This window comes from Diadema antillarum, unplaced genomic scaffold (genome assembly GCF_040938485.1).
Source record: "Diadema antillarum isolate AM-2024a unplaced genomic scaffold, OU_Dant_1.0 scf00000069, whole genome shotgun sequence".
NCBI classification, from domain to species: domain Eukaryota; kingdom Metazoa; phylum Echinodermata; class Echinoidea; order Diadematoida; family Diadematidae; genus Diadema; species Diadema antillarum.
This window is the reverse complement of record NW_027270958.1, coordinates 2,940,051-3,012,139: the sequence shown is the minus strand read 5'-3', so window position 1 is coordinate 3,012,139 and position 72,089 is coordinate 2,940,051. Positions and strand designations below refer to the sequence as shown.

The window sequence follows — 72,089 nt, the reverse complement described above, 5'->3', positions numbered from 1 at the left end:
AGCCAGGGAGGTGGAAGATTTCCACTTCCCTGGTACATCCACCCAAAAGGCTGCGTTCACATAGAAGTATACTATTCGGGTATTCGGGCTCGTTTTTCGAGGGCACGCGAATAGCTTGAATCGAACGATAGGATTTCCTCACACCGATTCACATAAGAGGGCACTATTCGAAGTACCGAATAGCTGCGAATACTGTAGTATAGCAAAGTGGGAATCGAGCTTGTTCGATTTTCTTGCAGCGTATACCGTCTCTCGTTATTATGAAATAATGACAATTTTGGTCTGGATTTGCCCTTTAGCAAAAATAAGCATGTAGACTGACATTCTGATGCAGTTTAGAAATTGTTCATAAGATTTGCTGGGATGTAGGAGGAAGAAATCCTCACTGCATGGGATGGTGAGTTGACGGTGCGGGTGATGGTGTACTCGGTGCCCGAATAGCGAATAGCGAATACCAAATACCGAATAGCGAATACTAGTACCGGGCCCATTCTCAGTAAAAGCGTTCAAATACGGAATTTTGGTGTCGCCGACATTCCATGACAGTTTGCGGTTCCCTGAAACCTATTAGATACTATTTAAATGTTTATAATATATCACGAGGACTTTATTTGTTAAAAATAAACACGATCAAATGCGGTTGTCTGCCTTTTTGTATAAAATTTTGCTGTTAAATTTCGTTAAGACCCTCAAAACGCAGTGTCGCCGGCTATTTCAGAATTATGTTTTATTGCTCCTCTCCGTCCACAAACATACTTTCCAAATATCATTTTCATGGACGATGAGCATATCATATGTGCTAATCACAATACTCAAAAAGTTCCAAAACTTTTATTGACTTCTTTTTTTATAGCCTTTTGAAACCTGTCGCCAAATTCACCGCCAGATACGTTACCAGTTTCTTTAGTGTTACAGCATTGCGAAAATAACAAGACTATGCAATGACCCTGTGTATATGAAACCCTGAGGATATACTTCATACACTGCAAGTACTTAGATTTTTTGTGCAACAGCTCTTTATTGAGAATACGGTACAATGTTTGAAATATCGGTTTTCTACACTTTTATTTGGACAGATACGTTACATACTTCTCACGCCACCCACGGCGACAGATATTGCAATATCAAACAAATTGTATATTATACATTACTCCTCGGAATGACGCATCGATTCAACATTAAAGTTTAGTACAAGTGAGAAATATTTGGTAGATATCGCTCTCATAATAATATGATCGACCATATACGTTACCACAGATACGTTACCCCAGATACGTGACCGAATTTTGCTCATTGGTCTTGTGCTTTCTGGGGATCAAATCTGGTCAAAATTCATCCCTACACATTACATGCTTCGTTTTGTTGGACCTCAGGATTATATTCTTACACGAAAAGGACAGAGAGGTGAAAAAGAGCAACACTTCCACATGATTTTTCTTTGTGCGTCAGTGTCTCACAACTTAATGCCAAGTTTTCCGACAGATACGTTACCACATAATCAAAATGCTGAAAAGAAATTGTAAATAGTTTTACAAACAAATCGTTGTGTGCTCATAAACTCCAAAGTTCTATTCTATAAAACCCAGCCACTTTCATATTCTATGCAACAACTTTGAACGTTTATTTTACAAGACGAAGCTAAGATTCAGCATATCAGTTTTTTGCTTTTCAGAATTAGCAGATACGTTACGTATAATTCAGGGCACCCACGGTGACAAATAATGTTATGTAAAACAAAGTGTTTATAAAATAATTCTGCATAGAATGACGCTTCCATAAAAAATTAAAGTTATGTTCAAATGAAGAATATTCAGTAGATATTGCTCTGTAACTTCACCGACAGATTCATTTACGGTACGCCAGATACGTTACCAAACTTTGAAAGAGTAAAAAGTAGTTTATGAAACGCTTCCGAGAAAAGTTCCAGTGTTCTGTTGCATATTTATTCTAGTGTTTTTCAACATATGAAGAACTACTCAAGATTCATTGATAAGTTGAACAATTATTTATTCATTTTCATTAAAAGGAATGAGCCAAATACGTTACCATAGGTCAAACAACTGTTTAGCACATCGAGTTCATAGAGACTGTACCTACTTCCTTCTAAGTGCCTGCAAAAATATATATTTTAAACCTTGTTTGCATTATCCATCAAAACTTAATGAATATTTATAGTCAGATGGATAAATACATTCAGACGTAAGATGAGAATATTCTGTGAATGAAGAACTCAGCTTTCACATTTAGGGCTCTTTTCCACTACATTTCATAGTTTAAATATTACGTACAATGTTTAAAATGGTTAATTTGGGCTTACATTATTCATTTTTACATCAATTCATGAGGTAAATAATTAAACAGGTGATATTTATTAATTCATACACAACTAAAATTATTACTTATATCTTACCAGATACGTTACCAAAGGTGATTCGATGTTTTTCAATAGTTATTTCCCCGGGAAAGCAATTCATATTTGTTTCCTGTGGAAATTCCAGATCGGATCGTTCCCTTTGCATGATTTGTGGGATTCGAAACTTTATTTGTTAGCGAAATTTGCAAAAAATACAAAGTGAATCTTAAGGTTATATTTCATTTCAGCAAAAAGCATATTTCAACCTACCACACAGAAATAATTTCTACCAATTAGCAAGGGATGACAACATCTTTACCTCTTGAAAAATCCCAATATCTTTAGGGGGGACAGATGTCTTTTCCTGAACAGAAATTGGATCAAAACAATAAATTTAATTCAGAGTTAGGAGTCCATTACAACATGTAAATTTGCGGTAACGTATCTGATTGGTGATCAAAAATCATATATGATGCTCTATTTCAATTCATTTTTACTCAATGAATGGCCATCATTTAGAATGTTCCACTTTTTGTTTCGTATTTGACCGGTTTTGAAGTTTCCGAAAACACATCTTTGAATGTATTACTTTGTGGTTGATTTTTCGGTTTTACTCACATGGAATTGAACACTTAATCTGAGAATGGCCCACTCGAATTGATCAGGGAAGCTGAATTTAAAAGTATAATAAAATAGAAAGTATCTTTCTGCAATTTCATGTGAATTATATGTATGTGCATGAGCGTTTTTGTGACACGTGTTCGTGTGATTGAATGTGTGTGTGTGCGTGTGTGTGTGTGTGTGTGCTTGTGTTGCATCTGTCCTATGTAAATAATTATGTTACTATTATACTTCTTGTTAATATGTTTAAAACTTTAGTATGTTTTGCTTTGTTTTATATGTTTATCCGGGACCCCTTTTTTACAAGCTCTGCTTCTTTTGGGGTTCCAAACCATTCATTATTCTTAATGCTGTATCCTTTTGTAAAATGTCAAATGTTTAATGAATTGGTTAAATAAACTTGAACTTGAACTTGAACTTGAATACTTCTATGTGAACGCAGCCTTAAGGAACCTCTTTATTGTCCCACACTGGCGCCCTACTGCAGCTGTGATGTGTAATGTGATAAGGGGGGGGGGGGGGGGGGAGTATATTCAGCGGTTGTGCTTCAGCGAGCTTGTTATGTATACGTTCTATCAAATCGTATACTACCACTTGCATTGCGCTATTCTGAAACGGTGTGTTCCGAAAGGGTGGAACGATGGACCACATACGTGATGCGATGATTGTAAGACAGTCTCTTGTAAGGAAGGCTGGACCGGTACGTTCAAGCCAGAACTGTAAGTACGGTAGTAACTCACTTTTTAAACGAAGTTACTGTAAAATTCTTTGTGTCATCAGCACTACCAGGAAATGGTTGTTCGTGCACGTAAACCAAACCGAGCCCAAAGATCAATTGATCGTCTCATTGAGCGGAGCGACTCAAATGTTTATCGGGGCGGTTCAGGCACCAAGACCCAATGCGTCTGCCCTGCGCTGCTGGTGCTCACACTCACAGCGGTCAACAGCAGGCAGTGCATGCAGTGCAGCATGCAGTGCCAATGCCAATGGACCCTCGAACCTCTGCCGCATCTTTGTAGACGTGCACCTCACCTGTCTCTCTTGATTTACACTTGAATGCAGTCTGTTCTCAATATCTTTGTCTCCTCCACTGTAAATTACTAGTAGAATTATGTCCACCACTGCACTGGCCATGCCCATGGTAGATTTTCTATTGTTGGATTCCTCGTCAACTAGGCTGGGGATCAATTCATGTTCTCTGTGACGATGTGTGTTTTGATTTTGATTGTGCTTTATTTATGTAGGCTAGCAATTTCCTGATTCCAGCTATGAACTTACATGAATTTGTGGCTTGTACAAGTACATGATAGTATTGATACTAAAAATGATGTAGCTTTAATATACTAAATTACTATCAGGTCTTACAGAATACTATCTTAGGCCTTTTTAAACTGTTGTCGAGTGTCGAACATCAGCAGAAACTGGGTACAAATATGTTGTGGTTAGTTTTATGACTTACTAAGCATAGATCTATGACAAAATATATACATGACATTTGTAAGATTATATCTCTGTTCATACTTATCACAGTACCTCCGGCCGCCAAGGAAGGAGGAGGTTAAGTAATCATCGGCGTTGCTGCCGTTGGTTTGTCTGTTTGCAAAATAACTCAAAAAGTTGTGTACGGATTATAATGAAACTTACCGTACATTATATGTCAATATTGACACAAGGAATACCTCCTCATATTTTGGTAGTGATCTGGGAATTTTTATGGATTTTTGAAGGATTTTTCACCTTTTGGCATATAAGGTCAACGAACTTGGGGTTCAAGCTGTGCATACTGGAGATTTACATACGCGCACTAAAGCACATGCTCTGCTCGGCAAGGTGCTGTGCAATGATGTAAACAAAATGTTTCTATTTTGGGAAATTGCATGCGTATACACTGTGTAAGGGTGGAAATTAGTTGCTGGCTTGGCGGAAGTCTGTGCTCTCCGAGTGCTTTTCTAGATCATCTTATATTTGTCCATGCTGAATGCAACACTGTACATGTACAGTTGTACTGACTGTACTGCAAAATGCTTTGTCCATGACATACAACTTACACTTCCACATTACCTACATTGTAAATAATCAAGATAGGGCTTTTATGTAACAATGACATACTACATATGGGCAATGTATTTCATTGAGAATCTCATTTTAGTAGGATAATGTTACATCGTACAAGTCCTATTTTTCATTATTCTCTCCTGAGTCAATTCCACAGCCAGCTTAGGCATTACATACAAGCAAAAAAATTCTTCATGGATGCAAATAGCTCAACCATACACCATGCAAAGCGACATTTTGTGACAGTGCTAGTGTATACATACCCAGTACATGAAGCTCTTACTGCCTTAATGATTTCTACAAATTCTAGATTGTTGTTTCTCTGAGATTGTGGTCCTGGAACAATTTAAAAGTTTAAAAAAAATATGATAGCATCTTGAAATATAAAAGGAGTTTCTTTTTTGCACCTGTGTAATATAGGATATAAACTACATGTATAAAAAAATCTGCTAAATTTTGGCTGTCAAACACCTTTAGATATTTCTGAAATCAAAGCTTTTCACAGGAAGATCATTCAACTTGTGTGTTTTGTAGCATGGTGTGCAATATTGAACAGGCAAGCATTCTGTAAGAAGCTCAGATTCCATCTTCATATGATGTGTATATCTATCATTGTCACAACATGAAAGATGTAATTACAAAGATTTTTTTCTTCAGCAAAAGATACTTTTATTGGCTGTATTGACAATTGTACAATGTCTGTACTAATCAAACACTGCAGGACAAGGAATTGCCCTATTATATGATCATATTTGATAATGCTGCATATAGGTCCTATGTACATGTAATACACGTGCATTATATGTTTGTTTTGATTGTGAACTGTCTTCCTACTGGTAATTTTGTTAAATAACAAGTTTTCCTTCATATGCATGTGAATTGAGAGATTTGCAGCGATATACATGTAAATAGAACACATCTGTGGCAGTTTTAAGAGGAGAATCGCACAATCCATTCAAAAGTTATGGATTTTTGAAGTTTCAGTGCCGACATCAACTGGATGAGAAGACTGCTATAGCTTGTAATGTCACAAGTGTAGAAAAAAATAAATATCCTTTAACATGTAAGCAATTGGAAACCGACCAAAATATAATCAATAATGAACTTCTTTGCTCATTTTTAAAGTATTTTGTTGTGAAAGTATTACCAAGATTTCAGCAATATTACTGGTAGATTTTTGGCAAGTTGTGCCATTACAGGCTCACACACATATTGAATGTCAGCAGAATGAAGCTACAATAGCTCTCTCTGTATAAGATGAGCACCTTTTTTTTTTTCATGGCAACTGTATTCCTACATGTATGATATGAGTGACAATCCTGGATATTTTTTATATGATGGAAGTTTACTTCAAAGATTCCTCTTAGCATGCAGCCGTTAAATCTCTCTGTGAGTTAGAACTTTTGCTGCCTTGGAATTCAAGTGTGGTAAGAAAAAATTAGTACACTGTAATAATGAAACAAAAATCAGCAGCAAGGGAAAATAAACATTTTACACTATATTATGTGAACCCATGCAGTATAGAAAATGCAAATTTTACTGTACATGTTCATGTAAGTTAAAGGACTTCGTTAAATATGAAAATCAAACAAACAAAAGTGGGAATGTTTCATTGACATCAGATATGAATTTCACTGTGCCCTCAGAGAGTGATGAGTTACAGGACGTGTTTCAGACACAGTGAATTGTGAGGTGGAGGGGAACAGTAAGAACACACAAACCCATTGTGGCATGTGGGCCATGCCTAAATATATTCAACAACAGACGGAAAGCATGCAAGCTCGTTGATCAGACAGAACTCTAACTGTTCGAAATCTTATACTTCTTCAGAAATTTCAGTGATACTGTAATCTGTAATTTAAAAATGATCATTGGACCAGTGTTAATTGTGCAGTCATCAGATTACACCGGAAGAGTGAAACAGGAATCAGTTCATGAAAGCAAGCCAGCTCAGAGGTGAATTTGACAGGTTAATGATTTGTGGGCAATCCATGTCACACTGGGATCCTGACATAACATCACATGACTATTAGTCTTGGTACAAGGCTCTTACATTAGGTAGAAGGTCATTTTAGTGTCAACCACTCTCTTTTCATTTAATTTGTACAGAGTATCCACAGGTTTGACTGTTTGTTGTTGTTGTTGTGTGTTTCTTTTTTTTTTTGGGGGGGGGGTAGAACATTTTGCATGAGTGTTTTTTTTTTTTTTCTTGTTTCAATCATAGTAATGTTTTCACTTGGATATCAGTGAGCAAATGAAAACCTTGCATCTAGCTCAGGTGATGACTAGCTTCAGGAACCAAAACTTTTGTAGCATTCTCTCTCTCTCTCTTTCAGAAGGTTAAAGCTAAGTTATGGTATTAACCAGAAGAGGGTTCATCATCTTTTCAAGAAAGATGTGACATGATACAGAAGATGTGTTATTTTTTATGTGTGTACATAACATGTACATGGTGAATTTAGTGAGTCAACTGATAAATGTGCAAAATTAATTCACAAAAATATGCATCCCAACATATGTAACTGCACTGTGCATTTTAATCCCAGAAAAGAGATGACTTATTTGTTATGACATCATTTCTTGGTTGAGAATTTGATTATTATTAGCAAAATTGTCTTAAAGTCCCTATTTTGTAAAATATTATACTCTCAAATTGTATCAGGTATACAATACTTCATATTTTTCCGAAGTTTTACTTGGAGGATTTGCACTGTTCTTTCAATCAATGAAGAATTTGACCTTGGTGTATTATCATGATGGCTTTGTTATGCCACAAGCAGTTTAAAGGACTAAAAGTGAATTCATAGACTGCAATCTCACTCACAGACTCTCACTCTTAGGCGATACAACTCATCATTAGAGTTCTGATCTGTTGCAAACACCAAACCAACAGACATTTTTCACATGCAAACTTCTCTAGACACCAAGAGAAAGTGAATCTGCAGGTTGTGATAGATTATGATGAATTAGAGTTTGTTCAACATGGTGTGTCATGTTTGATGAGACAGTTCAAAACTACAAGTGCCTTTATCCAGGAAGAGGGAGTAGCACAAATTACTGTCCTTGGACATGACTGGCATACGTGTACACATTATTCATATTTTCTTTGGGTAAATTTATCATCAAGTGTAGAGGAAGAAAAGTAAAAGTAGTGTTTGGATTATGATTCCCAGCTACATTGTCCTGGGTCATTATCAACACAATTTTCTCCTTATCTTGCCACGTGTTACAGCCTGTAAGTGGTTGTATTGGGATATTATTTATTCAAAACAAACAGACAAACTAACTAACTAACTATAACTAACTAACTTTGATTTAACTAATTGACTAACTAAATAGCAAGACAAAACAACAAACAACAAATTAGCAAAGTAAGGAAAGCAAAAAAAGAAAAGAAAAAAAAAGATTCCGTGTACAGTCATAAAAGTCTGGACTCTAAATTGCAATATCCAATGCTTATCGTCAGTTATACAATGTAGAGCATGTTAACCCAGGCTTGTTCTTTCTTGACAGAGCTAAAATAACTTTGCAATTAGATGAGCATTGCAATTTTGATAAATGGAACAAGTACATGTACAATGTACTCTGCTACACATGTATGTAAAGCTGTCCATCCTTTACTCTCCCATGTATCACAATGTCAAGACTTTATGGTACAAATGTCCAAATCAATGTGAGAATAAAGTTCCCTAATCCACATTGCTTTGATGCATGACTTTCCTTGGTGAAACAGTGTTGATATCCCGTCGCACCATTTTCATCTGCTGCGTAACATGGCTTCTAAGTATGGCTTTGTCGGTGATATCGTTTCTTTCTATTTAAATTCTAATCTCACCTTTTATTACCTTTATCATCATTCTACCAATATGGCATTTGTGGAAATGATAAGAGTTTTATTTTCCAATGTTCAGTCCTTAAAATATTGATTTTAGGCCACATCAAATGTTATTTTCATCATTCATGATTGTTGGAATCAAAATGTGGATCAAGGGATGATGCTCTGTTTATAAAAGTGCAAAAAAAAAATCAAGGGATGACTTTCTGTTTATTTACAAAACAATAGTAAAGTCCAAAGGAAATGAGTAACATAAAGCACATTTGAAGCAGATAGGAAACTCAGGGTACTCCTAGACTATCCCATCACTTCCTGGTTATCGATATGTCAATCTAGCAGAGATGTCAAAACACCTTGGATTTGAGCCAGGCTCTCAGTCTCCTGCCCTCTAGTAGATACCAATCACTATGAAGTCACCAGATAGAAATAGAATCTGAGTCAATTTGAAAAGTAAAATCCAATACTGTGACTGTGTACAAAAAGAGAAAAATTAAGGTCATACCATGTCATGGTACCTTTGAATCATAATTTGTTTGTATGCCTACAATGTGCATACCAAGCAATTTATGTTATTTTATATAAAAGGGACTTTTTTATAAGTCTTTGTCACAGCACAATCTAAAGTGCTTGACTGTATTTTATGATGACAGTGAATTAAACTAGAACTAGAAAAGCACTCTGAGAGCTACTTTCCACTGATGATCTTGCTCTTCCCAAAGAGATTTTTCTCCTCTTCACCACTGGGGAAAAGCTCTTTGGGCTCTTCCATAGCGATCAGTGATTCCCATTCATAGGTATACATGCTGAAAAATCGCCTGATTTCCCGATATAGAAGCCTTTGTTACGTCATAAACCCTCAGCTGCGCGGCGTGCCTCGCCCTAGCAGAAACTAGAGCACGCACTTTAGCGCGCGTTTGAAAACCTCAAAAATGCGCAGCTTGAACTCCCAAGTACATTGACCCTACCTGTCAAAATATCAAAAATGCTTTATAAATTCCCCCCAAATACTCGGATCACTACCAAAATTGAATCATTTGTTACTTGTGTCATTCTCAACCTTTCCTGTAAGTTTCATCCAAATCCGTTCCCTAGTATACTTTTTGAGTTGTTTTGCACACGGACAAACGAACAAACAAACAAACGGTAACGAAAACATACATTTGTAACCTCCTCCCTTGTCGGAGGTAATTAAATGGAGGAATGTGAGAGTACTCACACAAGAAAATGTGTGAGATATATGACAATTTCATTATGTTTCAGATGGAAGCTACATGTATGTTATATTAAAAAAAACTTCCAATTGTTTCCCCTCTTACTTATCTGGTTTTATGAGGAAAACATTATTTACAAATACAATGTATGTAATTTAATCTGGAAAAAATGTCTTTTGCAAATGACTGGAATAATTTGGTCAAAGGAAAATTAAAGAACATCCATGGGTATGTATGCATGCACAGACAGACATAGACCCCGTTTACAGTGCGCGGCCGAGCTGCAGCCTGGCCCAGCCCCACTTCAGTGTAAATGCGCAAAAGACCAAATAAGAGGCCAAAATTGGCCTCGCTTTTGGCCTCGCTTTGGAGGTGGTCTTGGCCGAGCCCGGCTTTTCTTACAGTGTAAACGCAAACTGGGCCAAATGCGCGGCCAATTTTAGTCTGGCTTCCAAACCCTCTGCCTATACTATTTCGCTAATCAGGATATTAACCCCCTCAACGTCAAAAACTAGCATAGTTTGAGGTGGTTTTGTCCTGCAAAGGATTTTTTCCTTCGACAAAGGCCTTTGCCCGAACGGCGACTTTGTCGCCACGGTATTCAGTTGGTAAAGGGTCTGAAAACCAGACAATACCAAATTGCGTTTGTTTACAAGCAGAGCGCCACTACGACAAAATATTGAAAGGTTTGAATTAAAAGCGCGACCGAGCCCAACAGTGTAAACGGACAAAATTGCGGGGCTCGGCCGCAGCTCGGCCGCGGCCGAGCCCGGCCCCGCACTGTAAAAGGGGTCCTAAAGACATACATACAGTATATGTATTCATACATACAAAAATACATATATTCACACAAACATGCATTCATATCTACATAGTGTACATACATAGCATATTGTGCATTTCTTTTTCTTTTGTTTAATTAATTCCTGAGATGATCACTATTCACAAAACAAAAAATTAATGAAATTATTGGTTCCTGGGATCGCTATATACAAATATTTGTAACACAAAGATACTTACAAAATAGTTTAGGTTTTTCCATTCATTTTCAAACTTTTTTCATTCAATTTCACAAATTTTTACTTCGATTTCGTCGAGGGATGTCGGGAATAGGCCAATCTTACTTTCAAATTCGTCTTTCATCGTTCATTTTCATATAAAGTCCATTCAATTTAGTAATTTGGCATACATTTTCGTCATTTACAGTTCAAATTCGTCAGTCTCACTCGCAGCACTCAAAACAGCAGGATCGATTTTGTCTTTTGTCAATTTCATTTTCGTTGAATTTTCATTCATATTCGTCTCATATCTCTATCCGGTGTGATTTCCCAGTCATTCATGTATTTTTTTCTGTAACCGTTCACATTTTACATTCAGGAGTTAACATACACACAAGTGTCCCCCCCCCCCCCCCCCCCCCACACACACACACACACAAGCAATCTGAGTACACACTGATACAAACAGACGTACTGTCTTGCATACGAAAACATCTGGCTAATTTGAATGAAAAATTCATGAAATCATGTGAACAAAAACAAATTTGATCTTCACATTCTGCGATCCGTCAGCGGGAGGGATGAATTTGAATGACAATTGACGATTTTGAATGCTATGTCTTCGAAAATGTTTGACGAAAAACGAATTACAATGACAGTTGACGAAATTTAAGTTAGGATTTGCGTTCCACGTGCTTCTCGGGAAAAAATTGAATAATAAATCTTTGAAATTGAATGACAAAAGTGCGAAAATGGATGGGAAAACCTATATTGGGTGTATGGCACATACAGTATACATGTACATGGTGAAATATAAGAGATGTATATGTATCATATGAGTGTATGTGTGTACATCATAGGCAAGTCATGCAAATATGTACAACTGTGTGCAGAAGAAAAGTACAGAGTGATATATTTACATCTTCTTTCTGTGTTCTTTTATGCTTACCTGACTTTCTTCTCTTCTGTACAGGATTCCTAGAAGACCTCAGCAAGAGCTGCACTTCAAGAATACGTTGTCCATCAAATAATTGCAACAGTGACAAATTCTGATCAGCTGCACAGGGTTGTGAAACCCTGGCATTAATGTAAACAGCATGCATGGTACTGTGTGAAGGCTTGATGATCTTATGAAAGGGAAAGTTTCTTTCAACTATCTCACTTCATCAAACTGTCTCAAAGTATGAGTCATACTTTCATCGCTGTGAAAAAATCAGAGATTGCTACGTCATGTTCTCTGTTATTGTACTGATTAATGAAAGCGAATGTCATCATCAATCTGCTGGATCAATTCCAACGAGTGGACAATCCTGGACCGGCCAATAAAGACAAGAGAGAGCTGAGGTCAAAGTCATAAAATCAGTGTAACATTCTAAGAGACTGAGCACCTTCCATTGCAGCGAACAACATGTCTTCCCCAACTTTGGACTTACTGTGCTGCTCCTTTGTACGTATTGTCAACGAAACTGTGAATGCTACTGATGTGCAAAACGATGCCATCACAGTTAATGGCTCCGATACCAATCACTCAAATGTGCACCCCAGCTCTGCCACTCCATTCAAGACATACCTGTACCTCTACAATGCAACAGTCATCGTTATGTCCTCTTTGAGCATCATTGGTGCACTGTACATGCTTTATCCAAAGAGACAGGAGAGTCAGAGTTCTTCTCGCAGTCTTACCAGAGTCGTAGACAAGCGTCAGAAATGGATCCTTTTCTGGCTGTCCTTTTCAGACATCATGGCTTGTTTTGGTAAGTAAATGCTTCTAGCATCAAACTTTTAAACTTCCATTTCCAAACAAAACAAAGAATTTTCCAACTCCACATCTTTGTGTTTATTAGATACATTTTACAAACCAGTAATCAAGAATGCTTAATTTTATTTGTCCTACATGTGCTCACTGCTACCAGGTTGACTTATTGTTCTGATATGATCTACTGGCATGTTTCCACTAGATTCTTCTTTGACACATTTTGAGGTTTTTTTTTGTATCATGTGTACCTTTCTTTTCTGACCCAGGCCTGATAGTCCTGGCAGGTGATTTTCTGCGTGTCTTGGATGCCACAGATGAGAATCTTATGGTGGAGCTGTCTGAGGGAGCTTGGGAATGGGTTTGCATCATTGCTACGGTAAGTACACCATGTAGGAAGAGCTCTGTGGGTGAGTACTGTGGGTGTATTACCTGTGTGATAGAGAACACTAGTCTGCCCTTGGTTGCAGTAGAAGTGGACATAGGATGAGGCTTGGTTGGTAGCAAAACACCTTAGCACATGTTGAATGGTGGTAACTTCTGAGAGATGTGAACAGAATATCAAAAATCCCTGCCTTTATTTTTTAAGATTTACCACAGAATGATCATAAACTTTGAGAGACACATTCAGAGTTATATCATCTGAAGCTGATACCAGAAGCAAAATAAAAGTAAAGTAATTGTACAGCATAGCAAATTTTATAGGTGTTACTTTAAATAGTTCACTAACTCCAAGGCACATAGTGAAGAAGAACTGAGATGCACGCAAGACAGAAATATTTCCCTGATTGCTGTTTGAATGTCTTTCTGGATCTGTCTCCTCCTACCGACTTCTAAAACCTTAATCTAATTATCACTCTATTCCTTGGTACAACTCTCCCTATCCCCATTCTCCTATGTCCACTATTTGTGTTCATTACATAACTTCTTATACAGTGGCAATGGGGTCGCTTCCCTCTACTCTCCTCTGTCTAGTGTTCTCTTTTGCCAAATAGCTCTCCCTTCAAGGGTTACATACACATGGTGTTAAGTACTGCAAAGCATTCTTCCTCAGAAATCAAAATTCCTGTGTAAATTCATGCATGACTTGTGTGAATAGGCACCAATTCAATTCACTCTTTTTTCTTTTTTCTTTTTTGAGTTGATGGTTGTACACTGCTTTGATTTCTCTTGGTGCAGGTTGAGATTATTCTGTTGTTTGGTGTTATTGGCTGTAGATGGAGAGCTGAGTAAGAGTGATGGTGTGATCGTTTCATTGTTCAAATGCATTTACTGTCTCATTCAATTGTAATAGTTACATGGATAGAATATATTCAGGATAATATATTACTAGGATAATATACAGTGAATACCAGTCTGTGAGACATGCCACTGTCATGATAAAGAAGAGATAGAGAAGAGAGAGAGAGAGAGAGAGAGAGATCAAATGGTGGTATATAAACTAATTTTCAGAATTTTGCACATTTTCTTCCTTTTCATGAAAACTGGTGGCTGGAGTTTGACCAGTCATCTTCAATGGAATCATTTAAAACATGTCTAAAAACAGATCTGTTTAATATGTTGCAGGAGAAAAAAAAAAGTGAAGATGTCATATATTTCCTTTTCTTCTTCTTCTTTCTGTCTTTCTTTTCCTAACCTTAATGACTAAAAGTGCCATGAGCATCTTTTTGATGGATTGTTGCACTATAGAAGTATACATTATTATTATTTGGCAGTATTCATAAATTAGGATAGGGATTACAGTTTTTAACCCTTTAGCTACTGAAGATTCTGTACATAATGACCTATGGTTTCCTTGTTGCAGCAGTACTGCTCTCGTTTCAACAACTTTCTAAATGCATTAAAATAGCTTACTGCATGTTTATTTTTGTGTATTACACTGTATAAGTTATGTTTATTTGAAAGCCTATCAAGACTTTACCAAGAGAATGGTGTGTCACAGAAATGACTCTGACGTACTTATGCTGACCTTTGACCTCTTTGAAATTACATTATTACATTCTATTAAAAAAAAATGGTAAAGCATTGAACTATATTAAAAAAAACTGTTTCTGGCATTTTAGAGAGTAATAAGACATGCGGTTTCGGCCGGTTCAGTTACTAATAGGTTAAATGATGGTTTGTCCCTGTGCCCTTAGGGGTTCCCTCAGGCAGGACCAATATACCAAGAATTAGGAGGATGTTGCCCAAGGAGCCACAAAAAACTAACAAACAAACAAAACACAAAAATCCCTGAATCTGAAGGTTTGTGAAATGAGTTTGCCTCAAATGGAGCGTCCAGAAAGCAAAGTACACTGTTCATGTAGTAAGGACTAGGCCAGGGACCTCTTAGTCATATTTGTGCTCTGAATTTGCACATATATAAAATGGCACCTTAGTAAGTTGTTTCATAGAATGTCAGGTATATCTTGCACAATATTGTCCAACAATATGACTTACATCAGAGATGATGTTTTATTTGTTTGATTGTTTTTTCAGGCATGGACGCATTTCTTCTTCTTTGCAACCTACATGTGGCTGACTAGCTATGCTGTGGATGTTTATCTCTTCCTCAGAAAATCTACTCTGTGAGTTGGCCTTTATGTCATCATATTTTTAGACATTACACATGCAGAACAGACAGACAGATAGGCAGACACATACAGTCATGAATTATGGTAAACCATTAGCATACCTATTGCACTATGAATAAAATTGCAAATACTCAATATTATGTTCTGTATTATATGCCATATATTTTGTGTTTTGTTTTTTTTTTTTTTGGGGGGGGGGGGGGGGTTGCCAATTTTGTGAGTTCAGTGCCATTTGCAAATTTAACAACATGCAAAGATATTACCTGTGATCCTGACATGAATCCAAACATGATTGAGCATGTGTCTCAAATCATGTTATTGTGTCTATTGTAACTGATACAAGTAACATGTGATGATCTGATCTTGGAATTATTTTAGGAATACATCGTACATACCAGCAATTCTCAATACTTTCTCCTAAGTTTATAGCATATTTATTTTCAATGCAGGATCACTCATTTTGCTTCCTGAAAGTGAGTAAATGATACCAATTTCGTCCTTTGTTGTTGCACTACACTCTAATGCCTAATTTCACCACTCACAAAATTCTCAAGAAGTCTCAATATTTGCGAAAATGTAAACTCACTAAATATATGGCATATACTGATTACAGAGACTCTAACTCTCCCGCTTTCGACGAGAAATCTCCCGCCGAAAGCCCACTTTTGCAAAATCTCCCCTTCTCCCGCTTGAGATTTGAGTTCTCCCGCCCTGGCTCTGTGTCTCCAGTTTGAAATGATGTCTTACTTTTTGTCTTCGTATGTTGAAAAATAAGCCTTAGATAGCACGAGAGAGCATCAAGAATCCTAATTATTAGAGCTTCCAGGGCCCAGGCAGGCCCTGAACCCCCGGCCGCAAGGAACTTTGCGCTCGTGATATGCATTTCGCGCACATCAAGTTGGAGTCTCCCGTTTGCTAGCGGTTTCAGGCGGGAGAATCTCCAGATCAGAAGGTGCTTAGGGTTGGAGTCTCTGTGATTACTGTATACGCTATATATTTCGCGGGGGTTTTATTTTCGCGAATTTCGCGAGTCGGGAGCTATTCGCGAAATTAACAACACGCCAAAATATTACCTTCCAAAATGAATCCCTTGCCTTGATGATACGAACATTTCAGTACTAGTATACCATGTCACGGCTTACCGAACAGACCATACTGGCTAAGCTTGTTTACGCACGTCCACGTCTACTTACGAATACTGTAGAGAGCCAATCCATTATCGCAAGGGGACCACTTGTCAGAAATCTAGCGCGATGGACTTAACCACTTCAAAAATGTTGAATTTCAACTTACTAGTTCGCAGAGTTTGGTAAGTTTTTTTCATGCAGTGTATAACTAGTATCATTCTTATTTGCTAATAAGTTGAAAATTCACACTTTCTTTGCCACTTCATATTTTCTCTGGTCCCCCAATCGTGAATTTAACCACTCGCGAAAATGTGTGACAGCGGCAATTCGCGAAAATTATAGCGTATACAGTATTATGTATGCTAATCATTAACAAGTCTGTGAATCATTGCTTAGGTTCCTGCTGACAATAGAAGGAATGTCACCCACAGTGAGTGTGTACATGCAATTAAATCCAGTGAGAAAAAAGCAAACAACAATGGAAAATTAAAGCCAGACCACAAACTGTATCAGAAAATCCTCTGAGAAAAAGGAAGCTGAGAATCAAAACCCCAAACTATGAAGTTGAGCCAAACAGTCTGTTAGATAATTATTGTTGCAGGTTTGACTTTCATGATAACTATGTAAATATTGTATGTAGGTCAAAGGACTGCAATGTGCACTAGGCTTTATTCAAGGGGTGAAAAAAGAAAGCTAGTGGAAGAGAGTGCTATCTTAGCATTCATGTAAGAGGTTTATTTGAACTTTAATCCTTTTTTTTTGGGGGGGGGGGGCAAGAAGGAGAGACTATTGATGGTCATTATTGTGTGATTTATTTCATAAATATGTTTGCCGCAAAGCAAGCTGTATACAAGGCACTCCCATTATAACAAAAACGGTTATAACAAAATTCTGGTTACTATGAAGTAAAAATTCAGGAAGCAACGTTATCCGCTTTATGTATTTTTATTGTTTATTTGTTCGGTTGTAACAAAATTTTGATGTACTGAAAGAAAACTGCCGGTCCCGAGGACTTCGTTATAACGGGAGTCCTTTGTATCCAAGTTGTTGCTGCTTGATGACATTTCATCTTAGGAGACAAGCAATGAATTTTAAAGATGGGAAGAGAGGGTAAAGACCATCACAATTGTCTAGAATTTTCATGCAGAAGTAAAGACTGATGAGTGACTGAGCATACAGGATATCAGTAGTAACTGTAATATACCGCTTTCTGTAACTCCTCTGGCTTGGGCCAGGCCCGAGCTAAGTCCTAAAATTTTGAGTTTATGAATGGGTCGGGCCAAAGTGGCCAGTGCCAGGAGCGGGCTATTTTGGCGCTGCTGAAGCTAGCACCAGGCGCGGAACAGGCACAGGCCTGGTGCCGATCGAAGACTTTATAAACAATAGCAGCACCAGGCTCAGGCCAAAATTCCTTGCATGGTCAAAGGTCACAATTACTTGGCCGTGCCCTCCGCTGGAGCTCGCATTCAGTTACCATGGTTGTTATCTCTTTTATGTGGCCGAGTTCGTGAATGGTCATCGTAAAAGTAGCGCTGCTCTGTTATAGTTACTGAACACAATTTTTACTGCTTGGCCCGGGCCAAGTTAGCTTGGGCCAGGAGCTGGCCAAAAATGCATGAGTTACTGAAAGGGGTAGAAGTCACACTCTTATATCTCATTGTGGAGAAAGCAGAAGATTGCATGTATTGTGTATTATATGTACTGATATCACATTGTCAATTTCTTATCATGTCTTACAGGACAGATGTGTTTAAAGTGTACTTTGTCATCAGCTGGCTCTTCCCCATATCATTCATCATCTTTGGACTTTGGGCCCTGTATGAAACAGCGGAACCACAGTAAGTATGCTTGTTTGTTTTCATCTTCCATCTAACAAGAAGTAATTACATTGACATCTTTTGATTTAGATCTTTTCTATTCTGCCAGAAAATAATCATCAATTTATGTAGCTCTCTTTAATTCTTCATTTTTCATATCTTCGTAGGTTCTTTTTTTTTTTTTTTGCATCTTGCAAATTAGAGCTGAATTCAACATTCTTCTGTCTCCAGATTATAGATATTAGGAAACATTTCAAAGAAAAGGATTTGAGATATTGTTACAGTGGAGTTGTCTTAGGGGCATTGTGACATAAATTTGCATTTTGAGATTTTGGATTGACATTATGAGACCTGGCCACTTGCGATCTGGCAAAATGAATTTTATATTTCAAGTTGGTAGAAGGGAATAGATTTTTCCTTAACTCACCCAATATTCCACTATGCAACTTTGACTCAAGTACAATTTACTGTACATTGATTTATCTGGTAAAATCAGGGCTTTTTGTCTGAAGTAAAGCATTTTCAGCTCTTTAACTTCAATTTGTGCTGACATTGCTGTATACATTGTATCTGTATGTGTCTATTTTTTACAGTACTGAAGAGATTTTAGCACAGAATATTGTTACATTGCCATTGTTTCAAATACAGCTTTATCTGGCTTCTAAAAATAATTTCATGTAGGTTTATCGAGAATATGCAAAGTTAATCATAACAGTTTTAAACCCTAGAGATACTGCTGTAGCTATCAGTTTAATATCCACCTCCAAGCCTTGCGTAATGGTTGTTGCAATTATGTGGCAAATGTCAGAAATTATCCTCTAAGTTAAACAAAAGCAGTATTTCTAGAAAGGAGATCAAAACATATGACTAAATCTATTAAACCATTACAAAATTAAAAAAAACTGTCACATTAATGTCACACAGAGATAGAAAAAAAGCTTGCATGAAATATTGTAGGTGTATTATGTTTATTTTCATAAGAAATTCATATTTCAGAGCCATGTTCCAATTCCATTCACCAATACTGTACATGTACTCATTTGCATTGTAAGTGTGATGTCCATGAGTCATATGTTTAAAGTGCAAATCGGAATTTATTCACAAATGATACATGAAAACATATATTTTGGACAATCTGCTGACATTGAATGAGTCTGGTTTTATCTGAAAATTTTACAAATTAGTAATAGATTTTAGTAGTTCACCATTAGCTTTCATGAATTGACAGAGCAAACTGAGAATATTCTCCTTGTCTGTCCTAAGGTTGGCATGCTCTGCTAAGTCATCCAAACACAACCTGGTGGTGATCTACTACCTCTGTCTCTTCATCCCCATGGTAGCAGTTCTCATTATTAACCCTATTATATACATCATGGCTGGAAGAAAAGGTATGTGCAATATTCAACTTCAATACATTCAACCTGCATTATACATCATTTATTTCATGTGCTTTGTATTTTGTAAAGTGGGACTTGTAAGAGGTTAACCCATTCTGTACAGGAACCTGGTGGCCTGCGTATTAAGTCTATGGACTTTTCAGAATTCAGTATGGAATGGGTTAAATTCTTGATCAAGAACCACATTGACACTATGACAGAATGACATAAAAATTATTATCCCTTTTCAAAAGGAAATGATGGCAACGCCCCATCTTGGAGAGATTATACTACACATTCCTTTGGTACTGGTATGTGTTACAGGAGGCAACATTTCCCCGAGTTATTATTTTCACAAAAATTAGTTGATCCCCAAGGCAAAATACTAAAAAATAAAAACACTGAAATGTAGGGCGTACACTGCAGCTTCTATTTGAATCATGCCTTAAACACATTAAATCATTCAAATGTAATGGAGAGCAATTGAAATATTGCAAGCCTACATTTTTACAGCAATACTGTGAATTCAAAAGGAAATGAGTGAAACCATGATGAATTCTCTTCAATTTTTGACAGTGTCACCACTGATGAAGGCTGGAGGAATGTACACAGACAAGGAGAGGGAAATTGAAAGACAAGTGAAGAAAAAATTTCTGAAAATTGTCATCACATTGGTCATCTGGTAAGACATATTTCTGTAATCTAATCTGAGCTCAGGACTCTAGTCAGCTATCACAGTGATTTTATCTGTCAAGCTTTGTCCATAGACTTTTTTAACAACGTTGCATTTTCTTCCTGAAACCTAACAGATTTTAATCATACTTAACTTAAATTCTAAGGAGTAGGACATACATAGCCATTCAAATTGTTTTCAAAATATTATCCAGATCCAGTATATCAGAAACTTACCTACAGTACTATACAGAATGAATTGAGAGGCACTAGAGACATTGACAGTTAGCCTTCCCCAAACAGTACTGACTGCTTGTCTATCACTTTTTTTATAGAAAAGATTTGGATTAGTCATGAAACCTTTCATTCTGTGATTTCCATGAAAGTGTGCTTAACAAGATCAAACAAGTCATTCAACCCTTTCAATGTACTTCTTTCAAATGTTGCAGCTGGCTTCCAAATGTAGTGAATGGAATCATGCTACTTAGTGGTGTCCCATTGAGTAGTAAAGTCTACTACATCATCTGGATCTTGATGGTAGGTTTGCAAATTTTCACAGTGAAAATATTGAATATTTTCATTTTTAAAAGTTTAAGAGATGGTATAGTTTTGCTTGAGATGGGTATTCAGATTTTAACTTATTATTAGAAACCTATCGAAAATTGGTTTTGAAATAGCTGAGATATCTGAAAACAAAGTAAAACAAAGTGGTCCTAATAAAAGGTTTGTCCCACCTTTTATTAGAACCTCTGTTTGCAGATATTTCAGCCATTTCAAAACCAGTTCTCATCAATCATTCTTTGAATTCCTCTTTGGTAGAATTGTATGCTCTTTCATATTTCATGAAATATTTCTCATTATCTCACAAAAACGTTGGAAACCTGAAGATCCATCTCATCCAAAACTATACCACCCCTTTAATTTTTGCCATCTGTCTTGAATGTTATAAACTTTCACACGTAAACAATAAGTCAGTCTTTTATTTCATCCATAGGTAAACAGAACAAGATTATTTGAAAGTCACAATGATTCATCGGTCTTTTTTATTTGTTTGTAAGTTGAAAACATGTGCTTAAAAATGCCTTTCTTTGTACTCATAAGTAGTCAATGTTTTGTTATGAGCGGAAGGTGTGAACCCACAAAGTATACGACCCTCTTCTTCTCAACTGGCATTTGCATCAACACATGAAGGACACTTTTTGGTTGTCTGCATCCCTGCTATTATTAAACCTTTTTCAACGTGAGGCCCACTTTGGCCCACAGTTCCACAGTTAAATCAAATATGACTCTTGCGACATCTTGGCGGACATTGGGGACCACTTGTTGACAAGCATGGATCTTCATGATTGCTTAACCCTAACTTACCTGGGGGGGGCATAATGCCCCCCCTCGACGAATTCCATGACCATTCCGCCGCGCAAAATTTTTTGACCGCGCCGCTCGCTGACTTTTTACTTTCAAGTCTCGCGCAACTTTTGAGACCAAATTTGTCGGGCTGGGCATACCGTTCCGAAGCCACGTCCCTTCAAAAAATTATCGTCAACCCCAAAATTGCTCAAAAACGTGATTTTGTGTACAAAGTCAATACAAATTGTGTTTTTTCAATTAATTCATATAAAGATTCATATTTTTAATTTTAATGGCTGAAATAATTTATTTTAGTATAACTATGCTTCTAAAGATGTGTATGACAAATTCTGCTGAAAAAACAACAAAAACAAAAGTTCGAAAAAACAGAGAAATACATTAAGAAATGATAAAACAATAAAAAACATAAGAAATTAATTTTGATACTGAATTTTTTTTTATGCACAAATGTTCGGAATGTCACTAGGAATATTTACACCATAAATCAGCATTCCATAAGCTTTATAAGCCAATTACAGGTGAAAATGAGGTTTTTGCATATATTTGCATAATTAATTAATTTAAAACAGAAAATGCAAATTTTTAAAAAATTGAACTAAACAGTCTTGTAGATTACATCCGGCTTTATGTTCATGCAAAATGTTGCGGCGATCGCGCGATCAACGGCCGAGATCTGAAGGGGGGCCATAATGCCCCCCCCCCCCCCCCCAGGAATTCAAGCTTGCTAAATTGCCCAGGTAAGTTAGGGTTAATGAATATTATGCATTACACTTTATAGTCACATTGTTTATTTCCATTGCTGACAGGCTGAAAAGTAGAAACTGTTGCTTATTAATTAGTGGACCTCGCAAGTCAAATAATCTCCTTGGTCAACGGTCTGTTCAAGTCCTCGTCTTTTTGTATACTATTGATTTTTATCTGTCATAAGTCAAATGTTCTCTAAGTCAAAGCTATTTCTTCAGCCCAAATAGATACCAACTTCGGCAAGGTTGACTGTATTTTTAGATATCATAGCCTGGATGAGATTTCACTGAATCGTCATACATATCAAACTTTTTCTACTAGTCATGTGCACTAGAAGACTGATGTTATTTGAAAAACTTTCCAATTGTATGACCATTTCATTTTACAGGCCATAATGAATCCTTTACAAGCCTTTCTGAACACATTGGTTTACTGGGGACCCACCGGCTGCTCTGGTTTCTCTCTGCTACGTCAGACTCCAGAAGAAGAAGAGGACACTGTGTCTGACTACCTCCACTCACACCCACCCTGGAGGGATGCTGCTGTTCCCTCAGACACTGAGCAAACCCCTCTGGTTAGAGGCCGAGCCAAAGATACCCTGAACTAGATTGACAACTTCTGACTCACTTATGAGGTGGCCAAGACTCTCGGCATGACATCACTCACTGTATGAATCTTATTATATCCTTACCTAGTGGGACAAAACATGTGGCACTGTAGTATCATCTCTTGAGTAATATTTACTGAAGTCATCTCTTGACAACTTAACTCCTGTGATTATGCCATATTGCTGAGCTGATTTCATTATCAATCAAATTGTACACTGTACACTATTACATTCTTCCACCGTTGAAGACCGAGTCAAGTGTTTGTGCGAGACAGATAGAGTTTGATTGGAAAATGTTACGTTCAGTCTCAGTGCATATGGCATTTATTGTAACACATTAGACATGGAAAACAATGGTGACACTTTGCAATGTAGGTGATATGAAGTTGTAGGAAAGATAAGACTGAATAATTTGTATGTGCTTGTTCCAATAGTCTTTAATGAATACATCAAAAGTAGGTGATATGATTTGGTATGATGTTCCAGTGATTTTTAGCTCACCTGAGCCGATGACTCAGGTGAGCTATTGCGATTGCTCTTCGTCTGGCGTATGTTGTCCGTTATGTGCCGTGCGTAAACCACATGTATTTACATTTTCATCTTTGTCTAAGTTGAAAACCCCATGACCGATTTTCACCAAACTTGGCAGGTAGCATCCCTACGGGGATAGGATCACAATTTATTCAAATGGGCACCATGCCCTTCCTGGGGGCCCCAGGGAGGCCCACGCCCCCCCTCCCCCCCCCCCCCTCCATTAAATAATCTTTAAAAAATCTTTTTATGCCTCCGCAACGAAGTGGCCGGAGGCATTATGTTTTCGGGTCGTCCGTCCGTCCGTCCGTCCGTCCGTACGTCCGTCCGTCCCGTTTTGTTTTTGTCGATATCTCAAGAACCGTGTGGTGGTTTTACATCAAACTTGGTATGAGGGTATATCCTTGGGGGATAATACTTTGTGTGGATTTTAGGGTCACAGGGTCAAAGGTCAAAGGTCACAGGTTATTTTGTGAAAAACATTGAAATTTCATGTTTTTCTCCATATCTCGCAAATGGTTCAAGGTATCTTCATGAAACTTAGTATATATGCTTGTACCGATGGGCAGTGATTATCTAGGGAAGTTGGGGGTCATGGGTCAAAGGTCAGGGGGTCAAAGGTCAAGGTCAACTCCTCAAAATATCACTACTTTCCTTAAAATGCAGTATGCCTGAAGGTTTTTTTTTTTTAAACTTGATGTATGGCATGTATTACCCAATATATATTTTTGGGGAAGTTTCTTGCCAAAAGGTCAAAGGTCAAAAGGTCAAAGGTCAAGTGAAAGTGCTAAATTGCACTTTTCCCTCCATATCTCGAAAGTAACTCAAGGTATCATCATGAAACTTACATATTTATGCATGTTCAACCTAACAGTGATTCTCTTTGGAACTGTGAGGTCAAAGGTCAAAGGCCAGGTTTAGATAATGTCATTTAATATTTTGCCAATTGTGTGAAACTGTCATCACACATTGTCAAGACATTGTACTATAGACCTATTAGGAGAACCATGCATTATGGCGGAGGCATATCAGTAGCCGTAGCGATATATCTAGTTTCTCTGGAATCCGGAGTGATAGAGCTAAGTTAGTATTATGAGTTAGTACATTGATGAATGTAGTTTCAAGATTTTTCATGGCAAAATCAGGAGTGCCCCCCTTGGGACCCAGGGGAGGGGGTGGCAGGGGTCCTAAATTGTAAATCTCCATCTTCTTCTTGAAAACCTGATAACCAATTTTCACCACACTTGGCTGGTAGCATCCTTTGGGGGATAGGATCTCAATTTGTTCCAATGGGCACAATGCCCCACCTGGAGGCCCTAGGGGACCCCAACCCCCCAAAATTACGGAATCTTAAAAAATCTTCTTCTCTAGAGCCAGAAGTGATAGAGCCAAGTTAATACCATGAGTTAGTACATTGATGACTGTAGTTACAAGTTTGTTCATCGCGGAATCATGTTTGCCTCCCCCCCCCCCCCCCATTACCCATCTCCTATCTTAAAGAGAATGTAGCACACAATGTCATCATATCCCATTCTTTGCTGACTATTGCTTGACTTGTTTCACATTCAGCATGAAGGTGTATTGGCAATGCCTTTAATGGGGATCTCCTACTCTTCAACTGAAATGTCATGTCTTCTCAAGTACTATTCTCATTTTTTTATTTTTTATTTTTTGTCTTGTCTGGGACAAAGGTAAGATGTGTGTAGTGAGTGTCATCTGTATAGTATTTGTTCATCTTTCATTGCCTCACTGAGAAACCTTACTGTATAGCTGGTGGTTGGTAGTAAGTATACCTTGTCCATCTACCCATTCCCTTTCATATTCAGTATTTATACTTACATACATTTGAAAGATGTAGCTTGCAACCGAGTGACAATCTGAATGATATAGATGCTTCTAAGTTGTGTATACTATATCTAGTTATCTTTTTGGTGCTCATAAGCACAGTGACTATTTGGAAAATTAAATCTTGTTTGCATTTGACTGACTTTGTCTTCCAAAGCTACTTACCCCCAGTAGTTTTATTGTGCCTATAAAACAGAAGAAAGCTTTTGATCTGTAATTCTTCTTTGTATTAAAGTAGATCTGACAAGGTTCAGAGACCTTGCTTGGTATATAGTGTCATTGTACATTGTGCAACACTAGTGAAGGTTTTGTCACAATTACTCTTTAATATGAAGTCAGTGTGTAATAAGCATAAGAAATGCATGGTGAGATAGTCCCTGTACCAGGTATTGTATTTTTGTAATGATATCGAAAATGGCAGGAAAGAAAGAAATCAAGAGATAGCATGACTAAATCCAGCCCAGAAAAATTGGCTCGATAGAGAGTTGGCAATTAAGTGATTTGAGTGTCTGTCTTCACATTCAGTTATTTGCATCTTCCTGTATTAGTTTCTGTATGACTTCAATGATTTTATATAAAAAAATCATGATTACTTTTTATGTGGTATCGATTAGAGAGTTGTACTGTTTTTTAATGGACTAAGTGCAATTTTGCTTTATGAAAAGTTCAGAAAAGAAAGAGGTACCAACAGCTGAACACATACTGTACTTTGGTGCATCTGATGTATTTGTGTTTTTATCATACATAGCAGCCATTTTAAATTGTGGAGACAAACACACTGAAGCTAAAAATCAATTATATTCGAGGCTGCATGTAGATATAGGGAATGTCATGGTGTCGTTTTGCAACAATTTGTTACTAAGACTTGATGTTGTTTAACCTTTCATCTTCCAATGCAGTCTCTTGCCTTAATGAAAGTATACGAGATGAAGTATCATTACAAGTTTGTCACTACAATGTAGCTTGTTTGTTTGTTGTTGTTTTTGTTGTAAGTATACGAGATAGACTCTTTAGTATGGCAATGGTATCAACAGTGGTGTACGGCAGTACTAAGCTCTCTATCGTCATTGACATGTTCAACAAACCCTGACACTACCGTACACATTGTAATTACACAAATACACTTCAGAGTCTGTACTGGTATGTCAATGGAATGTTTGTAGTGATCACACCTGAACTCATGATGTACATATTCATTCAAGTCATGTATATAAAAACTAATATATAATACTCAATAGGTATAAATAACTGGTACATTTCAAATACCATACATGGTATCGTATGTATTTTATAGTGCATGATGTGAATTTTTGTTCCAGCCTATTGAACAATATATCCTTGGGTTTAGCATGACCAATATTATGTACATACGTACTCCATTGTTATGACCTGGCTGTTCTATGCCTTCTAAATGCCATCAGGGAAGTTCATCCTTGTCTCACCTCATATTGGACCTACCTTTCTTCTCTCGTGAACAAACTCTGGAAGTGAGAAACAAACTTCCATTTCTGGGGGGCATTTCATGAAGGAACTTGTCGGATAAAATGTCTGACAAGTCAATAATATCTGACAAGTTCAGAGAAATCAGCCAATCAGACTAAAGAATTTCTCAAAACTTGTCGGATATAATTGACTTGTCAGATATTTTATTCGACAAGTTCCTTCATGAAATGCCCCCTGGTTTGTGGCATTCATTATTTCCTAGACAGAGAGAGTAATTGCGTGTTCTGTTGAATATCATCCTTAGTATTATCACAGGTTATGGTTTGCTAAAAACTTCCCTTAGATGCATGTTGAGGATGATTATTTCATAGTATCTAATGTATTGGACAAGGAATATTGTAATGGGCAAGTCTGGTCGGCAGACCCGTTGTGTGCCTGAGTTCTGGACATTGTGTATAGGTTTTATGTGACAGATGGCTGAACTTTTAGTTAAGTACTCTTATTCTATCATAAAAATAAAAACACTACTAATACCATAGGCTTATGCTGAGCACGTCAAATAGAGTTTGTTAGCCATGATTAACACCCAATTGATGAGGTTGCACAGTGATTTAAGACTTAGTAATATCAAATCCTGACAATGGTAATTATCATGCTTTTATTGGGGGGGGGGGGGGAATGGGACACAAACGCTTGCAGCATGGCATGCACCTGGTCTTCATGCCTTTTGTAAATTTCAGTTACAAATTGGAATTCAAATCAGGGGCAGATCCTGGAATGTCTGTACAGAGGGAGCACCTTTACAAAATTAAAGGGGGGGGGGTGCACGCACCCCTCCCCAATTTTTTCTTTTTATTTCTTTTGTTCTGGTGCACTCCCCCCCCCCCCCCCCCCAATAGACCTTTCTAAGTTTCAGTTACTAATTGGCATGAAAAAAAAAATGGTTAGGTAATATTTGTGTACATATACCATAGTAGTCAGAATCAAATTGGCCTTTTGATCTGCTTACAACCAACCCCTTTCTATAGCCAGGCTGGGATATGGAATAAGTCCTAACATCCAGTTGTGTTTAATCAGAGTCTTAGTTTAATGTAATCACTTCTTGCTGGACGGCAAGCTTAGTCTCTGAGAGGCAGAAGCTAACCAGTGAGAATGGAGCTGCACTCAAGTCACTCAATTTGTTTCTGAGAGGTGTGTAGTTAAAAGTGTCCTAAAGAAAGGCTAGCAGATAACAACTGAACAGGCTGTAGATCTTTCCTCACAGTAAATACACATATAAAATATTTCGGTTGTGTTGTGACTCCCGAGTTCAAGTCTGTGCAAAATACTCAAGCAGGGTGGTGAAAAGGTGCCATTGCACACAGGGTTGTCATGTGTCTAGTAATACAAACATTCTGTATCAGCTTGCTTTTAGCTGAAAGTAATTTCAGCTTTAAACATAGGAAACAATGTTTAAATTTTCCTTCTTGAATGTAATGACTAATATACATGTACTGTACTTTCACTTTGCCAAAGTATAGTACATGTACACTGCATTGTGTCAATGAGTGATAATTGAACAGGCATGATGACTGCATCTTAATGTTGTAAAAACTTCCCATTTCAGATCCTACCTGACAAAGTGGTCTTTTGACAATATGTAGGGCCTATGATGTACAATGAAGCAAGGTTCTTACCTTTTGATATTTTTATTTTTTGAAGATCAGTTTTACTCCTAATTAGGGAGAAATCATCAATGTATCAGGGATGTCATGAGTTCCTACTGTAGTATGAATGGACCACATTCAATACATGGGAGTCAGAAAGCAGGAAATATATATTTTATATCAGAGTTTATCAGTAACTAAGTAATATGTAAGAATTAATTTGATGCATGCAACATACCATCTGTATTGATTTTGTGTCTTCTGATGAAAATAAAGATTGCTATGACATACCAGCACATAACTTACCCTGTGCCCTGTATGCACATGTCAAGTAGGCACTGATATATGAAAACTATCTTTGTGCATGCCTGTGTGTGTTTGTGTGTGGGTGGGTGTGTGTGGGTGTGAGTATGACTCCAATTGTGTAGTTTTTCTCAAGCATCTAAAAAGTGGCATTTCACAACTCCAGGAGAAAAATTATTAGCCTGGTCCTACAAAGTCGGGCACTGTCAGCACAGGTTGTAAAAAAGGAATGAAACTAAATATGTGGAGTGAATGAATGCAGCAATAGTTGTAGAACATAACAGTAAAAGTTTGCGGAAAATCAGACAATCCGTTCAAAACTTGTAAATTTCTGATGCTTTTGTGCAGCCATCGCTGGATGAGAAGACTACATGTACTACAGTTGTGACATCACATACGAAGAATGGCACAAAGAAAATACATGTATATAGAAAATTCAACAAAACTTAAACCAAAAAAAAAAAATGAGAAATACACATTCTCTTGACTTGTTACTGAAATATTTTGAGGGCAACACTGTTCCCCCTGCTTTCTCACACAGGCAAGTCAATTGCTCTTTTATCATGGAAGAAAAGTGAAAATATGTTGAATTTTCTTCCCAATTTCTTCGTAGTCCTGTATCACTCTTCATATGTGATGTCACAAACTAGTTCTTTTCTTATCCAGTGATGATGGAACCAATACAATAAAATTTCAAAACTTTTGAAGGGATTGTACAAGTTTTTACACACTGTCATTGTCACTGATGTGTTCAACTGATATTGATGCATTCACTTGATGCGCTTGTATATTTGTGTGTAAACAAGTGGAGAATTTACACGAGATGATTCATTATGACGTGATCCATAAAACTATTCAAGATTAACTAAATCTGATTGACTTGTCCATCTGTCCTGCTGATATATACCACAGATTTTATTAAAACTGCTTTCTGTTTGGAATAGTCTCCAATACACTTTATCATAAGTATTTATCACCATTCAGCAATGTCACACAGCCAGGAAATATCTGGTTTGCTTCTCACAAAAAAAAAGAAAGTCACTGATCTGCATTAAAAATGATAATACATGCACAAAAACTGATTATATGTATTATACATGAATTTGTACTCATAAAATATAGACTAGCTGTGCAAGACTTGTAGATAAAAAGTAACTCCATACAAATGCTGATTACACATTTTTCTTTTTTGAGATTTAATATGGTGGATAAGAAGAGGAAAATTTGTTTTCATGGCATAACATTTGAAATGACAACAATCTGAAAGCAGGAATACACATTATCTGATCACATTTGCACTTTATATTACAAGCATTTGAATACTCACAATGCAGTGCAAAATGATTCCTACTAGGCTACATACTGACAGAAGAACTAATTTCCCAGCATTACCTCATTTCATTTCAAATAGATATCTGTACTTTAGGGTCAAATCCTCAGAATGGATCCTTGCAACATGAATAATTCATGCTGAATGTGTCATACATTGATATGAAGATATAACAAGAAAATTGATAATGCCAGTGTTGGGTTGTTTTTTTTTTCTTAGCTTTATTTTTCTCCAGTAATCATAGGAAATGCCTCGTGACACAAGTGACCATTTAATGAATCATTTTTTTTTCTAGCTTCATATACTTAGGAAGTTTAATACTGGATTCTCAAGTTGTTTGTCTCACAGTCAGCCATAAATGTACAATACTACAGTAGGGAGACTGTCTCCACATAGTGATCTCCTGCCAGTCTTTTTGTTCAAACCTGGAGATTGTACTTTATCTGAAAGGTATTTGTCATATTAATGACCCAAACTCCTTGCAGGTTTAGCATAAAAAATCAAATCTTCTGTTTCTGTTCATTGCCTCTAAACGCCAATAGAATTATAGCAGAATCTAGCTCAAGTCATTATCCCCAATGGGCATTAACTAAAAGCACAGTCACTACAGTGGACTCCTGTTATAACAAAGTCCTCAGGACCGGCAGTTTTCTTTGGTTATATCAAACTTTCGTTATAACCAAACAAATAAACAATAAAAAAACATAAGCCGATAATGTTGCTGCCTGAATTTTTATTTTGTAAACAGAATTTCATTATAACCTGGTTTGTTATAACGGGAGTGCACTGTAACTTGGACATAAAACTGGCAAACTTGCAATTTGTACCCCTAATACTGTTCTTAATGAAACTGCAGCAATATACATTTGGGTTATAGAAATCACGCTTTTTTTAGTGTAATTAAAGATTGCAAAGTTGCCTTTTCAAGTGATAAAACAGCAACTCAAAGTGTCACCATGCATTCTATTGTTGAGTATTTTCTACACTTTCAATGACCACGCCCCTTCTACATCAGATAATTTGTACTTCAAAGAAACATATAGGTCAGATGATCTCAGCTTTTTTTTTTTCACTAGAACTTGAAACCATTTCTGACTTTTATTCAGAACTTAGATCACCAATCCTTGTAGTGAAGGCAATTGTCTCTCAGGGATGACAAAGAAAGCTCTTCACGTTTTGTAAGGTAATGCTAAATGACATGGGTGAAATGTTTTCACACTTTAGACATCATCTAAAGCTTTTATGCATATTCCTCTTTGAACAACTACATGACAGGCTCTCAAAAGCCATATCAGTAACTTCAATACACAAATCTCCACATGTACCCAATGAATCATAAATCCATTTGAAGAAATATTTTCCAACAAGATTCACACCAACTTCACACTGTCAATATGGGGACAACATAAATCCCCCCCCCCCCCATATTGCTCCATTCATTTTAACCAGAATTCTGAGCACTGCACAATAAGAAATGTGTGAAAAAACACACAGGTTAATGTTTCATTCATCTCTTAGTTTAGATTTTAAGCCCTGAAGTAAGTTTTCAGAAAGAAGAAGAATGATGTGAAGAGAGAGAGAAAAATTAGAATTTTGTAAGGAGTCAGCTGATAAATGCTATATAGTCTTTCAATTAAGTTTTCTTTTAAATCCGAACACTGTCAGTAATAGCTCTAATAGGGTGAAATGATTTAAATCAATTAATAGTTTGATTTTGGAATTTGAGGCCAAACAGTCAAATAACAGTATTGTCTACCTGATAGACACTACATTGATAATCATTAATTTTCTGCCCATCCAAGTCACATCTTCGCCACTCTTCAATATAAGATTACCTGAGATAAACTCTGGCAATAACTTGCATGTGGTCTTGTTGGACACTCTCCTAACTCTTACTCTCTGCATACGACCAGAATGCTTCAAACTTTGCTTCCATGGAAACAGCCACATGGAAAAAAAGCTTTCTCCCTGGTGGTCTTCTCAGTGCATGACCCTTCACTCCTTCAAATACTTCTCTTCCAATAGCACCAATTCAGATGATAGACTGCCAGGTTTTTCACTCTAATCTCTTCATCAATCCTGATCCTGTAATCTTTGAAGCAGCAATAAGAGAAACAACCTGAGCACTGAGCTAGCTCTGTCCCTGCATTTGTTTCATCAAAGCCTCGTCCTGTGCAGACTTCTCAGTCAGCTTCTTGCCTATACTCTCATGGACCTCTAGGTACTTGGCCACACACCGGTCTATGCACACTGATTCACCCTTTGTCAGATCACCTTCCTTGTAAGTTGGTGCGATGCATTTCTTCTGACATGCCACTGTCATCCTAAAAAGGGGGGAAAAGAAAAGAAAATCAGACAAGTCAAATGAAGATGAGGAACAAGTCAGAAATCATGTTATAGTATGATCACAATTGTAAACATGCCCTGTTAAACAACCTTGCATTGATACATTAGGATAAATGAAGCTGACCAAAAGATCAGTCTGTACCTTGCTGTTGGGGATATGTTCTGTGGAAACTACATCTGGCTTCACAGAATCCTCTCCAGAGGAGGGCCATAAACCTAGTCAGAAAATGTTTTAAAATTCCTCCGGACAGACTATGCAGACGGATATTTCAGGCTAACTAAACTTAGCAAAGAAGTTATACTTATATCCGCACCCGCACCAATGTTCAACCTCAGATGCCAAGGACCAAGGTTCAACCATGCGCAAAAGCATCTACTACTAGTACGGGTACTAGGTTTCTGCAATATGTACTCAGGCGGTCAAATTTTTGAACGACGTTGTGCGTGGTCAAATTATTGGCGGCTGGACTTGAACTTGCATTAAATACTGTTAATATGATTATAAAATTTACAATTATGCTATTACTACAGTCCATCTGCATCTGTCTGTAGTGGCCACCCAAGGGAGACAGAAAAAGCGGCTGTTACAGACATGTGGTCCCTATACTAGTATAGACAGGGTCGTTCACACGACTTTTCTCTTGGCTGGGCAATACCAAATGGCAATTGGGGAATGGGGGAATTGTGTTTAAATCTAGTAGTCGCACACGGCAGATGGTCGCTATAAAATTTGCAGTGTGTATTATATACCTCATTCCTAGAATCCTCTCATCTGATTGGTTAAAAGGGGAGTCATGAAAATAACTGTGCCCTATTTTTGAGTTACTGTGACCGGCGCCCGGGCACAGTTAATAAATAGGTTTTAGAGACAGTCGCGACCTCGTACACATAGATCGCTCATATGTATGCACCAATGATACGGCCGCTGCGCACTCGATCAGCGTGCTGTAAAAGAGACTAGCGGACTGGTTTGGAGACAGTCGCAACTCGCAACCCCGCGCATACACTGTGTACACGCAGATGATAGTGCACAAATGATACAACCGCCGCGCTGTCTATCAGCATTGATTAAAAGTGCTGTAAAAGAGACTAGAATCTATGTTTTCGGTATCTATACTTCGGAATCTATATTTTCGGTATATAAAACAAATAATGACTGCTTGATATTCGGGGCACAGTTAAAATTATGTAGGCCCTCGGTGATGTGAAAACCATAACCATGCCCTCAGCTTCGCTTCGGGCATAGTTACGGTTTTCACATCACCTCGGGCCCATAATTCTAACTGTGCCCCTCATAGCAGTCATTATTTGTATACTGTAGCCTGTTGAGGCTGTGTAGGTCCAGGCACTAGACCTATTTCTAGTGATCTAGAGACAGGTTTGAGAGAGTAAAATATCCCGTTTGCGGCAGTTTAAGCATTGTTAAGGGTTTTCCAACTTGTAAACAAATCAGGCAAATTATTTTCAACCATTTCATATATCATAGACAAGATTATTCATTAACGCAATTTTTTTCATAAAAGAAATTTACCATTGACCAACGCAGTTTTCATAATTTACCAGGGCAAAACCCGGCACAATTTTTGCCGATAAGGGCGATATGCGACGTAGTATTTCTGCTTGCGGCACGATGTACAATCCCTATGCAATACGTGCGTGCTCTGCGATCTTTAGCTGAACGCCTTCATGTCTCGCGAACATTGCGTAAGCGCCAATTCCCATTGCGAAAGCACGTGAAAATAGCGGGCGCACATGCATTGGCCGCAAACAAGATCGCAATTCTGGCGGTGTTGTTGTCTTTCTCGTGTTTTTCTGAATTTTTTCGATGGTACACCATTGTAACATCCACTTTCCGAACAAAAATGGTGGCCCACATCGGCTCGCGAAAGTTCTATTTTATGTGAGGATATGTTTTCAAAATCCATGAGCATCGGGAAAACAACAAAAAAAATCAAGTTTCTTGGACCATTATTTCTTAATTGAAATGTTAAGGAGTAGAACCCGAAAATTTTATTTTGGATGCGATATGTTGTCATTTAGGTGAGAAAATTTCACTTTCGTCAGAGATCGTGCCCATTTCATTGGTTGGTTTTTGTTGATTGCTGGTGTGTTAGTAAAATCTGCATGTGTAGCGTGTATGTAACAGTGCAATGCTGTGTTTAGCGGTATATTAACCGTGTATGTTGTACCTGCCGCGAACGGCTGCACGGCCGCTTACTGGCGTTCATGACGCAGTTACTCTAGACTCTTACTACCAGTAAATTAAGTTTACTACAATCACCATAGACGATATGTATCGTTCGTTACCTGTTGTACATGTCTGCCATCATTTCCACCTCCAATTCTGCCAACAGTTGAAGCTGCTGCTGTTGATTCATTGTCCAGCGAACGTTTTTCTATCGTGACGGCGGTAAATGATGTGGGATGAATACAATCTCCAGCGAAAAACAGAATGCGCGGGACTATTACACCACGTTCTACTCTACCCGTCTCTAGTTGTCAGATTAGACTAGACTATATACTCACAATCACCACGATCATCGGAGATATTATATCGAAATAATAAACGATGTGAGTGAACTGGAGACATGCAGTAAAATACGATAAATATCGAGACTGTGAAGCTAGTAGGCCTACATATGTTCCAACCATCAGCTGATTTCTCGTTTGTTCATATTATGGTATCCTCAAAACGTCCTGAAAACGAAATGCGTAGGTCTCGCAGCTGTGCATCCTGACCCTCTAAACATCATAGATAGGTGATACATGTATAATATGCGAAGCAATAAAACAGATACAAAAACTTTGCCCTACATTTTTCCCCTTTTTGATTCAACCTCTCCCTCCTTTTACTATCTCTCTCCTTCTCCTTTCTCCCTCCCTCCCTCTCTCTCTCTCTCTCAAAAAGAAAAGAAGAAGCACCCCGTTGAAGGAGAAGAAAAAGAAGAAGAAGAAGAAGAAGAAGAAGAAGAAGAAGAAGAAGAAGAAGAAGAAGAAGAAGAAGAAGAAAAAGAAGAAGAAGAAGAAAAAGAAAAAGAAGAAGAAGAAGGAAAAGAAGAAGGAAAAGAAGAAGAAGAAGAAGAAGAAGAAGAAGAAGAAGAAGAAGAAGAAGAAGAAATAATTTCGTGTGAATGACATGCAGGTCAGATCGCTGATAGGGAAAAACTTGTAAGGCAAATAATTGTTTTTCTATTCACATTATCTGCATGAGGTTGGCACATTAATTACCACCCTTCAAAACTAAATAGGCCTAATCCTTAAACCCTGAGGTGATAAAATCCCTAAAGCAGCTCTTCCCAAGCTAAACAGGGATGGGAAGTGGCGATAGGTGATATATAGACAATTTCAATTATTTTATTTTCACAAACTATTCACATGCAGGCCTATCACAAACCCCTCGTGGGGACAAGTACACTGTTTTGTATATTTATACATACACACACACACACACACACACACACACACACATATATATATATATATATATATATATATATATATATATAACAAAATTTGAACCAGGTTGATGTTTACATGAAATGTTCTGTGGATCCTTGAAAAAGCACAGCTTGTTGGTAACTTTGCCATCCAATGGTAACTTCCATGGAATTCTTCATTTTGATTGGCTGTTGAGTATTGTTGCCATGGTATAGTTTACCATTTGATGGCAAAGTTATACCATAATTGTAACTTTTATGCTACGGGCCCAAGAAGGTCCCCCCTCCTAAAAAATATATGTATATATCAACAAACAAACAAACAAACAAACCTATACAATCAGCAAAAGCAAAGAACCGTGAATGTGACAGATAGATGTTTCGTGGAGATGAGTGGAAATAATGTACAATGTATTGCATTGTAAAGGGCTCTGGTCAGAGCTAGGTGAGAAACAAAAACAAGAGAGAGGTGGGGAAGCTAGGAAGAGAAGAAAAGAAATAAAAACGGAGCCTTGTGACATAGGCCCTACAGTACAAGTAGGTGGTATACACATATTAGTCAGTAATTTACATATTATTTATTGTAACACTCTTGTTTTGATTGATTGTTGGTAACGCATGGACTTGTATACTTTAGGCGAGTGTATAGTTGTCACCAGATGTAACACCTTTAAACTGAGTGTTACGAAAGTATACAAGTATCCGGATCAGTTCACAATCAGAAAAAAATGATAATAATGCGAAGTGACGCGAATTCCAGTTCAGCCACGATGACTTTTATTATTTGAAATACAGAAATGCGTGGTGGAAGTACAATATTGATGTAGACACTTTGCACTCCCTGTTGTGCTCCCAATCGGGGCTGGAGTGTATCGCGGATAAAGCCTCTGCCGGGTGGCAGGAGGTCTGGCAGCACCAGTAGTTGGGCTGAACAAGAACCAAGAACATGGGTTTACAGTGACATTTACACAGAAACTTGTGAATATATTATCTTTGGTACTTGCATAAAATGAAAGAGGGGATTACAATGTATTATTTACAAATGCATAATTATCATGCTGGATATTTCTAAAATGGGTAATCCAAATCTGGGAAGGGGAAAGTTCTTATACCATATTTGGTCATGAGATTTTATGAATGAACTCAGTACTGTTACCTACTCTGTTGTAGTGGTCTCAGCACAATGGAATGTGCTGGTCTAGTGTTTAGGCAGAAGTCTAAAACAAAGGGGCACATAGTGGGCCAGATTGGGTCAGTGGGGACTGACCACTTTAAAAAAAAACAGTGGGTCATGCGCAATAACAATGTACTGCAAGGACTTTTACTGAGAGCTGAGGAGTGGGGAGAAGGACACAATTTTGGGGTCTAACATTATCATCAATCAAGATCCAGGAGATTTTTTTTTTTAAATCTTAGGGATTTGCTTGAATACAGATAAGCTGGGCAGATTTTAACATCAATTGGCAAATTGTTCAAAATTAAAGCTCGAGGACAGAATCTCAGCAAGTGCGTGTGCAGTGTTAATTGTGCTTGTAGGAGGTAGGCCTAGGCCCTAGCCTATATGGAATCAGTTTTGTTGACGTAGTAGAGTAATTATGAACATGGCTATTTTTCATGTATAAAACAAAAGGGCAATAGGACATTTATTCACGCAACATTTGAAACATAATACGAATCCAAGATGAAAAAGATGTATCATATTCTTTTTTATGATAAACAATGCTAATCAATGTATTAAAAAAAATGATGCAAAACATTTACAGCATTGCAGTAATCAAACTTTTCCAGGGGATTCAACCCTCTGATGCTGATGCTGACTAGCTGATACCAGTATATAAGTATTTTTCAATTTTTTCAATACATCTAGAATCCTATTGACATGACGCCCTGATTTCCCGATCATGAAGAGGGGCTTCAACAGAGGAAGAGCAAAGCAGCCATCCAGTTCGATCTCAAGAGATAATGACGTCATTATGCATATTCATATCGACGGTCCCTGTGTAACAAACGGGTGTTTACTAAATGCGCCGTGCGCCGGTGGACTTCCCCGACCGATCCGAGCTCGCTAGCTAGCTGGCACGAAGTTCTTCTTTATAAAGGAATTCGTTTTACGGGCAAGTATGCTGTGTGTGGGTTATCCATATTAAGACCTTGACTTTTTATTGTGTTCTGAAAGCTGTCCGTAATTGTAACGTGTACGAGTGGAGAAAGGAAAGAGCCATTCAGCTTCGTAGCTGCGTAGGATTCGGTCGCAGCAGCAGTAGAGGGGTCGGCCAGTCGAACAGTCTGGATCTGGTGATGGTGTTGATGAGTTTCCAATTGGTGGGACTGAAGAGATTGCAGAGATCTCATCGACCAGCTAGCAGCTGCACGAAGAGCGGCGATCTTTTCCGTCTAGCCAATTGGACTGGTTCGGTTAAAACACTAAAAACTAAAACGATCAGTCTAGTTTGGCCTGACTCACTCGTACACTCGTGTGGTAAGCAGTAAATGAGTAATTTACCGGTAGTTGCGATTTATGATGAATGTTATTGTTAAGTAAAATTCTAGACTAACGCTTGTAATCGGTAGGGACAGGTGCTGCAACTATTTGAAACTTGCAACGAACGCAATTGCGCGCAAGGCCTCATTCAAGGGCACAATCACTCTACCATCCAGGTGCAGGCCAGGGCAGGGGTATACACTATTGCCAGGGAGGTGTAAGAAAAGGAGAGACAACTCTTCGTAATTCATGCAAACACATGTTTGGGTTCAAAGCGTTACAATGGGATGTCTAGCATTCCACTATACACTTTGAAGTCATGCTCTGCACCGACCGCTCTATATACAGTTGCAAGGCGAAGTTCGGAGACGAAGAACACATTTCACCTTTCGTTGAATTACAACTATACAAGCTTTATTTCCCCGTAAAATTTTAAATGAAATACCCATATTGGTAGTTTAGGAAAGAATTCAATATTATAAACATGTATTTCTAGTTTCTTCATAATGCGCAAATCGAAATGAAATGAAAATTAGGCCCTCTTAAAAACCTAATATTTTTCTATAATGCGCACATTTCCGCATGTTAGTTTTCTATCCTTTAATCTGGGATATTTTGATCTTTCAAATAAAGTACTCCGCTAAAGCGTGCTCCAGCGTGCTTTTAAACTATTTGCTGTTAAAATTGTCAGTTTTACACTGCATTTTGATTCGCTGCTCCAATTCAAGGTACACAAATTCATTGTTGCCATCACATTGAAAGAGAGAGAGCAAAATGCAGTAGGGGCAAGTATTTCTAGATGTGAGAGCGCTAGTCCTGATTATCGATGCTTTCTTTTGTCAAAGCACCTGATTTCCACCTGTAGTTAAGCGCATAACTTCTCGGCGGTGCCGCGCATCCTTCAAAGGAGAGCAGGAGTTGTCTCTCCTTTTCTTACACCTCCCTGCTATTAGTATTACTCGGCTTCAGTCACTATTTATACCTGGACCACAGTTTTTTCGTTAGACGAAATAGTTCGAGATCTACCTTCAAAATTCGAGTCAAAATTTATGTGTCTTGGATCAGAGATGTCTCAGCTCACACTCAGTAGAATTTTATGCATTGATAACAAAAAGTACAAAATTTTTTTCTAGGAGAATCCTAACCGCACCAACGACCCCAACACATAGATCTATCTACATAGAATACTGACTCACGGCTGTTTAGTTACAGTGCCCAGCACCCGGGGCCGGGTTAAGGGAATCCCAACTCAAAATAGAGACAGACAAGGACTTCCCATCTTTCTCTTGCATTGGAAACCATGTTTTCGGAAAGGTAAATCCTTAATTTGAAGTACATTTGACCAAGTGAGCTGCACATGCGCGGGGACGTACATAGGTAGCAAGCTTACCACACACACCATACGCATCACTTACTGTATGCAAAAAAAATATGGAATAATTTGTTGTGGACGTACAGAATATTGCGTAGGTACAGTATAACTGAATGCATTCATACGGTACTGTACTGGAAAAGTGAATTTTTTGCGCAAGTAATTTTTCGCGCTTGGCCCAATAGGATGAATTACGCATGTTTTTAATTCCGCAGAATTAGGATATGAACTATTGAAACATATGGAATGCAAAAATATTCGCATGCTTTTATTTTTTTGAAAATGTGCACTTTTACAGTAATTCTTTTATTTTTCACAAAAATGGCATGTTTGGGGCTTCGTACTCTACTGATAATCCCCTGATGTCGTCTTCCTGGCCCAGACTCCCCTCTATGGGTTGGAATGTTGTTTGGGCAATCCAGGGGTTGTTGGGCAATCCTGGGGTTGGTTGTTGCGCAATCCGTGGGATTAGGCCCGAAGGCAGTATTGAGGGGGTGGGGGGGGCTTGGGACGTGTAAGGTAGGACCAGGGTTCTCATTCTCTCACCCTATCCTTTGTCACTCCGACTGAGAGAGAGGGAATCAACAACCCACCATCCATTCTACAGAGAGTAGTGAGCACTTTGTCCATGGGTAATATGCCATATCTGCATGCAACCAGCAGTTTTATAATAATTTGCATCGTGTAGAACCTTATATGATTACAGGTAACACTGACATTAGTATTATTAAGAGTTTTGTGTGTTTGTGTGTGTTGTCTATTGGAAACTGAAAAAGTCAATAAGTATCAATTTGAGGTTATGACTGTGCATGGACCCTTCGCTTTTCATATCAACTGCTACAGTGCTGGATTGTCTTGATTACCAGTCATTGTACATGTAGGTGGTTAAATTCTAGACAATCCAAGCACTACTGTCTATTCCTGCCTCTCTAAAAGTATTGTATTCTTGTAAAAGTTTAGTAGCCCCACATCTTGTACTAGTGAATTGACCTGAGTGGCCATTAAACAGTTCTTTATCTCAAACAAATCCTCCATGCATCTTCAACCATAAGCCGCAAAAGTTCATTTTCAGTGATGTCACTTATGCTTGGATACAATGGTATTTTTTGCCACATGTCTGAAATTACTTTGCTTGCAACAGTAAGGAAAGCAAAACCTTTACTGGTAACTGTATGAATACTTCTCTTTGATTTATTAGCTCACCATCACTGAAAGTGAAAGCCTTTTTCGTGGCATGAAATTTTCGCGAATTGCCACTGGCGTTCAATGCATGTAGTGTAGACAAAAACTTTCGTGTGCATTTTAATTTCGCGAATTTTGGTGCTCGCGAAATTCGCGAAATTAAAATGCACGCGAAAATTCCTCGTTTTACAGTATTGCGATCGCCCTTCGTCCGGCGTCCATTATGCGTAAACTTTTTACATTTTTATCTTCTTCTTGAGAACCCCTTGACCGATTTTCACCAAACTTGGCAGGTAGCATCCTTAGGGGGATAGGATCTAAATTTGTACAAGTGGGCACCATAATACCCCTGGGGGCCCCCAGAGGGGCCCCAACCCCCCAAAATTAAGGAATCTTAAAAAATCTTCTTCTCTAGAACCAGAAGTGATAGAGCTAAGTTAATACTATGAGTTAGTACATTGATGACTGTAGTTTCAAGTTTGTTCATGGCGGAATCAGGGGTGCCCCCCTTGGGACCCAGGGGTGGTGGGTGGGGAATGGTCCTAATGGGGCCCAAATTGTACATTTTCATCTTTTTCTTGGAAATGCCACTATGAATTTTCACCAAAGTTGGCAGGTAGCATCCCTAGGGGGAAGGAATCTCATTCCCATCTGGGGGGCCCCAGGGGGCCTAAATTTGGACCGAAATTGTAAATTTTCATCTTCTTCTTGAAAACCCTATCCCAAATTTTCACCAAACTTGGCAGGTAGCATCCCTAGGGGGATAGAATCTCAATTCCATCAAATGGGCACCATGCCCCACCTGGGGGCCCCAGGGGTCCCACCCCCCCCCCCCCCCTCCACCCCTACCTGTAAGGAATCTTTACAGATTTTCTTTGGAACCAGAAGTGATTGAGCTAAGTTGATACAATGAGTCAGTATACTGATGACTGTTGTTTCAAGTTTGTTCATGGGAAAATCAGGGGTGCCCTACCCCCCCCCCCCCCACCCCCACCCCCTTGGGACCCAAGGAAGCTTGATGGGATGGGGGGGGGGTCCAAATGCGGGCCTAAATTTTTCTCTTGCTAAAAACAACATAATGGATTTTCACCAAACTTGGCAAGAAGCATTCCCATGGGGATAAGATTTCAAAGTGTTTGAATGGGCACCATGCTTTCCTTGGGGGCCCCAGGGGGTCCAGACCTCCAGAGTTAATGAATATTCAATAATATATTTCTCTAGTTCTAATCAGAAGTGATAGGGCTTTAAGTCTTTTTTTTCCCCAAGCTGCATAATCCAACATTCTATATAGTACAGTGTACTTGGGAGGTGTTTTTACCAGTGTGATGGAATATGTAAATGGACACCATGCCCCCAATCTCAAAGCTACCCCACCATAAGTTTCCAATGTTCTCATGTAAGAGTCTGCAAGAATGCGTGGAAGGTGAACTTGCGATACTCAGATGAGCGTGTGATCCCCGGGTCTCTTTTTTTTTTTTTTTTTTTTTATTATGGTTGACCTATTAAGAATTATGGCTTACAGTGTACTTCTAGTTACAGTTTTGAATGTCAATTTATCAGATGAATCAAGCCCTGCTAATTTTTTGGTATTTTTTGTTTTCTTTCCTATCTAGACACTAGCCTCTAGAAATTAAAAATTCATGTCAAACTTGGTGTTGGTGTATTTAACACCAACACCAAGTTTGACATCAGTTTCTTATTTTATTTTGTTTTATTTTGTTTTAAGTTTCTTTTCGGGCAAGAAGAATTTATAGTCAGGCAAGTGTTCTGCAATAATTTGAAAATCTGCTTGCCCGACCGGGTAAATGGTAAAAACAAAAAGTTATGTAGCATCCTGAAAGTGTGCTACATTGATTCTCCATGTAAGAAATTACGGCTGTATGGTAGGACTGGAGCTGTTTAACAGTTAGTATGTATACAGCAAATGTTGTGTGACACAAATTCCATTTTTTACCCTAGTTATGCATTTCAATATTCTTTGAATTTATTGATTGCTTAGGTGTGAGTGAGGTTGACGTGATTTACACTTTTGTATGACAAGATTTACACTTTTTACAGTGTGAGCCGTATGTATGCAGAGGAAGACACAGGCATTAATCCTAACCCTCTGATTCTTGCTATGAGCATCAACTTAACCAGGACCTCGTTTCATAAAACATGTTTTCAGTGACAAGTTGTCACAGTTGCTATAAGCTACTGAAATCCTTGCATCTGATTGGCAAATTTGTCACAGAAATGTGGCAGTTGTCATTGATAACAAGTTTTATGAAATGGGACTTAGGACACAGTCTTTGACACAGTTCCTGTCCCTCCCCACAAATATGTTTTCCCTTTAACTCTTACTGCAGGGAGCAGCAGACACCCCCTGTCTTTGTTACTTAACCACTGACCACTGGCACCAAGATGAGTGACCATCCAGACCACGGATCATATGGTACCATGGCCCCTGATACCAAGTACTGTAGCAACTGGTGAGTGAAATGTTGCTAGAAAAGTTGTATTTTATAGAGATATTTACGTCTCACAGTCATACACGTACAACTGAATTGCACAGAAAATGACATGGCAAAGAGACAATGATTTCACAAGAAGTATTCACATGTACAAATAAAGAGTAAAGTACACAGAAATGAATAAAATGAGATCATCACAGAGGATGTATTGACAGGGCAAGCATCGACACACATCACACAGTGATTGATTATCTATGGACTACTTATGTAATGATGTTTTACTGTACTTTACTTTTAACACTAATTTGAGACTGTGGTGTCCTCATAAGCTTGCTGTCATCTTCTAATACATTCAAAAATACTCTGTAGGTAATTATATGCTATAGTTATTAAAGCTTCCTCTCATGAAGAATGCATCAAATCAATAGAGGAAAAACACATGACTGTGTTAGAATAGTATTCTGATTTGTAAAATCATTTGTAATTCAGCCTCAGGCTGCGATCAATGATTTGTTGAATAAAGATACCATTGATAATAATAATAATAATAACATAGAGTATTGTTTAAGCCAGTCTTACATATTCCAAGCAAAACAAGAGAAAGAAAGAAAAAAGTAACAAGCAAAATCTTCCTTTCTCACCTTTTTGCTACAGTGTTATTGTGAACATTGTTGTACACTGTATTATGGTGTGCATATAAAATCAGGCAAATTTTGTAATTTTCATTGATAATATTTCGGAAATGAGGAAAGTATTGAAAGAATTACACATAATTAAGTTAATTAAGGGAGAGCCATAACAAAACTGGAATTGAAATTACATCAAAAGTTTTGAATTTATGAGTAAGTTGACTTGGTATGCCTTATGATATTTTTATTTTGATATACCTGTTTACGAGTCAGAGATTGATGATTCACTTTATCAGCACACATTGCATGCCTATATTATTTGTAATATGGATGCCTGCTTCAGGTGTTCCCATCATGTTTAAAGCTTTCTATTGCACTAAACACACATGGAGTTGAACCCCTTGAACACACTTCCTGCCCCAAGGTACAGTACACCCACAGGCTTTACATAGTATCACACCTTTCATGGGGATTCCCAGGAATACAAAGGTCTTATGTATTACCAATAGCATGACCCTCAAGCCCCAACATGTAGAAATCGATTGCACAAGGTGCATTTGGCAGCGTAGTTTGGTGTGCAATGATGTTGCACAATACATTTCTGGCATTTAGTGCATGATGTAATCTGTTGTGTTTCCAGTTGATTAAATCTGATGACTGATTACTGCCAATTTATGAAAAGCATGTTGATCATTGGGTTCCTGAAAGTCCTTTGGCAAGTATGGAATATACACAGTATACAGTGTGTTCCCTTTAAAAGCCTGTCATTCATTTTTAATATGAAATACAATACACATCCTTTTAGCCAAAAGTTCATAGGCAGTATGTAAAGTAGCATCAATTTGTACATTATGAAAAACCCTTTCAGCAGCTGCTGTATCAAGTGGTAGACCTGTAAGTTTTAGTTTTTAATATCAGCCCCATAATGTTGTTTAAATGAAAGACCTTCTGAAAGAAGCATAGAGATACAATTATTACTGCCTCTGGTATTCTCAGTAATACAATATGTACAACTAAAAAGTAGATTACGACATCTTTAGCCACATGACAAACTTTCTAGAGCAGCTCCTACTACTGTATACGCTATAATTTTCGCGTACATAAATTTTCGCGAATTGCCAATGTCACACATTTTCGCGAGTGGTTAAATTCGCGATTGGGGGACCAGAGAAAATATGAAGTGGCAAAGAAAGTGTGAATTTCAACTTACTAGCATATAAGAATGATACTAGTTATACACTGCATGAAAAAGACTTGCCAAACTCTGCGAACTAGTAAGTTAGAATTCAACATTTTTGAATTGGTTAAGTCCATCGCGCTAAATTTCTGACGAGTGCTCCCCTTGCGATAATGGATTGGCTCTCTACAGTATTCGTAAGTAGACGTGGACGTGCGTAAACAAGCTTAGCCAGTATGGTCTGTTCGGTAAGCCGTGACATGGGTTTCTAGTACTGAAATGTTCGTATCATCAAGGCAAGGGATTCATTTTGGAAGGTAATATTTTCGCGTGTTGTTAATTTCGCGAATTGCTCCCGACTCGCGAAATTCGCGAAAATAAAACCCCCGCGAAATATATAGCGTATACAGTATCTTTACCATACCAAGTGAGTGTACAGTGTATAATGTAAATCCCAGTTTACAATGAGGGAAATGCTGTGGATAGATAACAGCAAATATTCTTGTGTGTATTATATATGCAGGCTGCAGTCATTTTTCAAGTGTCATTCATCATATCTGGTCTGTTACTGATCCGTTGTCAGTATGGTCAGGTTGTCACTAAAGTTGGTGTGAAATAGAATTTCTTGGGTTCATGGGAACTGAGTTGTGTGAATGGTTCAGGTGGCCCAAATGAAAGTCTATTCACAGAAATGGGGAGTCCATGGGCTCAAATAAGGGTCCAAGGGCCAGGCCGTTGAGGCCCAGAACTGTTTCAATACCATCTGCTTTCTCTACCTAGATCCAGAAGTACAGTGTAGTAGAGTACATATTGTACCTTCTCATAATATGATATAGATGTTGTTAGTGACAAGTTCAGATAAAATGTCATGTGATATACAGTGGTAAATGTTCTTTGCTGACAGTGTGTTTATGAATCTGAATTACACGCAATAGCTAAAAAGAAAGCCAGTCGATGTGCCATTTAGCAAACAGCACATAGTAAGGTTTAATTCAGAAGTGTGTACAATTATGTATTTTGCAGATTCAAGGTTTAACTGTTAACTTCCATTTGAGGTGATTAAGTGGAATATATCACCGATGTTTAAAAGAGGTTTCTCTATCAATGAAATATTAGTTCATGCTCGTTATCATACAAAATGCTGATGCAATGTGTAACTGTAAGATATGTGTAGGGAATTTCTTTGACTTTTTATCCTTTATTCCTTATGTGCAGCAAACGTGACATAGCATCCAGTAACTTCTTGATGCATGAGGTTCATTGTAGAAGGAATATCAGCCTCTGTCAGACATGTCAAGAACCGATCCCAAGGTCAGAGATGGAGGCTCACTATGAGGAATATCACAAACCAGTGAGTAAACTTTCTCTACATAGCACTATTTCAAGGACTATGTGGATTGTTGGCTAGATTAATTCCTCACAAAAATGTCATATTGCTGCATAGTGTTTTATATAGTCATTGTTGTATCTAGTGAACAAATATGCCATGCACTGAGAGTGTAGTTGAAATAATGGACTCTGACTTGACAGGAATATCAGCTGTTTCCTATGGAGAGCATCCACCCCCCAAATAGTGCAGTTTCTGTCACCTCCGAGACCATAATTTTACTACAATGTAGAGGCTCAAAATTTGTTTTATATCCCTAAGTACATCTTTAGCAGAATTACTATACAAAACATTTTCACTGACAATAAATGTTCCTCTGATTTTATTGTTTGTGTACATATTGCAGTACAGATGATCATACAATGTACGATGCACAGTGGACATGATTATTAAATTATTATACCCATTTGCCTGAAATCGATACTACACATAGCTCACTGCACACAGGCTGTCAATGAATATCCCTAATACCCTGAATATGCCATCATACTAATGGAATACACATTTGAGGTTCACTACAATGTATACCATGAATATGACATCATGATGTGGCACATTTTTCTTTCGACATTTTGTCTTTAGTATAGCAATGTTAGCGTATGTTTGGCCACATGACGCTATGCAGACCAGTTCATAGTGAACAGGATTTCAGCGATGAAGGATATATTTATGATAAGATATAATTTCTAGCCATGGTTGTTTATTGTAAATCTACATTCTGATTGTTTCAATTGAATAACAAGAAGGTGGTAGAGTACATTTGTTCTCACATGAATTTAAACCGTAAAATTGTCAGGTGAGAATAATAAGGGCATTACAGTGCCTCGAACTCTGTGGCTTTAGTGGCAACTTAATACCCTGATCATTCTCAACTGACGAAATGTTCAATCATTGATATCTTTTATCTGATGTGTTCTGATTTCCATAGAGTTTCCTTCAAAATTCAATACAGCTTAAACACAATTCTTTAGACATATAGAACGTTATAGAACCCATAGATGTGCTGATTTATGTTTGGAACTCCTCAACTTTAACAACTCCAACAGTTCATCATATTTGTTTGCCTATGAAACATTTAACACACAACATCTTTGTGACAAGTACATTGGTCATTTTGCTTTTCTTATTTTTATTCATGAGTTGTCAGTATATTATAATGTATGTTGAGACTCCCCATAGATTAGCAAAGGAAAGGTTCTACCAGAAAACAAGATATTGACAGAAAAATAATGCTGAGGTCTGCAGTGTATATTATCATGAAGGCAGAACTAAAGTCATATCGTCAGGTAGGCAACTTGGTGTGGTAACAAGAGATTTTAATACTGTACATGCAGTATACAAACTGTAGAAGCTAGAGTCATCCCAGCTTGCTTGAGTCTCACAGAAGAAACTTGTCACAACCAAATTATCACTCAAATTCTTACTAAAAGTGAAACATCTCTTTCATTCATTACTGTCCACAAGTTTGGATTGTAACATGTCACAGTTGAGTAAATACATGAATCCATTTATGCACTGATTTTTTAATAATTTCCTGTATCTTCACCATATTCTAATCCAGGTTGCCTGTAAATGTGGAGAAATGATTGAGAGGAGTAAACTGGAAGACCATGAGGTAATTTTTCATGTTCCTTCATTTACCCTCGTTTTGTGATCTCCCTTCTCTGTCATTTTTTTCTTTCAGAAAATCCAAGAAAAAGGGAGGAATTCAAGGTTGTACTAGTTGCACTTGTACTGTTGTTTACAAATTGTTTTTGGGAGTAATCCAAATTGTAGCACTTAACCACATTCTTTTCCAGCAGTGGCAAATACATATATTTGATACAATTGTGTAATAACAATTCCAACTAACATAGAATAATTGTTTGTGTTTGCTTTTTTGTTTTTTTGTTTGTTTGTTTGTTTGTTTGTTTGTTTGTTTGTTTGTTTGTTTGTTTGTTTGTTTGTTTGTTTGTTTGTTTTGGGGTAGTTACTCACAGATCATATCATTGTCTTACAAAAACATAACATTGCTGGGGCGACAAGAACTTGTATAGACTACAAAAATTAAATAAATGTCAAATGTTCAGGAGAGCAAAAAAAACATGGCTGTCAAAGCACTGTATCAAATGGGAAAACCTTTCCTTTGACATGCTGTGGTGGCTTCAGTTTTTGGGTAAGACAGCTAGAATTTGGACACGATATGACTTAAGATTATCTGACCATTAGTCCATAAAAGTCATTTTCACCAAAATTTCAGATACGAGGTCTTGTCGCCCCACCGATGATAATAACAAAATGCTCATGTCATGTGTCATGAAAATAGACCATCATCAATGTATCTTTCTTGTGATGGGTTGCTGAAATGCAAGAGACCACATACAGGGTTGTTCTATCATGTCTGTTAACTTGTATACCCATTGAATGTTTCCCACATTTCTTATGTAGACAAATGATTGCCAGCAGAGAAAAGAGCACTGTGAATACTGTGAGCTGGAACTGACCCATGTTGAAATGGTGGAGCATCTCACATATTGCGGGAGTCGAACTGAGCGTTGCCCGAAATGTCAGCGATACATCCAAAATCGAGACAGGAAACAGCATGAGCTTTCTGATTGTGCATTCCCAGAACACAAGCCACCAGCCAGGCAGACGTCTTCTTCATCCGCTGGATTTGGTTTCTTTGATGATGATCTTGAAGGTTATGATGAAACTACTGTTCATGCAGTCACCAATAGGTTTGCACTTCCACAGTATGTTGATAGCAGCCATACCCTACCCAGAATGAACAGCAGGACTCCATACAATGTGAATACTAGTCACACCATCTCCCGTGACCAGTTCTATGGAGCAAATGCTGTGTCTCGTCTTGACAGTGAGGGCAGCAAACAGGAAAAGGGAGGAGAGGGTCGTAGTCGAAGGCAGCGAAAAAATCAAGACCGCGTCCAGAACATCTACAAGAACACAAACCAGGGGAGACCTGTGGCTAGCAAGAAGAAAGGTGTGATTTAACTTAAATGTTCTCTTTGTTGGTTATTTGCAACAATAGAGACCATGTACGGCTTGTAGAAATATCATAAAATAATGTACTAAGCAAGAGTAGCCTTGTCCAGTGTAAACAATGGTATGCACAGCTCACCTAACCTCAATCTTAACCCTAAAGAGGCCAAGCTTTTTTGGCTATGCTAAATCCGTATTTAGCATAGGTGTGGTATCCCAGCTTATTGATTGCCACAAAGCATGTAAGAATGTTTGAAAATCAGTGCTGGATGTGTTACAGATGAATCAACACAAAGTTAGATAGCATTTTCAGAGTGTCATGTACATGAATCTAATCACTGTCTTATCCAGTCACACCTCATGTAGAAAATAGAGATGAAATATTCTGACATCGCTCTACCAGTATGGGAGGGAATCGTGCATTATGAATAGTTATGTATTTCAGTATATTGAAAATGATTTGCATCATTTTACTCTGGTTTTACCACTCTACCTAGATGTATCTACATTAATGATGTGAAATCAATTTGATTTATTCAATGAGGAAAAGGGATTAGAGGGAAATGTTTCGTAAAGGATTCTCTGATTTTGTTTTTGTCAGATGCCACAAAGCCCTCAAACACCGCAGCAGCTGACCAGTTGGAAACTGATCGACTTCTGGCCTTGCGTCTAGCCAACGGTGACAGTGACTTCCTGGTTTATGACCCCTTGGTTGACCCCTTGGTTGACCCCTTGGTTGACATAGATGACCTGTCTTCAGGGGTTGGCCCTCCAAGGAGAGAACCGGACAATGACCTTTTTTCCCAGCTGACACAGGTGGGATACGGTAGCACTTCCCCAACCAGAGAAAGGACCAGTAGTTTGAGTCGCTCTCTCTCTTGGCAGACTGGCTCTGAGGGAGGTGTAGATGATGCAGGTAACTCTTCTCTCTCCACACTATGTCATTCCAGACATGAAATCAGATAAGAACATCATTTCCTCTTTACCATCATTAATTGTTTCCATCAGCTTGAGAATTATTGTTGTCATTGTCATGAGAGTGTAAGCATTTGAGCAATTTGAGCATTTGAGCCAATGTCATTAACAGTCTTTGCAAGGAAATCATTTAGATTGGAATGTGTTTATCAGTCTGTAATAAACAAAGAATTGTGCAAAGTGTACTCCATCAGTGAAGGTGGGCATGCCAACAGCTAAGGAGTCTTGAAATATTTGTTGAATCATAATTGTATCAGCTATTACTGATTAGTCATGGAGACTCACTAAAGACTGTGAGTTACTTTGTTGTAATGAATATGTTGTGAGGACACTCCTATGTCTGAAATGTGCTGGATTCTCTACAAATGTAATAATATTTTATTGTGGTAATTTGATATAATGGCTTTCTTATGGTGTTGGAAAGATGGTAAATGCTGATGTCATAGTACACAAGACAAAAGAAAAATCTATTTGATGCTCAAAAGAAGTGTGGGTAATGATCAATTTTTGTCTCGCCCACCGGAGGTGAAGGCGAGACTAAGGGATCCAAATGGCGTCCGTCCGTCGTCCGTCCGTCGTCTGTCCGTCGTCCGTCGTCTGTCGTCCGTCGTCCGTCACAAATGTTAAAGTTTATCTGCAAGACTCTCTTACGATGCATAACTTGGCAACTGTTACAGCAATGGCAGCCACACTTGGGTGATAGAAGCACTAGGGGTATCTTCATGTTATGGTGTTGTCGGAGGTCATGTGATGATGTCAAAGGTCATTTGAGGTCATATATTAAAGAGTATGTGCAAGACTCACTTTTCTATGTTAAAATTTACCTGCAAGACTCTCTTTTGACAAATGACTTCACATAAGTTGCTTGGATTACAACCTAACTTGGGTTATAGATGTACTGGGGGTACCTTCATGTTATGGTGCCGTTGGAGGTCACAGGATAAGGTCAAAGGTCATTTGAGGTCATACGTTAAAGTTTACTTGCAAGACTCTCTTATCACACGTAACTCGACACATGTTGCTACAATGGCAATCAAACTTGGGTGATGGATGCACTAGGGGTACCTACATGTTATGGTGCCGTAAGAGGTCACATGATAAGGTCAAAGGTCATTTGAGGTCATACATTAAAGTTTACTTGCAAGACTCTCTTATCACACGTAACTCAGCACATGTTGCTACAATGGCAATCAAACTTGGGTGATGGTAGATGTCTCTTGGGAAGTTGAAGGTTACCACAAGGTCAAAGGTCACAGACAGGGGTCAACGAACTTTTAGGGCCCAATGTTAAGTTTTTAGGGCGCAATTCGTTTATGGCTCATAACTTTTGATCCCTTTGTCCGTTTGTGACCAAACTGGGATGGAAGATGTCCCTTGGGGAGGTGAAGGTCGTCAATGGTCACAGACAGGGGTCAACAAACTTTTAGGGCTCAATGTTATGTTTTTAGGGCGCGTTTTGATTGTGGCTCATAACTTTTGATCCCTATGTCCGTTTGTGACCAAACTTGGACGGTAGATGTCCCTTGGGGAGTTAGAGAAGTTAAAGGTCATCACAAGGTCAAAGGTCACAGAAAGGGGTCAACAAATTTTTAGGGCCCAATGTTAAGTTTTTATGGCGCGTTTCGATTATGGCTCATTACTTTTGATCCCTTTGTCCGTTTGTGACCAAACTTGGATGGTAAATGTCCCTTGGGGTGTTGAATGTCACCACAAGGTCAAAGGTCATAAGCAGGTCAATTAACTTCTGGGAGTTATAAAAATATTAATTCCTTGTACGCGAATGGGCGAGACACAATTTGGCACTTGCCTTGTGTTATGACTGCAACAGGATTGCATACCGAGTCATCTTGAATCATAAATGCTGAAATGTATGGTTGGTAATCAACAGAGTATGTTCTAATCTTAGCTTTGTTTGTAGTATTGATATATGTGTGACTGTCACTGTACGTCTTGAGTTTTGTTTTGAATAAGAAGCAGTATTGTATGTTCAAAACTAATTCAACAATAAATTTTATTATATTGTACATTGGTAACACTCCATCCTTCAAATATTGTACCAATAAGTCCAGAAATCCCAGAAAATGGCAGTCATTTCCCTATTCCTCTATCTCAATCCGTTTCCCATGTTGTATGGTTTTGAACTGTGTGAAGAAAATTGCTGAACTTTGTAGAAAAATTAAAGATAGACAAACAGAGGGAAAGATAAACTAAGGAAGAGAATAACACATTTAATACATTTGCATTCACAACTGTGATAAGAGCATGTTTGAGTTCATTAGTTTTTTTGGCAGCTTTAATTCCAAACATGGAATCACTCATCCTTCTTTTTTTGTTATGGTCACAACGTGGCAAAATATTACTCTATCAAAATGTGACTCACACAGGGTGAAATGGAAATAAACTAAAACATGTGCCTCTCCCATACACAATGAGTAAATGAAGACTCCAAGAAAAGTCTTTGGTACCACACATTTACCTTTCTGATTTTGTTCCCAGGTATTCTTTCTGATGTTGTGATGGCTCCATGTGAATTCTGTGGAAATGCCTTTCCACTCGATGATCTAATACAGCATCAGGTAAACTATTATGAATCATGGTGTGAATAATATACAATAGTTTTATTTGCTCAAGATGTGTAAGGAAATTAAGACTAGAGATGCCAGCCACTTATACCCCATGCAAATGGAAGAATGTCCATGAGCAAAAAAGAAAAAGGTGTCCCCATCACATTTTTTTTTCACAAGAAAATAATGATAATGTCATCATATTTGGCAGTAACCATATCACAGGAGTACTCAAATTTTGTCATCTCATTGTTTGAAGCAAATGTTGATAAGTTGCCTGTGTGTTTAATCATTCAAAATCAATATTAGCCCGTTGAAGACTAGTCCCGAGTATATTCGGGCAGGTGTCTACGGGAAATGCCTAGTATGGCAGATTCAGCACATCCTCAACAGGTTAAATTTGCAGAGTATCGTTACACTACAAAATATTTTGCAAGACTTCTTCTTTTGATGTGAGTTTAAAAAGCAAACCTTCCTTATCAAAAGTAGTGCAATAAAGACTTTTCTCACAATAGACTCAAGTCATAATAATCTCCTGCCATAGAATTCAATAGATGACTGGTATGATGACCTATTAGCCGGGTTCACACGTACAAATTAGCGGGATGACGATCGCGATGCTCATCCCGAGTTTTTTTGCGAGCGTCCACACGTACCAAATTAGCGGGATGGCGATCGCGATCGGTATCCCGCTAATTTGGCGAGCGTCCACACGTACCGAATTATCCCGCTAATTGCCGATAGAGACAACAACAAAGCCTGCAAACTGGGTCACACAGCGCCCTTCTCTATCACTGCTTGCGCGCACTTACCTTTGTCCATTGTCTTTTACGCGTCAGTGGTGTGGTTCGCGCGCTGTTGTTGTTGTGCTCCAAAGAGGTGAAGGACCTCTTCGCAGAGGCCTCGCTGTTGTGATGTGCGTATTGCATGATGGGATGTTAAAACTCGAGATTCTAATCCCGACCGTTCACACGTACCAGCGCGCGGCCAATTATCCCGCTAATTGACGAACCAGCGCAAGATTTCTTGGGATTAGCATCGCGATGCTTATCCCGCTAATTTTCGGGTTTTTTCTGTCCACACGTGCAAAAAACTCGGGATGACGATCGCGATGCAAATCTCGAGATTTGTATCCCGCTAATTGGTGAACGTGTGAACCCGGCTATTAACTTCTTCTGTTTATTTCCTGTTCTCAGTCTGGATGTCAGCTTTATAATTATGAGGAGCTCCTTGAGCCATTAATGCCAGCCACAGAGCTGTCCAACAACCAGAGAAGCTCTTGTCTCAGCTCCACGTCCCTGACACAGACTCCTATGGTGGATAACCTTGGAAGGACCAACCAAGAACGGTACAAATTAATCATGTGACTGTCAGCCTACACAGGCGTGGAGATCATAGCAGCTATATGACTGATGTACCTTATGTGGTCCCAAGAAGTGTGGATGAATTACGTGTGTGAACTCCAGTAAAGCCTAGTGCTGTTGACTGAAAGGCTACTGAATGCTGCCGTTGATGTGCCTTGAATGTGTGTAGAGGGCACTGTTCATGTGTATGGTGTGTGTGTGTAGCGGATGCTGTGTGTCATCTAGTACACCTGCTGAACCATTCCAAGGAGGCATATCTTCACTAGAATTGGCTTCTTGTGACTGAGAGGTGGATGAATGATGACAGAGGAGCTGCTGGTGTGTCGTCCAGTCAGAGCAGTGTCTATGAAAATGGTATGCAGTTGTATTATTAGTGATGGCGGAAATTGAAATGTTGCATTATCTTGGAAAATGGTATACAGCATAATTGTTTGTGATAATGAAATCATTTTTCAAGGTCAGTGTCTCTGAAAATGATGTACGCTTGAATTGCTTGTGATGATGGAATATTGTGATTAGATGAATGTCTATGAAAATCATGAGTACAACTGTATTGTTAATGATGATGAAATGTTGTGATGTAATTGGTGCCAGGGGAACTGTACTTTGAGTGGTATCCTGTTGTGCAAGCTTTCTTTATTGATGCAATTCCAAATGAAAGAAAGTAGGGTACAAATGGTGTTGTGTCTGTGTGTTTGTCTGTCTGTGTGTAGACAGACCAAAGTAAAATTATGTGCCTAGTGGACACACTCAAGATCTCAAATGGATTTGAGAAATGCAAAATTGAATGTTGTAGTGAGGGAAATTAGTTTTTAATTGCTATGCCAAGTTCATACTGGAGAAAATGTGCTAAAATGTATTTATAAATGGTCCAAATTTTTGTGATGTTACTGCAAAAGAAAATATTTTTACTTGAAGATATTGTATAGGGATTAGAGTTACACATGGATATGAGTAACACTGCTTATGACATCAAAAAGTGCAAACTTGTTTTCTTGTAGATTTGTTGTTTACAATTGACTTAGTGGTATAATTTTTCTTTTGAACATTAACTATCAATTCTGTATATATGAATAGAATTGCACAGTCCTCATGTTCCACTGTACATGAAATCTTTAACCTTGACATTTGACTTTGGCAGGCTTATTAGTCCTGACTCAGTCTTCCTTGACCGAGACTCGCCAGACGAGGGTGCTGTCATGCTGCCCTGTGAGTTCTGTGGTACCCTTCTTCCCAGTGACGCCATACCTTATCACCAGGTAAACGCAGATTTCATACTCCCTCTTCATACTTATTCATTCAAACTTGGTGACTGTGGTAATGAAATACCATGTGTTTTATATCAAAGGTAGATCTCTCTCACAAGTCTTTTTAAAGGACAAGTTCACCTTCATAAACATAAGGATTGAGAGAATGCAACAATATTAGTAGAACACATCAGTGAAAGTTAGAGGAAAATTGAACAATCGATGCAAAAGTTATGAATTTTTAAAATTTTTGTGTTGGAACCACTGGATGAGGAGACTACTACAGCTTGTGAGTCATATGCGTACAACAGTATAAAGAAAATGTAAAGAAAATTCAACATAATTTCACTTTTTTCGCATAATAATAGAGCACTTGACTTGCCTCTTTCTTAAGGCAGGGGGAATAATATTACCCATAACATTTGTCGGTAACGAGTTGGGGGAATGTGTACTTTTTTCAAAAGATGAAATTTTGTGAAATTCTCTTTATATTTTCTTTATATTGTTGTACGCATGTGACATCTAACTTATTCACACACTGCAGTAGTCTTCTCATCCAGCGGTTACTGCACAAAAACTTCAAAAATTCATAACTTTTGAACGGATTGTCCAATTTTCCTCAAACTTTCAATGATGTGTTCTACTAATTTTGCTACATTCTCTCAATCCTTATGTTTATGAAGGTGAACTTGTCCTTTAATATCTGTCTCATTCCTTCTTTGAAATTTTGTTTAGTATCAGGATTGCATGCAGTAATTGTCGGCCCAATTATCAATGAACTTCGCTTTATCAGAGGAAAACTTCTTTGGATTGTGAGATGTTCTGTAATTGCATGAGACTTTTCCAGTTCTCTGAGATTAAGGGTCTACAGCCATCTCCAATTTTGATGTCTTGTATCAGGCACTGAGGTCACATTTACCTCGTGGCTTCCTTGAACAGATGAAAATGGAATGCCACAAAATTAACATTTATGATTCTGAGCATTTTATATATGTGACCCTGCATCACAAAATCACCAAAAAGTCACCAGACATGAATTTTATTTATTCACTTTAAAATATTAACAGATTCTAAAAGAGCAGACTCTAAGCTTTAAAAATGGTGTATAACTCAATACATAAGGAATATCCTAACCTATCTAAATAATGGAAGTGAAGTACACTCTCTGGCAAAGTGTTTACTGAGAGAAGGGACTTTGAAGTTGAAGGTCTGTTCAAGCACTTACTCCTCATCAAGCCCTGCTCTGTGCAATGAATGGGACAAAAAACAGGATGCAAAAGTCCATAGTAACCACAGTGAAGGGATTATCAGATTAAGCTGAAAGTTTACAAGCTGTATAGGTACATTCTATTCATGACTACTACCAACTATCAAAGCAGCAGCAGCATGCTCTGAGAAGTTATTAGAGTAAAAATCAAGGGTGTGTAGAGGAATGTTAAAGACACCCAGTCGCGAGGATACATGGACATATTTCAGCCGCGGGCGGCAGCACGTAAACTCGCTTCCGAAGTTGCTACGAAGCGAAATGTGTGTGTGCGCAAGACATCCCTAAAGCAATGTATCGCGCTATAGTATCTCGATTGCTCGCGATCGCTTGCTGAGCGCGGGACAGTACGTTTTGTGTAATGTGAGTGATGTTCGCATGAGCTAGTAGCTAGCTGCGTATACTTCGTACGACTACGCATTCTCTTCATCGCATCATCGTCGATCGTCGTCACTCGTCAACTATACTGTAATCATCAGATCAGATCAGATTAGTGAGTGCAGACCACATTATAATAGATAGGGTGGCCATCATGGACGATGACACATCGTCATGGGTAGCGGATATTACCGCCGAGTTGTCTATTCTGAACGCGGACGATTGGGTCGGAGACCCTGCCTGTATCATGTACTTGCCCTGGCGTGTGTACATAAATTCAGGACGGGGAAGCGACTGTGCCCGTGCAGGGCCAACGGCCAACGGCCACAGTTGCACTGCACATTTATGCAGTATTTTTGCACTCTTCATTGTTTTACTAACTAATATGAAGAAGGTGAGCTTTGTATCACCTGCCTGGAATATACTATATGTAAGAAGCAATGCCGAAACCCTTTCATTTGACTAGGTAAACTCACAGTTATAGTTCTGTCAGCTTAGCCTGGTGTGAATAATCTTAAAAAAAAAAGACACACACACACACAAAGTGAACATTAAAACTCATAGATAAGTACATGACAAATAAGATGTAATGCCTTCTTCAGACAGGAGCATAAAGAAATTATTGTCTATCTCCCTCTTACACAAACAAACAGAACACTATTGTCTCAACAATACAGTGTGAAGGATAACCATTATAAATAAACCTATCACAGGTATCGGTATTTGAGGTTATGTGTGAAAAATGCCCTACAAATTAATGAAAATCGCGGACAGTAGACCTTTGTCCATAGTCAACTCAGTGTAACATCGCAAAGCCACTGTAATGGGTTAGCTTTCTACCAAACACTGATTAAAATACCAATCAGAGGCGTACCTTTGATCAACAAATAAGGGATGTGCCACGGATACCAATTAATCGTACTTGATGAAGCTCATACCTGTACATATTAGCATGTTACAAACTGATAGGTTCATATTGCCCCTTGACCTATGACCAATATCTGTATTAGAATTAAAACAATGGATTCTTATGAACTGTTGTTCATCAACAACTTCCACACCAATCAACATCCCTATTAGACACTCCTATATGAAGATGTGAAGGTAAATAAAACTGTAACTTTCACGTACAAGGGTATTGTACGTACACTACTGTATTAACTCTGTAGTTACTACCACTGACCTGACACTGTCGGTGTAACCAAACTTTAACGAATTTCAACTGTAAAGGATCAATTTTTTTTTCTTCAGAATTTACATTTCAACATACTTGTAGAAATTCACATGAAAAGATGTACACTTCACTGGATCACTTGAATTTGGTTTCAAATTATTGGACCAAATGCATTGGAAGTTTGACTATAAATGCAACATAGATGCCTGAAACTTTTGCCAAGCTTATGAAAATTACAATCTTTATCAAAATTCCTTAACCAAACTTAAAATGTAGGGCCCCTAAATATGATGAAAGAGGAGACTTTGCTATACAGTTAAATCAATGGGGACAAATAGTATTTGAATCGCAGCCATGAAATCTGGCTATGCAAATTTAAACTGGATTGTTGACGCTAGCTGCTCAGGAAAGTGACCTCTCTGTATCTATCTAGATTCTACATTTGCACATGAAATACTTTAAATTCTCAATACTGTGATGACAAAAAAATTACCACTACTTGCGATTCCCTGACTAATGACATTTGCTGCCTACTGCTGGGTCAGTTTTTAAGAAGCGATAAACTGACCCAGCAAATGTCATTTCGATTACGGCGTTATCATAATTTGACATAAATGAGAACTTAGAGAAGTTTTTCGCGGAATTATACATAGAAAAATAGGCCTACTTGTCGATGAAACGCAAAGGCCCTAGCAGTTAAAGATAGATTAGAAAAAGTCATTCCACTTCAATCATTGATTCATGTAATAGACTTCTAACGTTACTTACACATCATCTGGATCTGGATTCCTTGAAGTTGTTGACTTGGTCAGCTGGGGTTGCTTGATTGGCGTAAGCCGTGGCATTACAATTCCACCGTGCATGCCGTAACACGAATTTGCACATTCTAAATTCCTGCAAAACTGTTCATGCAACTCCAGCAAGTGGAAAGCAAATTTTTCATCGGCACGCTGACGCTGAAGCTTCCCCCTCTGCCACTGGTCTCTTACTTGTCCTAAGCAGGGAGGTGAGAGGAAACCTCCCTGTCCTAAGCATGCTAAGAACACGTCTCTCTGCGTTCTCCACTCGTCGATAGCGTCAAACAAGTAGATACGTTTTACTCGAGTTGGACGGCTGTTTTGATCTCCATTGTGAGGTTTCATTACTAAACCAAAGCCAAGGCTAATCCGAAACAGTACACGCATACCACACACATTATTGATATTGACATACCGGTAGCGACGACTTTATACCAACTTTGTTATGTTCCGATCCGGCCCAACATACTGTAACACAGCTGACGCAGCAGACAATTGCCAATGAGATCAAAACAACCCGCCATATGGCCATGAGCATTGCAACTTGCTATACATGAAGTTTAGAGTTTTAATATTTCTTCATCAAAGCATATTTATAAATACCAAATATTAAACAACGTAATATATGAATGATTTAAAATATTGTTATATAATATTTTCAGACATTTTAAAATATTATTGCTTAGATTGCTGAAATTGGCACCATAGTGCAAATAAACAGAGACTGCAGCCAGATACGTAAGTACGTACACCACACAGCTCTACTGTTGTGTCGCGACACACAGACGGGGACCCGTAGGAGAGATTTTCATGCACATGGCTGTTGTGCGGTTTTGTGCGTGCACCCATTCGGCCCCATTCGGTAGGTATTCGGGCGTCCATGTTGAAATTACAGTGGACGGCTCGCACGGCTCTCGTGCCCCATCTGGTTTTCGCTGGTGCGCTGCGTAGCGTCGTGTTCGGCATTCGGTACGTACGGGGGTACAATAACGGGAGGAGCAGCTTGTCGTGCTTTTCTACTGAGCTGCGAATCGCCTGCGACGACCGATTGCCTTTAAGGAAATAATGTAAAGGGTCCAGTAAAACATGCATAATTACCCTTCTCTACAATGAACTGCTGTAGAAAAAGTGCAAAATTCACAATTTCCCAGTCACTTTATGACCCCAAACTTTACAACTATGTAGAAGAAGAACTGCTCTTTCAGGAAATATTCTATGTATATATATATATATATATATATATATATATATATATATATATATATATATATATAAAAAGAGAGAGATTCACCATTTTCATCCACTTCACCTATTCTGAGTCATGTAAAATTGTGTCATGCGACTTTTTTGTTGGTTTTGTGAGGCAGAGTCAAAAAAGCGTTTTTAATCACCAGCAGTTACAGGTTTGAATTATTGATTTTATTTTTTAATTCAATGGTGACCAAGTTTGGAGCCACTCCCCCTTATTTCTACATAATTGCTTACAGAGACTCCAACCCCAAGCACCTTCTGATCTGGAGATTCTCCTGCCCAAAACCCCTAGCAAACGGGAGACTCCAAGTTGATGTGTGCGAAGCGCGAAGTTCCTAGGGTTCTAGATGTTCTCTGGTGCTATCTAAGGCTTATTTTTTCAACATACAATAGCAATAAGTAAGAAATCCTTTCCACGGGGAGACACAGAGCCAGGGCGGGAGAAATCAAATCTCAAGCGGGAGAACAGGAGATTTTGCAAAAATGGGCTTTCGGCGGGAGATCTCCCGTCGAAAACGGGAGAGTTGGAGTCTCTGTGCTTAGTATTAATATTCATATTGTAGTGTAGTCCTGCTTGTTCTCTGGGTACACAATCATTGAATGAAAAATATACTGTATTGAACCATTTTGTGTATTCTTTGTGAAATACTGATATCTGAAATTATTAAGCACTCAGCTTCAAGACCTGAAATCATGTGCACCAATTATTTACCTTTACTCTTTTCCTGTAAACAACTAATGAGTATATTACTTCACAAATTAGGACTTGTACAGCAATTTTGGGAGTAATTTCATTTTTAATCAAGAACCACAGTGACAGAAAAAAAAATCTGCATTATCCCTTCTTAGGAGAAAGCTTAGTGATTTCCTAACTTATATTGCAATGTGCATTGCATTTGTGGGGCAATATTTTGCAAGTTGTAAATTTTGCAAATATCAGTAGACATGTAAAATTTGTGAAAATAAAAAGCAGTATGTAGCAAACTTGGTATGCAATAGGCTATCTAATTTGTCCAGTACTGCCTCACAATTCCTGTGATGCTTGTCAATGTCTCCTGGTACCTCAAAGAATGAAAGCCTTCATTACTTCAATTATATTAATGTAAAATATGCCAGTGAATAGATGAAAATGGTCACAGGATATAGCAATGAAGATTTGTTTGTTTGTTTTTTTACCATTGAGTTTTCAAGGCTTGTGGTCGCATTGACAAGCATTACTTTTGACTTGGAAAGGAAGAAGAGAAAAGTGTCACACTTTATGATTTTTCTAAAAGTGCACGTCTTTTGTGCCGCCAGACACTAGTGATGTGCTTTTCAGCAAAGTGTTTAAAGTCAATGAGTTTTAGTAACTGTTTGGTGCAAAGGAAGAGTGAAAGTGTTGTGTGCAGCTGATACTCTTATCATTTCATTTGTTCTCTTAAAGGGGATGGCTAGTAACTGATCAGTGGGGATCAGTGGGAATGCTGGGGGATGATCTGTCAAATTCTTGTGGGATTCATTTAAGAGTACACTATATATCTATTGTTGTGTGAAAATTATTTGCTTCAGAACGGTCTCATATTCAAGTAATGTGCAGTTTAATGCCCCGTCACTGTCCAGGCATGCTAGCCTGGAAACATTAAACTGCACATTACTTGAATATGAGGTCATTCTGAAGCAAATAATTTTCACACAACAATAGATATATAATGTACTCTTAAATTAATCCCACAAGAATTGGAACAATCATTCCCCAGCATTCCCACTGATTCCCACTGATCAGTTACCAGCCATCCCCTTTAATAATCTAACACAAATGCACTAGGCAACTTGAATGATTTGATGCAAGCAGCATGAGCTGTTCCTACTTGAATCCTCCCCTGCCATTAGTATCACTGTAAAGACACCAAGCCGTCTAATGAAGAAGCTATACAAGATGTTACAAACAGCCACATGGAGAGCATGTTGGCTTCAAGTAGGACCAAGTCTTGGACCAGGACCCCTGAAAGTCCACCGAGGGAGAGGAACTCAAGAAGAAGACAGGAGGATATAACCTCACATAATCTTTTCTCTTCAGGTAAACACTAAATTTCTTTGTCAGATAACAGTTTTGTGTGAGTGTTTGTGTTTGCCTAGTTGAATATTAAGGTTAGTGGTCTGGATAGCATACACACCATCCAGAAGCAGAGGAGCTTGTCAGGTAACCAAGGAAAATTTGTAGGAAACTTGCTTTAACTGCAAAGAATCACAAGAAAGCTTCTGCATAACAAGTTCTCCAAAGTTTACACAATACTTCAATAAATGTGTTGTAATATGAATATACAGTGCATGTGTATCAAGTTATATCAGTGGATTCAAAAGGGGCCTGAGCTGATCAATGTCATCTTTATTGTAATTGTTATTGTTGTTGTTATTATTATTATTATTATTATTATTATTATTATTATTATTATTATTATTATTATCATTATTATTATTATTTATTATTATTATTATTATTATTATTATTATTATTATTATTATTATCATCATCATCATCATCATCATCATCATCATTATTATTATTATTATTATTTTGTATACACTTTGATATGTTTGATAACTTGCATTTGTTGGTTGACACTTTCATTTTGGTGCCTCTTCTTGGTACACCAGGGCTCGCTGCCTGCTCAACCCCTCCCCCCACTCTTGCTGTTGTTATTTTTCTCTTTTCCTTTCTTTATCCCTCTGTTGTTCCTCATCTTGTTTGATGTTGCCTCCCTGTTCATCCTTATCCTTCACAGGTTGTCGTTCCCCCCCCCCCCCCCCCCCCCCATGGTCCTTGGGATCATCACTGACCCTCCTCTGCCTTTTGTCTGTCCACCCTCCTTTAATCCCCCTCCCTTTACCTGTTGGGCTGCTTGCCCATGACCTCCAACCCTCCCCTTTTGTTTTCTTTGTTCTGTGTCCCTAGCCAGTCCCTGACTGTTCTTGTTGTGTGAAGTCCTATATGTGATTGCTTTCCCTGCCTGTTTGTCATTTTGCCTCTGATGAAGATTCTGCTAGGATCGTAAGCTCAGGCCCCTTTTGACTCCATTTTACTCCATTGGCTCTCCACCATTGGATAAGCAGTTTTCAGCAGCTTTTTTTGCTATAAGTTATATTAGTGGCAAAGCAAGGAAATCATGAAAAATTCTCTTTTAGTTTCCTAACTAGATGGTAATGATTTATTGTTCACCTGAATGGTAGCAGTAATTGATTTGTTGTACATTCCTTCTACTGATTACATTGCTAGCTGATGAGAAGTACAAGTGATGAGTATTTGAAATGTTCATTACCACACAACCCAAATATATTCTCTTGACCTACCTCCATTATCCTGTCTTGTCTTAAGCCATTTGCAATCTTTGATTCATGACAGACTTGGAATCCACAGGTGAAAGCCAGAAAAATAGCACCCTCTCCAGGCAGTCCACAAGGCAGTCTGCCAAGACCAATCGGCCCTCAGGACAGGGAGAATTCTCCAATAGACTCCGCAGCAAAGGCATCGGAGCCACTGGCAGTAGCAGAACTAGGAAAGGTCTAGGTCCCAATGAAGGCAACAGGAATAAAGCTAAGCCAAGTAAGAAAGTAAAAAAGGAGGAACTAAAACAATCCAAGCTGAGAACACAGAGAAGAAAGTAGGTCCTGACAAGAAGTAGACAAATAGTGAATGGTCACGAGTGCAGTGGTACGAGATTTCGCACGAGGTGAAAGATAGAGGCGCTCTATTCAACTCGGTTTCACCTCGTTGAATAGTGCGCCTCATCTTTCACCGAGTGCAAAATCTGGTTCCATGGCACGAGTAAAGACCATACACTATTTGTTTTATACAACACCTCGAACGTCAACGGATTTGGTACTCACAGATTCTTGAATTTAGCATAGAAATGGCAACCATTTTCCGTGAAAGACGAATGAGTAGCCTCACAGTGGCAGTCACCGTGTATGTACATGTTAACGTGTACGTACGTATGCGAAACGCGAACGAAGTTGTTTACAAAAAATGAGTGACAAAAGTATGCGCTTGTAAGCGCGCTTGTAGTTGTTGAGTGCGTGCGGCACATGTTTGTTTATTGTGACATCAGAGCACGTGCAATAGAACATTTTGATCGAACCAGAATTGCACGCTGAGACAGCCAGAGCGTGCAATAGAACCTTTCACTAAATGTCACGTGATGGGCAATCGACCAATCGGAAAGCTACATTCTAAATAGGTGTTGTATAATACATGCTAATATGTACACTTTCTTTCCATCAAAGAAAAGAAGACAATACTACTTCTGATATTGATTTCTGACAATGACAAAATAGGCTGTATATTTGAGAGATAGAATGTAGGAAACTTTGAAATAACAAGGTTTGATATGATGAGAGCTGTTTTGTAATGACGGCATCGGCTAGATTTGTGTTTCCATGATTTTTATCATGAACAATTTGTGTTTAATTACAAATGTACATCAGTGAAGGACTGTTATCAATCAGTCATCAATAAACTTATCTAGTCTTCCAGAAAGAGTCTAAAAACAGCTAGACTTAAATCTAGTAGCCATATACGACTCATCACCTGACATGCTTTATTTACACAGCTTTGACCTAACAGTCTCGACTTACTTTGGCAAAATGCCCGCTTACACACGCACACACACACACACACAACGCACACACACATACACACACACACAATACAAACAATCAAGGGGGATTCCCCTGTATGAATACTTTGTGGCTATGTTTGCAAATAAAGATTTTTAGCTCACCTGAGCCAAAGGCTCAAGTGAGCTATTGCGATCGCCCTTCGTCCGGCGTCCGTCGTGCGTCGTGCGTCGTGCGTCGTGCGTCGTGCGTCGTCCGTCGTCCGTCGTGCGTCGTCCGTCGTCCGTCGTGCGTCGTGCGTAAACTTTTTACATTTTCATCTTCTTCTTGAAAACCCCAAGACCGATTTTCATCAAACTTGGCAGGTAGCATCCCTAGGGGGTTAGGAACTCAATTTGTTAAAATGGGCACCATGCCCCACCCAGGGGGCCCCCAGGGGGGCCCAAACCCCCCAAAATTAAGGAATCTGTAAAAATCTTCTTCTCTAGAACCAGAAGTGATAGAGCTAAGTTAATACTATGAGTTAGTACATTGATGACTGTAGTTTCAAGTTTGTTCATGGCAGAATCAGGGGTGCCCCCCTTGGGACCCAGGGGAGGGGGGTGGGGAAGGGTTCTAATGGGGCCTAAATTGTACATTTTCATCTTCTTCTTGAGAACCCCATGACCCATTTTCACCAAACTTGGCAGGTAGCATGCCTAGGGGGTTAGGAACTCAATTTGTTAAAATGGGCACCATGCCCCACCCAGGGGGCCCTCAGGGGGCCCAAGCCCCCCAAAATTAAGGATTCTGCAAAAATCTTCTTCTCTAGAACCAGAAGTGATAGTGCTTAGTTAATACTATGAGTTAGTACATTGATGACTGTAGTTTCAAGTTTGTTCATGGCAGAATCAGGGGTGCCCCCCTTGGGACCCAGGGGAGGGGGTGAGGAGGGGTCCTAATGGGGCCTAAATTGTACATTTTTATCGTCTTCTTGAGAACCCCATGACCCATTTTCACCAAACTTGGCAGGTAGCATCCCTAGGGGGTTAGGATCTCAATTTGTTAAAATGGGCACCATGCCCCACCCAGGGGGCCCCCAGGGGTCCCAAACCCCCCAAATGAAGGAATCTTTATAAATCTTCTCTAGAATCAGAAGTTATAGAGCTGAGATAATACTATGAGTGATTACATTAATGACTGTAGTTTCAAGTTTGTTCATAGGAGATCCAGGGGTGCCCCTCTTGGGTAGGGGGGGGGGGGTGGTTGGAAGGGTCCAAATGGGGGCCTGAATTGTACATTTACATCTTCTTCCTGAAAACCTCATGATGGATTTTTGTCAAACTTGGCAGGTAGCATCCCTAGGGGGTCAGGATCTCAATTTATCAAAATGGGCACCATGCCCCACCCAGAGGGCCCCAGGGGGCCCCAATCCCCCCAAATTAAGGAATCTTAAAAAAAATTGGGCCTTTATTGTACATTTTCATCTTCTACTTGAGAATGCCTGGTCAAATTTTGGTAGAGCTGTGAATAATTTAGGTTAGTGACTGCGTGAAAGGTGAACTTGCGATACTCAGGTGAGCGCTAGACCCGCGGGTCTCTTGTTTAGAGTGTTCTCTTATTCTTTTACTGGAGTGGCATTGTCTAAAATATTCTAAATCAATGTGGCATCAGAGGTTAATTCCGATATGAAATCAAAACTTTGCTACGTACTTCTAGAAATATCTTGACGAGAATGAAATTACATCTCTGTACATAATCTGAATAGTCCACCTTAGTGTATTATAACCAGTGATCATAGCACACACACACATGCTGTGATGTGACAGTAGCCAGTGTGACAGCCATCATAGTATTACAGACTGTCTCACACGCATTACACACATACACACAAACAAACACGGTCTGTCTCTTGTGTTGATAACAATTTGAACTACCTACATTTGATCCATGAATTGCTTGTTTCTTTCACCCAGCCTAGATATTGTCATTGCAATGAGCATTACACATCTCCATATGTTTTCCTGTTTTACAGATCCTGTAAATGAGGATAGATCTAAAGAAAATGAAAGCAGTGACTTGGATTTGTCAGGGTCATCAGACTTTTTGTTACCCAATCCGATCAAGAGAGAAAGCACCGTCCCTTTCAAGTCGAGTAACAGGACAAGTAAGTTTCTAGCTCATACAAATCAAAGGAGCAAGTGAGCTATTGCAATCTTTCATCATCTGTCGTGCATCCTGCATATTTAAAAAAAAAAAACATTTTCATCTTCTTAGAAACCCCACGATGGATTTGTTTTACCAAACATAGGAGGTAGCATCCTTAGGGTGATAGGATCTCAGTTTGATAAAATGGGCCCCCATCCTCATCGCATTGACCCCCATCCCCTCGACATTTCGCGCCACGATTCCGCAACGCGCAAAGATTTTGCTGCGTCGTTTTAATGACTTTTTTTATTGAAGTCTCCCGCATATTTTGAGACCAAATATGCGACGTCCGGGTACACTGTTCTGAAGTTACATCATGGTTTGCATATGCATGTCAACCCGAAAACAGCTCAAATTCATGATATCATGTGCAAATCCAATGCAAATTGTGTGTTTTTTTTTTTAAATTGATATAAATTAGATTATTTTAACTTTTAACTATTGAAATTAATCAATTCTAATGTAGATAAGCTTGAAAAAGTGCCTGCAACAAATTTTGGCAAAAAAACAATAGAAAACAAAAGGTCAAAAAACAATAAAATACATAAGAAATTGACAAAACAATAAAAAACAAAGGAATCTGATTTTGATCGTGCTTTTTTTTTTTTTACAAGAAAATTGTTCGATGGGTCTTGGGGAACTCTGACACAAAAATTTAGCAATCCTTCAGTCTTTTTAATGGAGTTATAGGTGAAAATATGATTTCATACGTAAATTTGCATAATTGATTTACTAGAAATAGAAAGCCAATATTTTTCTATTGTATGACCATGTAATCTTGTAGTTGACATCCGGCTGTATCTTCAGGCAAAATTTTGCGGCGATCACGCGATCGGCGGCCGAGATCTAAAGGGGGTGGTCAAATTGAACCCCCCCCCCCAGTAAAAACTTGGTCTCAAATAGCCCAGTTAAAATAGGGTTAAGAAATATCTATAAAACTAGAAATTCTTTGAGTGAGTACAATGTACAGATATATACATGAGTGTACTTTCAAGTCTGCTTATGACAGATCTAGAGGTGGCCCCCTAATTGGGGCCAGATTTCACATTTTGATCTTCTTTTATTCAAAACATGAGTCTCATTTTCTACAAATATGGCAGGTATCACTGCCAGTATGATAGAATACACAAATAATAATAATAGTGATAATACACACGATTTCAATAGCGCAATTCACCACTCTGATTAAATGTTCAAGGCGCTTTACATCAAAGCAAAAAGACTGAAAATACATACACCATAATAGAAGAAGATGAAAAAGAAGACATGAAAGTCTGTCTTTAAAACGCACTGCTAAACAAATAGGATTTTAGATTACTCCTAAAAGATGCTGTGGAGCTTGAGTCTTTCAGCTGGACCCTATACCCCCTGAGGGTTCACCAAAGTCCCCAATGTTTGATGCGTTCTTTAAGGTAATAGTCTGCAAGAATGCATGGAAGGTGAACATGCAATATCTAGTTGGAATTTAGAAAGATTATCACTCCGCCAATTGTATTGTCTGAAATGACCTGGCATTATCCATCGTGTGCATAATTATACACCAACAGTAATTGGAAGTATATTCTTGTTTTAATCCACTTCCCACACAGAATCAAAATCAAGTGCCAAGAAGCCCAGCAACAGTGAAACTGGCATTGACAACATCTTCTCGAGGCCGTCCGCACTGAATCTCTTTCCTCAAGGGGATTCCAGACTCCTCAACAATAGCAGCAGGCAGGCAGACAGCCTCTCAAGGTACCAAGGAGACCGGTCTGACTTCGTCTCTCGGCAGGAGGAGGAGGATCAGCTTGTAGGTGGTGCAAAGAAGAGAGGCAAGGCAGAAAGACAGGCATTCAATGGTGTAAGGAGCCCTGCCAGTGAGGGTTATGTGCCCAGCTTTGGGGAGACTGAGCCTGGTGGAAACAGGGTGGTTGGAGGAAGAACAGGGGGAAGAATTAGGAAGACAGCTGACTCACAGTCTGTGAGGTAAGTGAGAACTAACAGGATTGTGAAGGAAATATCTTACTTCATTGAAATACTGGCACCTCCTTCACTCATAAGGACATTGGTATTACAGTCTTCATCAATAGTTTGGTTCATGTGTCTTTGACATTTCTACCAGATGGAGTGAATCCAATATTGATGCAGATACACAGTGATGACATGGATGAATAACCAATTCAAGATTGTTCAAAGTAAAATCTAGTTATGATTGGATATGTAGAGGTTTATAAAATGGTACTGAAAGGATTTGTACAATTTTGTTAGTTATAGCAATTACTTCATGGGATATTGCATTCACATATTTTATCAAATGTCAATTTGTCAATGCATTCTGCTTTGTAGTAAAAAAAATGATTATACTGATGTTTCACAGTATACATAAAGAAAAAAATAATGCAAGTTAGTCTTTGGGGCTTTTATCGACATGTGGTCCATGAAAATGTTGTGCAGTTCCTGGTCATGCTTTGAGTTGAAGAAAATTGATTTTACCTGCTTCTATATCAGTCATTCAGTGGGCATGAAAAAGAAAAGTAATAATATCAGAGCAATGGCAAAGAGAATATGTAAACTTTCTGTACTTACAAGCAGGTTGAGGAAAGGGTTCTCTGTATGAGCCTTACCCTGACAACATGACATGAATATCATTCAATATCATACCACATACAATTCAGTATATTACAAAATCTGACTGTTGTAGCTGCCCTTTGAACCAAGTGAATTCGTCGCACCAAAATAACAACTTGTATTTTACAATCTTTTGCGCAGTCCAATCATGTCGGCCATGTAGGAACTTTCACCATTGAATTTCGGTTCATGAGGATCCTTTTCATGCCACTCTTGTGCATAAAGTGTCTGTTGCTTTTTGAAATACATCGGATGTTAGTATGATTACTACACCAGCTACCTGTGAGAATCCACCAGATGCCATGAGACATTTTGTCTGACAAGTCTTCTACAGGCAAACTTACTACAATCATATCTATAACTCGGCACAATGATGAGACTGAAAATATTGTGAGGAATGAATCATTTCTTTGGGTTTCATCATACAGGCTGGCAGCAAATTTCTCCTCTTCCAAAAGTGCAGACAAGTTGACAGGTGGTGTCCTGGAACTAGAGCCTGGGATAACATCAGCCGCTTCGGCAAGGTCAAAGGTCAACAACAAACCAAGTTCAAAGGTGTGAGGCACTCAGTCGTTTATCTTGCATGTAGAGAAACCATGATAGGAGAGAATGCTGCCAGTTGCAAGAAGTTTGTCTTTCCTTCAGTAGACTTCTGTTTTAGTAAATGATTTAATAAGTATTGAAGTGAGACACTGAATCAGTTTTCAATGGTACTTCAAGATTAGATTTGATAATATTTGATGATTGAGTAAGATACCATTAAAGAATGAATCATCATATTTTGTAAATTTTCCAGAATATTCCAGTTCAGAGAGACACTCCCATTGCAACGAGTAATGTGATAGGCTTTTGCTTGATTAATCAAGAATTATTTTTTCTTTACAAAGTCTGTCAATAGTCAAACAGAAATGAGATATTTTATGTCAACACCAGTCATAAGAAGTGTTATCATTTTAAATCCCTTTTGATGGGCAGAGCAAACATTATTATGGCTTTGCAGATATGTCACTCTACATAAATGATTACCAAAGAGCCATTATGTTAGACTGTTGCCATTTCCAGTCACACTTTCCAAAACACAAACTTCATGGCCTAGGGTAAAGCATGGGTTGTGAGCCAGTTTTTGCAATATTTTTAATGTAAATGTGTCTGAATCAATTTGGAATTTGCATTTTGTCATTATATGTGTTGCCCATTCACACAAGTCTTCCAGTAGCCTCTGCTGCAGATAGAAATGAAAACATGGCACTTCTCATTTTTTGCTTCGTTCCTTGTTTCTTATTAATTGCTTAAAAACACGAAGTAGACCTAGAATGACACAAATACCTGCAGTTAAAAAGAAGGGAGCTAAAACCATTATTGTCGAGTCATTTTCAATGTTTTGTTGTATATATATTCACTTATGTTGATTTGTTAGACGTATACTTCACCGAATCATGTGAGATTCTTTTATTATGTTGGACTCTCAGTTGTTATTACTATTATTAATTCTCACTCTTTTCACTGTGGCACAGGGGAGATCCAAGCCAACGAGGAAGACAAGCTACCCACCCTCATGAAGACAGGGAGTGTGACCCAGTTTACTCTCATTCTATTTTACCAAAGTTGTGGTATCAAAACCTGTGTCATTAGGAATCTCTCTGAGGGCATATAGTAATAAATGCTAACTTGTATCCATAATTTTAGTAAAGTTTTTAAAAATAGATCAAGGAAGACCAGACGGAGAAAGAAATCATGTCAGAATGTTTTGTAGCCAGAAGCTAGTATGGATGCTGTATTACATGCCTACCTTGTCATGACAATCTTACCAGAGAGCCTATGATACAGCTAGCACTGATAGAATCAATGACCATGCTGAATCCACTGTGAGCTCTGTTGGTCTCTCTGAATTGATGCAGTGGTTTCCACCTTTCATCATAATATTCAAACTGGTGTGTATGACCATCATGCCTAATCTTTGCACCCTTCTTGTGTTGGTATATCACTGTGGATTTCACTCTGTGCTAAGCCTACCTACACTGGAGGCAAGGCAAGTA

General features: G+C 38.4%; 3 protein-coding genes across 3 annotated transcripts; 2 read left to right on the top strand and 1 right to left on the bottom strand.

Moving 5' to 3' along the window:
* The first annotated feature begins 12,053 nt into the window (after positions 1–12,053).
* LOC139716754 (G-protein coupled receptor 143-like) lies at positions 12,054–23,130 on the top strand. The gene is made up of 8 exons (XM_071628287.1): positions 12,054–12,827; positions 13,096–13,205; positions 15,305–15,393; positions 18,266–18,364; positions 19,607–19,731; positions 20,296–20,401; positions 20,841–20,928; positions 22,892–23,130. The coding sequence occupies exons 1-8, from the start codon at positions 12,482–12,484 to the stop codon at positions 23,108–23,110; spliced, it is 1,182 nt and encodes a 393-aa protein (XP_071484388.1). The 5' UTR covers positions 12,054–12,481; the 3' UTR covers positions 23,111–23,130.
* An 8,596-nt stretch (positions 23,131–31,726) lies between these two features.
* LOC139716753 (mitochondrial import inner membrane translocase subunit Tim10-B-like) lies at positions 31,727–35,194 on the bottom strand. The gene is made up of 2 exons (XM_071628286.1): positions 34,862–35,194; positions 31,727–32,532 (listed from the first exon to the last, which is right to left on the bottom strand). Exons 1-2 carry the CDS (start codon positions 34,930–34,932, stop codon positions 32,340–32,342), a joined length of 264 nt encoding a protein of 87 aa, XP_071484387.1. The 5' UTR covers positions 34,933–35,194; the 3' UTR covers positions 31,727–32,339.
* A 3,128-nt stretch (positions 35,195–38,322) lies between these two features.
* LOC139716707 (uncharacterized) lies at positions 38,323–54,558 on the top strand. The gene is made up of 8 exons (XM_071628237.1): positions 38,323–38,470; positions 43,376–43,498; positions 46,502–46,637; positions 48,235–48,288; positions 49,101–49,653; positions 50,254–50,568; positions 53,124–53,203; positions 54,388–54,558. The coding sequence occupies exons 2-8, from the start codon at positions 43,431–43,433 to the stop codon at positions 54,556–54,558; spliced, it is 1,377 nt and encodes a 458-aa protein (XP_071484338.1). The 5' UTR covers positions 38,323–38,470; positions 43,376–43,430.
* Positions 54,559–72,089: the final 17,531 nt, after the last annotated feature.

Coding starts and splice junctions, on each gene's coding strand:
- LOC139716707 (XM_071628237.1), top strand. CDS start 43,431: ATGAGTGACCATCCAGACCACGGATCATATGGTACCATGGCCCCTGAT. Junction 43,499..46,501: donor ACCAAGTACTGTAGCAACTG/GTGAGTGAAATG, acceptor CCTTATGTGCAG/CAAACGTGACATAGCATCCA. Junction 50,569..53,123: donor GGGAGGTGTAGATGATGCAG/GTAACTCTTCTC, acceptor TTTTGTTCCCAG/GTATTCTTTCTGATGTTGTG.
- LOC139716754 (XM_071628287.1), top strand. CDS start 12,482: ATGTCTTCCCCAACTTTGGACTTACTGTGCTGCTCCTTTGTACGTATT. Junction 19,732..20,295: donor CATCATGGCTGGAAGAAAAG/GTATGTGCAATA, acceptor AATTTTTGACAG/TGTCACCACTGATGAAGGCT. Junction 20,402..20,840: donor GTCATCACATTGGTCATCTG/GTAAGACATATT, acceptor CAAATGTTGCAG/CTGGCTTCCAAATGTAGTGA.
- LOC139716753 (XM_071628286.1), bottom strand. CDS start 34,932: ATGAATCAACAGCAGCAGCTTCAACTGTTGGCAGAATTGGAGGTGGAA. Junction 32,533..34,861: donor ATGGCAGACATGTACAACAG/GTAACGAACGAT, acceptor CCCCCTTTTTAG/GATGACAGTGGCATGTCAGA.